Source organism: Pangasianodon hypophthalmus, chromosome 27 (genome assembly GCF_027358585.1).
Source record: "Pangasianodon hypophthalmus isolate fPanHyp1 chromosome 27, fPanHyp1.pri, whole genome shotgun sequence".
NCBI lineage: Eukaryota > Metazoa > Chordata > Actinopteri > Siluriformes > Pangasiidae > Pangasianodon > Pangasianodon hypophthalmus.
Genome location: NC_069736.1, coordinates 17274483 through 17345526, shown reverse-complemented (window position 1 = coordinate 17345526; position 71044 = coordinate 17274483). Strand labels below are relative to the sequence as shown.

At 39.8% G+C, this 71044-nt stretch overlaps 5 protein-coding genes across 6 annotated transcripts in view; 3 read left to right on the top strand and 2 right to left on the bottom strand.

The window, feature by feature from the left end:
• slc8a2a (solute carrier family 8 member 2a) overlaps positions 1 to 23338 on the top strand; it is a 27426-nt gene extending 4088 nt beyond the window's left edge. Inside the window, exons 2-13 of the mRNA XM_053230630.1 lie at positions 9561 to 9868; positions 10624 to 10761; positions 12441 to 12668; positions 14919 to 15200; positions 16048 to 16494; positions 16777 to 17123; positions 18766 to 18869; positions 19485 to 19597; positions 19760 to 19843; positions 20210 to 20309; positions 20842 to 21114; positions 21606 to 23338. Of these exons, the coding sequence (XP_053086605.1) occupies positions 9599 to 9868; positions 10624 to 10761; positions 12441 to 12668; positions 14919 to 15200; positions 16048 to 16494; positions 16777 to 17123; positions 18766 to 18869; positions 19485 to 19597; positions 19760 to 19843; positions 20210 to 20309; positions 20842 to 21114; positions 21606 to 21982 (2763 nt within the window). The 5' untranslated portion in view covers positions 9561 to 9598 and the 3' untranslated portion in view covers positions 21983 to 23338. The remainder of the gene's footprint in view (positions 1 to 9560; positions 9869 to 10623; positions 10762 to 12440; positions 12669 to 14918; positions 15201 to 16047; positions 16495 to 16776; positions 17124 to 18765; positions 18870 to 19484; positions 19598 to 19759; positions 19844 to 20209; positions 20310 to 20841; positions 21115 to 21605) is intronic.
• Positions 23339 to 24438: 1100 nt separating this feature from the next.
• srsf7a (serine and arginine rich splicing factor 7a) lies at positions 24439 to 32043 on the top strand. The gene is made up of 8 exons (XM_026921786.3): positions 24439 to 24580; positions 27838 to 28060; positions 28751 to 28930; positions 29217 to 29279; positions 29436 to 29474; positions 29588 to 29701; positions 30625 to 30735; positions 31474 to 32043. The coding sequence occupies exons 2-8, from the start codon at positions 27852 to 27854 to the stop codon at positions 31523 to 31525; spliced, it is 768 nt and encodes a 255-aa protein (XP_026777587.1). The 5' UTR covers positions 24439 to 24580; positions 27838 to 27851; the 3' UTR covers positions 31526 to 32043.
• A 5738-nt stretch (positions 32044 to 37781) lies between these two features.
• hnrnpl (heterogeneous nuclear ribonucleoprotein L) lies at positions 37782 to 49615 on the bottom strand. 2 transcript variants are annotated; one of them, XM_026921741.3, is made up of 14 exons: positions 49370 to 49615; positions 48478 to 48596; positions 48070 to 48307; positions 47887 to 47972; positions 47589 to 47685; positions 47210 to 47282; positions 42804 to 42839; positions 42431 to 42499; positions 41206 to 41468; positions 40526 to 40647; positions 39692 to 39893; positions 39390 to 39447; positions 38176 to 38289; positions 37782 to 38073 (listed from the first exon to the last, which is right to left on the bottom strand). In XM_026921741.3, exons 1-14 carry the CDS (start codon positions 49598 to 49600, stop codon positions 38015 to 38017), a joined length of 1767 nt encoding a protein of 588 aa, XP_026777542.1. In that variant the 5' UTR covers positions 49601 to 49615; the 3' UTR covers positions 37782 to 38014. The 2 variants fall into 2 exon arrangements, with proteins under 2 accessions (XP_026777542.1, XP_026777543.1); XM_026921742.3 differs by having other exon boundaries at positions 38176 to 38271.
• A 564-nt stretch (positions 49616 to 50179) lies between these two features.
• Positions 50180 to 55338, bottom strand: kptn (kaptin (actin binding protein)). The gene is made up of 12 exons (XM_026921760.3): positions 54996 to 55338; positions 54268 to 54350; positions 53979 to 54063; positions 53680 to 53734; positions 53382 to 53460; positions 52986 to 53059; positions 52486 to 52592; positions 52103 to 52198; positions 51921 to 51993; positions 51629 to 51764; positions 51383 to 51556; positions 50180 to 50957 (listed from the first exon to the last, which is right to left on the bottom strand). Exons 1-12 carry the CDS (start codon positions 55204 to 55206, stop codon positions 50835 to 50837), a joined length of 1296 nt encoding a protein of 431 aa, XP_026777561.1. The 5' UTR covers positions 55207 to 55338; the 3' UTR covers positions 50180 to 50834.
• Positions 55339 to 62479: 7141 nt separating this feature from the next.
• On the top strand, positions 62480 to 67143 carry crx (cone-rod homeobox). Its single transcript, XM_034300808.2, has 3 exons — positions 62480 to 62761; positions 64625 to 64776; positions 65720 to 67143. The coding sequence occupies exons 1-3, from the start codon at positions 62674 to 62676 to the stop codon at positions 66275 to 66277; spliced, it is 798 nt and encodes a 265-aa protein (XP_034156699.1). The 5' UTR covers positions 62480 to 62673; the 3' UTR covers positions 66278 to 67143.
• The last annotated feature ends 3901 nt before the right edge of the window (positions 67144 to 71044 follow it).

The window sequence follows — 71044 nt, the reverse complement described above, 5'->3', positions numbered from 1 at the left end:
TACACATACACACACACACACACACACACACACACACCGCTAATCCGGTCTACGCTATCCTGAGACTGTAAGGTATCAATGCAGTTCTGTAACATGCCAGACTGGAACATAAAACTCAGCATGTGTTCAGTCCTAACAGATCTGCATAGACACAACGCCCCTGTAGGGGGGCACATGTATACCACACACGCACACACACACACACACGCACATCAATACATCACCAAAAACCACTTATCGTTTACTAAAGCATAGCCAGTGAGCACTTTCCCAGCTTTATTAGATGGTAAGTGGCATGGGTTTGGATGAAATAGTGAAAAAAGCAGCATTGTGTGTGGTTTTTAATAGGGTAATGATGGATGGCTGTTGGTTTAATCCAGGCAATTACAGGATAAATATGTAGGGTGGGACGATGTAACAAGATGATATTAATATTGCAGTAAGTTTACGTCACAAAACACTTTTCTGAGTAAGCTGTGTATCATCGGGTGCCAGTGCTGTTACTCCTCCATTTCTCACTGGATGTTAATATATGTTATTGTACCAGTTGTTTAATATGACCTTTATTCTTTTACATTTTTTGTTTTAAAAAAATCTCTGAATGTATAGCTTTTAAAAGTTGATGAACTCTTCTGTCAAATAAAAGTCCATCAGCTATGCAAACAGTGCATTAAATCATGAAACTACAGGTCACAAGCTTCAGTTAATGTTCACATCACACATCAGAATGGGGAAGAAATGTGATCACAGTGACTTTGTGACATGTTTGTTGTTGGTTTGGTTTGAGTATTTGAGAAACTGCTGAACTGCTGGGATTTTCATATACAACAGTCTCTACAATTTACACAGAATGGTGCGAAAAACAAAAAAGTCCAGTGACCAGCAGTTCTGCGTGTGGAAACGCCTTAGCGAGGAAACAAGGAAGGCCGTAGTGAGGAAGGTTACATCAACTCAGATGACCGCTCTTTACAACTGTGATAAGCAGAAAAGCATCTCAGAACACACATGTTAAACCTTGAGTTGGATGGACTACAACACCAGAAGACCACATCAGGTTCCACTCCTGTCAGCCAGAAATAGTCTCAGTGCCAGTAAAATGTTTTTGAATTTCTAAAGTTTTCGAGGTTTTACACTGTTAAAAGTCACAAAATGGGTTTATGTTAAATCCTCTCATGTTAAAGCAGAAAATATGTAAGAGATATGTTTAATTGACCTCAGAAATGTTTGTGACTTTTTATTTTAATAAAAAAAATCTGGATGTAGCTGGTAAAGTGTGCATACAGTGGACACAGTTGTTAGCAGTCGAATGTAAAGGTTTCAGTGCGTTTGGAATTAGACCTATAACTACGCAGCCATTTAAATTTTAGTCTGAAAATGGCCTGATTCTTCTGTATCATCCCTGAGATTCCTCTTCAGAAAAGGTTCAGAAAAGTTTATCGTTGTCATTTCACAGCAGTATGTGTTCCTTTGTTATATTAGGGTGTAATATAGTCCATTTGTTATGGTGTTGTGGAGAGCCGTGAGCCAGTTCTATCGTAAATTCTGCTGTGAGGACTCACAGGTGTAAGACAAAGGGAATAAAGCTGCATGAAGTTCTGCTTGGAACTGCCGTTATGGTTAGAGTGAAAGCCTGTGTGTCAGAATTGGGAAAAACAAGTACTCGTCTCTGGGTATGTAGTTGCATATTGATTTGTAATGAATTTTTTCCATCAGCAACAACCACAAGTAAGTCATCTTAAATGGCATTTTATTTTTGATCTCATCTTCCAGATTTTGTGTCTTCTTGGCTGACACGGACTTGCACTGGAGATGACCCGTGCACTATCTGACCCGTGTGAGGTGTTATTTGAGCTGCTAAAAAAGGTGGAGTGTACCTCAACGGCTAAAGTTCAGTGATAGTGGCTGGAAAGTTAGACCCTGTCGAATAATTCTGCGTTTGACTAAAGCTCGTAACTCGTAACCTCTGACTGCAGAAAAACAGAGAAAACTTTAAATTCATACTCAGGATGTTAGGAAGGTGTCCTCAAGCTGAAGTTCAACATACCATGTCATATCAACATGGCTGCTCGCACGACCAACAGGCAATAAAATAAGTACGCTGTTTTGAGCAACTAAATACCATTAGTTGCTCAAAACCATTACCACTAAATATCATTAAAAGAACAATCCATCCTGTGTATTAGTCAGGTTTTGGAGGTAAAACCTGTGGCTGTGGTGTTGTTTGCACTATTTCTTATCTCAAAATCTGTCATGTTTTTTTTTTTTTGTAAAAGCATTCTGTAAAAAAGCTGTATCTAATATCTAATAAAGGAACCAAATTGGAACGCATGCCTTAGCAAGCTAATAAGGTCTAGCTATCAGCAAATACATTTTTAAACAGAAAATAAGTCTCGGAGGAAAAACAGGCAGTATGTATAGTGAAAAATGTGGTACAATACAGGACATTTTGAGGGGAAAACCTGTGAGCGTAGTGATGTTGGCGCTCATTCTTGTTGCTGAATTCTAGCTCGGAAATTAGCTGGCATCAGTTTGTAACTTGCCACAATTATGTAAAATCAGTAGCTTGTTTTTTTGTAGTATATCATATAAATGAGCAATAAATGACACAACAAACTTCCAGATGTGGAGCAGTGATGCTGTAAGGACAAGTTATAATGAGAAAAAAAAAAGTTGAATTCACGGTTTGGCAAACTAATAGGCCTCTCTGTTTTGCTAAGTTAGCTAGACTGAAAATAAGGCATTTGACACTTTTGTCGTTCTTTAAGAAGTTTTTTGTTGTGTGATGTGTGTGCAATGTTGTTGTTTTTACATATATACACTATTTTATATACACCATTTAATGTTATCCTCTGAAAAAAAATGCAAGCTTAATAAAAATTATTATATATTGAAATAAAGATGACAAGTTTGGACGGTTCTCATATTCCAGCACTCTTAACACACTATATGAGCACTAACAGCATCTGATCTGCTATTAGACTCTGAGAATATTGCTTACCGTGTTTTTATTTGTTAAATACCTAATCCTGTTACATGTATTCCGTTACTTCTGCATGTGAAAGATGTCGCTATGAAGCGTAACCTTAAACATTTGTGACTCTCGCTGAAAGGGAAGCCGTTTGTATGCAGCCAAGTTGTGCCTGTTTATCGATTCCCCAATCCGGTTATGTCATTTACTGAGTTTTTCAGGTGTCGCTGTCTGATGAGTGGCATGCATAAAATATAAATGTGCATCTGTCAGATGATTTCAGTTTGCCAATGTGTGTGTGTGTGTGTGTATGTGTGAGCGTGTGGGGGGTGGCAGCTTCATTGTCTTGCCGTGGTGTTGAATATTGCATAATGTCCGCGTTGTGGCGAAAGGCAGTTGAAGTTGAGACAGCGGCTCCTTCTAGAGTGACCGTATCGCCATGTTCAGGTGAAAGTGGCAGGTGTAACACACACCACGGGACCTGAGCTCTCTCCGTCTGACATAGCTCGTGTGTGTGTGTGTGTGTGTGTGTGTGTGTGTGCGCGCATCCGAGCATTCATCTGCGTATTTCTCAATGACTGCTGACTTAATCAGTCTGTACTTCTGTGTGTGTGTGTGTGTGACATTTATCTGTGTAGGTCGCAGTGACTGTCAGGCTAACTCTGTGTGTCATGCTTGTGTCAGTGTGTGTGTGTGTGTGTGTGTGTGTGTGTGTGTGTGTGTGTGTGTATCTCTCTTCACTATGTCTTTGTTACATGCCTCTCTCTCAGACAGACAGAGAGAGAGAGACACAGAGATAGACAGAGGGAGAGATTACAATGGGCCTCTTTGCTTTCTGATTGTGAGGCCACGCCTCCTTCACTGAGAATGATAGACACAGAGGCCACGCCTCCTTCATTGAGACTGACAGGCAGAGAGGCCATGCCTCATTCATTGAGACTGACAAGCAGAGAGGCCACGCCTCCTTCGCTGAGACTGACACACACAGAGGCCACGCCTCCTTCACTGAGACTGACACACACAGAGGCCACGCCTCCTGCACTGGGAATGACAGGTACAGAGATCAGTGGGTTTTTAATGTGTTATAATGCAGAAACAGAATTTCCCCCGTTGCTTGTCTCGAAACATTTAGGCGGGTTTGTGATCACTAACACACCTGCTTGAACTCCTGAAGTGCGTGATACTTAGCTGGTGAATTGAAACACTTGTGTTTTGGAGCAGGATAAAACACTGCAGTCTGACACCCCTGATCCCGAGCCAAGCGTGTCTGATGTTCGCCGGCTCCAATTATCCACACGCTTTAAGTAACAATAGCTTGATTTCCTGAAACAGCCTTGTTAATCAGATTCAGCGGTGAAAAGTGCTCACTATTCTGAACACCAAAACAGAACACAATCAGTTATTTTATTTCCTGTATTAACACGTAATAACACACAGACTGCTGAACACGGGTCTGAGTTACCTGCTGTATCATCTACATTCTTAACAGATTCAGTTTTAATACGCTCTTAACCTCATTACTATGAGCTTCCCAGGTGTCTGTGGACTGTAACTCTGTAAAAACTTAGGTCTTGAGTTTTGCCATAATTTCTGTGACTCCTTGGGAGTTTTTTCCAGGCGCTTTTTGTCTCTGTTATTGATGTTATATGTGTTGCATTTTGTTTCAGTCTCACACTGATAAAGTTGACTGATTGATGTTGATTTTTCTACTACAGTGACATGGACTCAACATTTCCATGGTGAAATCACAAATGATACAATCCAAATCTGAATTATTTCCAAAATTTGTTTTTTAATTTTTTAAGAAAAGATAATCTGCCCTTCAGAGTTACTTTTGCAACCCTGAGGTTGATTATTTTCCAAATATAGCATATTTAGTGTTTTACTCCACTTGCACCACACCAATTTGCCACTGATTATTTAATTTTTCTATTTAAACAACATTTCATACTTTTTTTTATCCATTTATCGCTACATTTAATGTCATGGAACATCCACAAAACCACAAAAAAGTTATAGCAGCTATAAACAGTCGTTCCCTCACCAAGCTCTTTTTTTCTCCCTCTCTCTTAAAGTTAATAAGACAAAAACAATTATGCAACACGTTAACTCTGCTGTCCTAAAGATGTCGGAAAACTTGAAGTTACAGCTTTACCTCTGACTGTTACAAAGTGCTAACACTGGAGACTCCTTCCATAAATGTTAAATAAAATCTCCTTGCAGAAACCTTTTCAAGGATTATACGTTTTTATTTTCAAATTACAGCACGTGTTTAAAGCAGTTTATTATTAGTGTGAGGTTATGTGGAGAACAACCTGTGATTTGCAGTTACACGAATGGTAGAGCTGCTGTTATCGAAAATGAATCAGCACCTTCTGACCAATCAGCATCCAGAATTCAATAGCGCTGTGATGTATATGCTCAGTGGTGGTCCTGTGGTGCTCACTTTCCACTGATGGATGATGTGTAAGTGTAGAGGGGGGCCAATACATTGTGCAGAGCAACAAATGGGATAGGGACAGTAATTGTACACCTACAAAGTGACCTACATGGTGTTGGACCTAAAAAAAAAAAAAAACGTAAAATAGTGAAAACAGAACAGAATAGAAAATATAAACGCTGTAAACGCTACAAAGCGTGAGAGAAAGAGACAAGGTGAGATTATAGAGCTGTGATACTGATAGCACACGTGTGTGTGTGTGTGTGTGTGTGTGTGTGTCAGAGTGATGGCTGCTAACCGGAGACAGCCAGGACATTGGGTCCTCAGGGCTCAGTTACAGCCAACTAGTAATTGTGTGTGTGTGTGTGTGTGTGTGTGTGTGAATGAGATCAGGGCTGTCTAAACCTGAACATGGCATGATGATGATATAAACACTCTTGATGCACTGTGATGGTTAACAGACTTTATTGTTGTTTCCAGCGAGTGCTGTTGATTGGTTAGTGATGTAGGGCAGCTCAATGCTGATTGGTCGATAAGGCAGGTATAGAGCGTTAATTGGGTAATGGGAATGACGTGATGTAGAAGGGTGGGGGGTGTTATGAGTGGGATTACGCCAGAGCTGTGAGGCAGTTCTCTGTGTTAATGTACTACTTATGTGGAAGGATCTTTATGGTGGAAAATGTTTATTCTGTTTATTGATTATTCTGGTTATTGTAAGAATCATAGACCGAAATTGTTCTACTGTGGCACTCTGAAGAACCTTTCCTGGCATCATCCTCGTCAAACGAGGCCACAGGAAAATGCTGAAACGCGTTTAGTTTGAAAAGACAACAAACATAACACACGTTTTTGCAGGTTCACTGTCCCCGCCTGGACAATCTGGACAACCTGTAAACATGAGTCTAAAAATATTGTGACTGTTCCAGGCTTTTGTGAGTTTGCTTCTTGTTTCTGGGCATTCTCAGGAGCACTTCTGACCATCTCCTTTCTCTGTATTTCTATCTATCTCTCTGTTGGCCTTCTCGGCTCCTTTCCTTCCTTGTCACTAATTACTCTCATTATTTTCACTATCTAATCTCTCTCTCTCTTTCTCTCCTGCTTTCTCTCCCTTCATCCCTGTAACCCTCTCCCTCTTTCCCCTCATGTAACCCTGCTCTCTAATACTCCTGTGTGTTTCTTGGTGTGTGTGTGTGTGTGTGTGTGTGTGTGTGTAATATTAACCGCTAAAAGGTGCTAACTCCCCTAAGTTGTCAGAGCCTCGTGTGTAAACCAATCTGACCAATCACTTATAGCCAACACTGGAAGACAGAGACAGTGTCACCGCGGTAACCTGAGATCTCACACACACACACACACACACACACACACACACACAGGCGTGCACAACAGACACACACATAACATTACACATTCATATATAACCGGTCCACTCTATAACCCGGCAACAAACAACTTTGTGATGTTACTCTCTTGTGGGCGTGGTCTGTCCAGCTTTTTTTTTTTTTTTTTTTTTTAAGTTTTGAGAAATAAAAACATAGCTGTACAGTGTATCCAAAAACTTTCAACAGAAACTAGCGCCAACCAAGAATGACATCTCATGTCTAATGTATAAAGTTAGACTTGAACATAACACAAAGATAACAGTTAATGTCGCTTGATCAATATCAATATCAGTTCTTACAGTGGTGACTATTTTGATATAGTGTTTAGTGCAGTTGTATGTGGTTTGGGACGTGGCCTAGATACCATTTTCACGCCACTGTGAATCTGTTTTGGTCTGGTCATCCACCTTGATATTTTTTTGTTTGTTTTGTTGTTTGATTAAACACACACCGTAGGCACTGATGGGCGCTAATAAAAGACAGACTCGCACTTTTTTCTTTCGTTTTACACCAAAAAAAATGGAAGCTAAACACAGGAAGGAACTGGGGCACTGGATTGGTCGAAGGAATTTACCGGAGCCAGTCGTTTAGCTGAAGGAGGAGTGTTATTGTGGGAGACTCTTCTCATCCCTTGTATAGTTCTTTCCAGTTCCTTCCCTCTGGCAGACGGTATAAAGTGCGTTTGGTGAAAAGGGCCAAGTATAAGAAGACCTTTATCCCAGCTGCGATTGGTATTTTAAATAGGATCTTAAAATGATTTTTTTTGCGTATTATTATAGTTGTGAAGTGATGTATGTAATGTAAAGTGCTGTTGTGATGATTATTTGTATTGTTTGTGTGTTGAGCCTTTTTTCTACCGTAGTTGGGATAGACAATAAAGCTTTTGAATTGAATTGAATTGAATTGAATTGAATTCTTATGCTGATGTAGACTGAGTGTGAGTATTTTGTGCTCATGTGTGTGTGTAGGTTATTTTTGTTGGAGGTGTAGGGTTGCAGAGAGTGCAGGTAACCATAGCACAGCTTGGAAAGTGAAACGTGACCCCACTGTGAGACGCACGGTCCGTGTGTCAATCTCAACCGCACACACACACACACACACACACATACACACAGACACACATTAAAGTTAGCTCATACATTCTTAATAGACATAATAACTGCTTATATGACACACTCCTGCATGGAATCTTGTGCACTTGTGTCCAGCTTCTTCTGACTTCCTGTTTTCACTTCACTGATCCCAGTTTATTCATTTTTGAAAGCTGATGTGCAGTAAATAAGTGACTTTTTTTTTCAGGATTTTGATTCATGCGAAATGTCAGGAGAAGAGGTCTGGCCACATCTTTGCTTTATGATGATGATGACAGTTTGAACCTGCTTTTGTTTCAAAATTGTTTTTTACTTCAGTCAAGGCAACAACAGTGTGGTTAGTTAATTAAATTAAATATTTTAAAAATGTTTGCTTTTGATCACATCTGCGTGATAGAAATGTTACAAAGTCTATATAATTACACTGATTAGACAGAACTCTTCCCAGAGACACACATTCACGCCATGAAATCCTTCAGAAAATGTGTCAGCTATGTGTAATTTCAAGCCAAACCTTACTTAGTGCAATATCACCCTAAAGGTCAAATGCACACAGCTGAAGCAGTTATTTGTTTAAACTAGGGCTTGGCGAACAGCGGCCTTCTGGCCAAATCCAGCTCGAGATAATTTATTCTGACAACAAAACATGAAACGGTGCTTTTTTTAAATTGCAATGAAATCATTGCCTCGGGCGATACACGTCCAAGACTTTCCAGAAATTCACTTCAAGTTTAACTCTGCTGAAGTGTGAACCAATAGCAGTGTGCTGGGGGGTGTGGGTTGCTTCCGGGTTTTACTGGTTATGGCTTTATTTAGTGGCTATAAATTATTAATGGAACTTTGCTTTCCTTTTTTTTTTTTTTTTTTTTTTTACAAAGACTCGTGGTCCCTATTGTCACAATCATGGTGCAGACATTAACGTGGCACAGAGTTGTGCTTAGACGTGCTCCTGTGATATCCAGTCGAGTTCAGACAATGCCACAGTCATCTGTGGCCAGGAATCCAAGACAGGAAAACTGTCCATGCTCTCTGGGTGGGAAGAGGATACGCTCTCTCCCCTGTCAATCACAGGGACACTAGCCAATCGTGGGTGTCTATGAGCTCATGTATGCAGAAGAGGGCGGATAGTCTTTTGCTGCCTTGTGATGTGGACTTGAGTCCTGAAGCACAGCTCTACTGTGAACCCTCGAGATGGAATAAATGCTTTAATCACTGTTTCCAGTCCTGCTTATTGGGAGATATTCCTCATTGCAGAACCAAAAGTCCAGGGGGTGGAGTTGGACCTGATCCAACTCCTCCTATAGGCCTAAGCCCAACCCCCTAACCCCTAACCCACAAGATGCTATACAACACAGAACAACAAACACTTTTCCAGCCTGAAACACACACTCTCTCCACCCCCTGGACTTTTGATTCTGCAACAAAAGAACCAAAGGTACTTGATTATTTTACGAAGACTCAAATTCCAGGTGAATGACAACAGGCAATGCTTACAATCCAACACTGCCACCTATAGGAACATCCGACTTAATACAAACTGTAAATGAAAACCTGAGGTTTCATTGGACATTTAGGAGACTTATATAAAATAACTAAAATGCCATCTTAAAAAATTACAATATCTAATTTAAAAAAAAAAAGTCATAAAACGCAATAATTCTGATTCTCTCTCTATACAGGAGGAGACTGTCCCTCTCCTGCCTGCTCCTCCGTGGTCATGGCGTATCCTTTCCTCCTGCGCCTCCTCGTCCTGTCCGTGTGTGTGTGCGGCAGTGTTCAGGTGAACACCAGTGCTAAGCGGAGCTGTATGGACAAGGTGGAGTGCGCCCACGGGATTCTACTTCCTGTTTGGCTCCCTCACAACCCGCCACTGCCCCAGCAGGTGATTCGTGCGATCATCTACTTCCTGTGTCTGCTCTATATGTTCCTGGGTGTGTCCATCATCGCTGACCGCTTCATGGCCGCCATCGAGGTCATCACCTCGCAGGTATGTGTGCACACATTCACACACACACACACGTACACCTATAAGTACACTCACACCTCATAAATGGACACTCATAACCATACTCATATAAATACATAACTGCAATCACACACACACACACACACACACACACACACACACAGAGCTGTATTTAAGGAGCATTTTCATAGTAAAGACTTATGCATCTCATTAGGATTAACAGATTTATATCACTTACAGATTTTATAGCTTTTTTTCTGTATAGAAAGAGTTTTGATGCTTGCCATGATAAGATTATTTTGAGCATTCCTCTCCTCATGAAGTGACACTGTGGCGTTTCCACAGCAACTAGTAGAAAAAAATAAGAAATAATTATATAAGTTTAGCTGTAACTCCAACTCCTCCCTCACTTGAACCCACTTTCACCCCTATTTTTTTAACAACTGGATCATAGCACATAAACATACATACAGGTATTTTCATACACAGAATTTCATACTCATATTATCACACTTAATTAAAAATAACTATTTTTATTTTATTATGCCAATTATTCTGATACTTTCTTGTTTTGTTAAAGATTATTAATTATTATTTTTATATTATTATTTTTAGAATAAAGTTACTTCTATTTTCAGTCTGAGATTAACTTAATTAACAACGAAGACATTTTTTTTTTCATAACTGGTTTACATAATTTAGTAGTAATCAGAAACTGTTAGCGAGGGAATATAATTTCAAAATGTGTGTGTGTGCGTGTGTGTGTTTTCGTGTAGGAGAAAGAGGTGACCATTACAGGGCCGAATGGGGAACAGACAGTGACGACGGTGCGGATATGGAATGAAACCGTATCTAATCTCACTCTGATGGCCCTCGGCTCCTCCGCTCCAGAGATCCTGTTGTCAGTTATAGAGGTACACACACACGCACACACACACACGCGCGCACACACACAATATATGCCCCTGAATCGACTTCATCTGTGATACTGTCAATCACAGAACCACACACACACACGCACACACACTTATACCATGGGTCATCGCTGTCATCTTCTCTTGTGATAGTGTCAGTAGCAGAACGTACACACACACACACACACACACACCTTAAAATCACACCAAACCAACACCTTGGCTGTGAACAATATTTTTGTTCTATCTTAAGGACACTCTTATGTAACTTTATTCTGAATTCACCCCAACTTTGCAACCTTGTGGGAAACTATGACCCAATATAGAGACTAAAATAGGATGAGAAAACACACACACACACACACACACACACATTGCACACTTTGCTCTCCGGATCCTTTCTGACCTCAGTGTAATATCACATACTCTACATACTCATTAACACAAGACAAACAGTTAACGCAGTAGTCACCTTGGCAATAAGCAACATTTATTTTACACACTGTCTTTCTCCACACACACACACACACACACACACAAAACCCATCTTCAGGTACTTTTCCACAAAACATTAACTGTTTGCACATTCGGAAAATTGTCATATTTCCAAACTCGCTTTCCCTATGCCTGTGGATGCTCATTAACCTCAAACGCTTGCAGTCTTTACTTTTTGTTGGAAATATTTACAACACTTTTTTTCCATTTTACAGACTAGATTGAAGATTGTCCTCAACTGTCCACGTATTGACCTTCTGCCCTCTCTAGTCTTCTTGCGCCCTCTATTGGCCACATCTGCCCTGCACTTCAGCTCTGTTTTTGGCACATCCTTGCTCTATTTCCCCTCGTCATTTCCTCTTAAGGGCCTCCCCAATACATTATTAGCTCTAATGAAGTTTGTTACCTGAGCCTTAGCGGGCCTGAAGGATCACATTACCATAATCAATCAACAAGAGCTCATTAAAGACAGCACAAGAATGAAGGGCTCATATTATTTTTGCCAGAGCAGGTTGTGACTTCAATTGATAGTGTTATGGGATGTGATAATTAAACTGGGGGGACTGGGAATTTAAGAGCCATAGATGTAGAAATCATGGAGGAGTTGGGAGAAGACGTTCAAGAAGGTGTTATAACCTGGGAAGCAAGCAAGCAAATGAGACATATGTTGAAAGAAAAACTGGGGTTTGATCAAGCCCAGAGTTGGCTCTGTTAAAAAAAAACATTAATACAAGGAACAAAACTACCTTAAAGACAAAACCATACTATCCATACAGTTACAGTTATAGTTACCAAGCAGCTACATGACAAAAGTAATCCTGAATGATAATAAATAAAAGAGATCAGGCTCTAAAGCCATTGATTGATAATAAAATGGCTTGTCTTCCTGTTTCCTGTAATGAGAAGTACATAGGCAAACCAACAAGCCAAAAAAAAACAGCATCTGGGTCATCACACAATGGAAATGTTGGGTGTGAAAATTTTATCATGGGAATGAAATGGAGAAAAGGTAATAAATAAAAAGTAAACTATAAAATGGTCAAGATCAATGCAGTCTTTCTCCCAAACCCCATAACTATGTGTTTATATGTATAAGTATTAATGATGTTAGTGTTATTAATGATTATGACTTGTGGTCATTATTGGTTTGTGTATTGATGAATGGTGTGCTTGTGTGTAATCAGGTATGTGGGCATGGCTTCAAATCAGGCGAGCTTGGCCCAGGCACGATCGTGGGCAGCGCTGCCTTTAACATGCTCGTGATTATCGCAATCTGTGTGTTCGTAATCCCGGACGGTGAGGTGAGGAAGATCAAACACCTGCGCGTGTTCTTCATCACCGCCTCCTGGAGTATCTTCGCCTACATTTGGCTCTACCTTATCCTCTCCGTCATATCCCCGGGCATTGTTCAGGTGTGTGTGTGTTTGTGTTTGTTTAATGCTCAACTGTTATGTTCTATTTGAGTCAAGATAGTTACTTAATAATGTTTAACATTTTTTCAAACAATATTTGATATATTTTTCTGTAAATGCATATGATGTTAACAGACAGTTTATTCAAGATTTTTATATCATCATTAGCTGGGTCCCTGGAGGACTACTGGTTCGGCCTTGCCACACTCACTGCCGTGGCCTAGGTTAGATTCCTGGCCAGGGAACCAACCCCAGCCACTGGGGTTGCACACGACAGTGCACTCCCAGTGCTGGTCCCAAGTCCGGATAAACTTGGAGAGGGTTGCCTCAGGAAGGGGATCTGGCGTAAAAACTGTGCCAAATCAAAAATGCGGACCAACGATCAGCTGTGGTGACCCCTAATGGGAGCAGCCGAAAGAAGAAGAACAACAATGTTTATATCATTAGCTATATCATTAGTTAAAGTTAGGAAATCAGAGTCACTTTTATTATTGTCATACTGATAGACCTGCCATGTCTCCAATCACTTCAATGGAGGGCCCTCGAAGGTTTTTGGGGTTTAAAAGCGAGGTGAGGAAGTTCAAAATAGAATCAGGATGAAATTCAGCAGGCCCGTACACAACCACAGCCAGTACAAGTCACTTATTCTGGGCCACTATAAAGCTTTCTTGCAAATAGGCACGTAAAGCTTAAGGCACACTGCTCTTGAGCTCATGAAGATTTCCCAATTCGATTAGGGTATGCATCAACAGGTCATAAAGGCAGACAACACAGTGATTGCATGAGATGTGGCAGAAAGCAGGTTTTATGCCAGCGAAAATTTGCCAAATTTGACAAAGCAAAGGGAGCAGGAGTGTTACACAGCCCAAATGGCATAACCATTAACTGCCACAGCCTCTGCTCTAGGAAAAAAAGAAGCTGCATTCTCCCACATCGCAGGTCCAGGGAGGGCATCATTGCAGCTCAGTGGGTAGGAGTCCATTTCAGTGTTTGGCGTTTGGATATTGGTAGTCTATACAGAAACACCATATGCCATCATTTTTCTTCTCTAAGACTGCTGCTTCCACCCATGGATTACTGGACAGATCTATTGTGCTGGCTTCTGAAAAAACTTCTCTTCTCTTCTGCTTTCCAGTTTTGCTAGAGGTGAGGGTATTGGGCAGATCATAATTGCATCACTGGTGTCAATCTGGTTCTGCTGTAGCCATCCTGTGCTCCTGGGGGAAACTCTAATTCAATACACCATCAGCCAGGCTCGACATTCTGATAATTGATGTCTCAGGCTCAATTCACCTTATTCTTGCCTGAACTGAGGACAAAAGTTTGTTGAACTTCCCTGTCACTCACCATAGACACTATCTAGTGAAATTACTAGGGGTTGAGGTTCTGGGGATCCTCAGTTTCCCCAGACACATCAAACTTTCACCAAGATCAAGTAGATTCAATTCAATAATAATTTCTTAATCATAATTCCCAAGTAACAATAGGATGACATTAAGAAGAAACGTCGAGCGGAACCAGACTGAAATGGTGATTCCCATGAGAAGAGATTGATTGCCACAAAGTATGGATGTGGCTAGCTAGAACTCATGCTACTGTCAGTATCACCCAATTATGACTGAAAAGTATCATTGTCCCGATATCTCCATAGCCTCGTCACTGTCACTTTCAGGATTGGGGTAGTATCTAGTGGTCATGAGGCACAGGTTCTCCTTTACTCACATGTCTTTCCTTAGTGCCTGCGTTAGCTTTGGTAGGGCCACCAGGCTAATGTGTTGCTGAAACTTCTCAGGGGTAAGGCCACATAGAAAAGTTGGAGTGTTAGGTCTTCTTCTTGTGTTAATGGTGGCACAACAGATACTGGCATAGTTACCGGGGCATCTGCACTGTATCTGTCTCAGGCTTAAAGTTACATTACATTTACATTTATGGCATTTGGCAGACACCCTTATCCAGAGCGAATTACAATTATCTCATTTATACAACTGAGCAGTTGAGGGTTAAAGGCCTTGCTCAAGGGCCCAGCAGTGGCAGCTTGGTGGTGCTGGGATTTGAACTCTCAACCTTCCGATCAGAAGTCCAACATCTTAACCACTGAGCTACCACTTCCCAAAGTTTCTATTTAACCTAAGAAATGACCATCAACAACAACAAAATATTGCTGTTGTTGGGACCTTGCATAATTTGTGTATTTCTATTAGTATGTAAAACACATAATCACACCTGTGTGTGTTTTTCTTTGCGTGTCAGGTGTGGGAAGCCCTGCTGACCCTCTTGTTCTTCCCCATCTGTGTCTTGATGGCATGGATTGCAGACCGGCGGCTCCTCTTCTACAAATACCTTCATCGGCGCTACCGTGCCGACAAGCGACACGGCATCATTGTGGAGACAGAGGGCGATCTGGCACCCAATGGCATTGACATCATCATGGAGGGGAAATTCCATGGCAATGCCAATGGTGGCCCTAGCAACACCGCCAGCAACGTCAACAGCATGGAGACAAGCAAAGACTCTGAGCAGGACCGTGAGGAGGTAATAAGGAAGTGAGAGAGAAAAACAGACAGGGACTGAGACAGGAAGACAGGGAGAAATCTGAGAAACTGAAGTTGAATAGGAGAAACTCTAAACAGTAGTTAGCCTCACAGGTTAGCCAGTTCTGTAATAATGCTGGCATGTTGCTTTAAGGTTTCTGTAGCGCTGCAATAATGTTAACAAAACTCTTCTCAGATATTCCTAAAACATTTCTAAGATGTTGCTGAGTAGTTGTATTAATGTAATATTACTTAACAATTTCTGAAATCATTCTTAACATATTGCTGAGACCTTGCAGAAAACTGATACGCTAATACATTCTGTAGTTGACATGCTCAATCATGTCTAAAGGTTATGTTGAGATGACAATGTAAAACAGTTTGCTGCAATTTTTCAGCAGTGTTACTGCAGCAGTAAAAATCTTGAACATTGCTAAAGCGTTGCTATTCTGGTGCTGAGACATTGCAGAAACATTCCTAAAACATTTCAAATACGTTTTTTGAGGCATTATAGATACAGCTCCACAACATATAGCAAAATATAGCAACCTTTTAGAACAACTCTGCAACATCACTTAGCCATTTCTGAAGCACTGCTAAAGCTTTGCTAAAACATAGCTAAACTTTTGCTTAGTTACTGCAGAAATGTTTCAGAATTGTTATGTATGCTAACTGGGAAATCATAGTAATGGCTAAGATACTGCTGAAATGTTGCTGAAATGTTGAATTTTAAAAGGCTTTAAAATGTTTTTAGGATGTTTTGTAAATGTTGCCCTAATGTTACCTAGAAGAAAAGTTGCTTTTTGTTGCTAAGCTATTGCTAATATGGTTTCTATTTGTCCTTGCAGGTGATCCGCTTACTGCGTGAACTGCGGCAGAAACATCCGGATAAAGACTTGGACCAGCTGATTGAGATGGCTAACTACTCAAACCTGCAGAAGCAACCCAAGAGTCGTGCGTTTTACCGTGTACAGGCCACACGCATGATTATCGGAGCTGGAAACGTGTTAAAGAAGCATGCTGCAGCAGAACAGGCCAAACGTGCAGGGCCGAACGCCGGCCCCGATGATGATCTGGTGACTTGCGCACATGTGGCCTTTGAGCAGGATCGTTATCGCTGCAGTGAAAACTGCGGCCACCTGAGTGTATGGGTTATACTGTGGGGGGGCAGTGGCTCCGGAACATTCCAAGTGGACTACCGGACTGAAAATGGCTCGGCCAAAGCTGGAGTGGATTACGATTACTCTGAGGGAACGCTGGAGTTTCAACCTGGAGACACACGCAAAGAGATAAAGGTAGAGATGTGGAATGTGTGTGTGTGTGTGTGTGTGTGTTAAACTGGAGGAAGATGGAGGAATAGTAAGCAAGCCAGTCATGGAGGCTCTGATAGTATGGGGTAGACTGGTAGGGAAGGAGATCAGATAAAAGTTACAGCTTTATGGTACATTTTATGGTGAACTCAAATCAAAATTATATAATCTATAAACAAAATACTTGGACCAAGAACTGAGCCTTGAGGAAGCCCTTGTGTGTGTTATTAATGTGTGTGTGTGTGTGTATGTATGTGTGTGTGATAGATTGGTATCATAGACGACGATGTTTTCGAGGAAGACGAGCATTTCTTTATCCGTCTCTCGAACCTGCGCGAGCCAGGGGTCGAAGCCACAGAGGCCGCCCGATTGGTGGAACCACTGGTTGCCACTGTAACAATTCTGGATGATGACCACGCGGGTGTTTTTTCATTCGGGCCGCGTGAGCTTCTTGTTGCCGAGTGTGCGGGTGTTGCTGAGGTAACTGTCACTCGCGAATCGGGCACCCGGGGCACCGTGGTCATCCCGTTTCACACAGAGGATGGAACGGCACACAGTGGAGTCGACTACCAACAAACACAGGGCGAACTGGAGTTCAGCAATGAGGAGAGCTGGTACACACACTCACACACACACACACACACATACACACAGGAATTTCCCTTATGTGGGTGTAGTACACAATGAGAGAAAGTGATCAATTTGTTCTGTGTGTGTGTGTGTGTGTGTGTGTGTGGGACAGTGTGTTTTATTGATGGTGTAGTGTCTAGTGTGCGACAGATCTTCTTCCCATTAAAGATGTAAGCGGTGAATACTCAAAAACAGAGACATTAAAGCACATCAGTGTCCATGACCTCATCTTTTATTATAATTTAGACTTTAACTTTGTAATGTTTATACTTATATTTTATAATGTTTTACCTTTTACATTCATGTATAATTCCCTGCACCTCAGTTTTATGCCTACTGCTTTATATTAACCGCGCCATATTAAAATTTCATATCACAATAACTGCTTAAACTTTTATTAAATACTGTAGCTTAAACAGAATGGTTTTCAATGGTCTTGGTTCTAGAAGTTACTTTCACATTTATCTCCTACATAGACATTTCATAGAGTTTGAAAAAAGGAGCTATGAGTTAAACGATTATAAATAAACAATTATGTTCTTTGCTGATTTCATGGTAGTTATTTGGTACTTTATGGTGGTTTGTTATGTAATTATGTATTAATGATTTGATAGTTGTGTATTTCTTGTGTATCATTTGTTAGTATGGTAGTAGTAGTGCTGTGGTTGTTGTGTGGTAGTTTTGTGATGAATGTTTTGTAGTTGGGTGTTGTGTAGTAGTTGTTGTATGGTGGATTTTGAAAGTCATATGGTATTTTTATTATAGTGTTTTTCTGTCATTGCTAATTTTATGGTAGTTGTTTGGTAGATTATGGTGTTCTGCTTGGTAGCTTTGTATTAACTGTATGATTGTTGTGTGCTTTTTTGTGTGGTCTGTGGTTGTTGTAGTTTTGTAGTAGCTTTATAGCAGTTTTACTTTTAGGTGGTATGGTGGTAGTTTTGTGAAACGCAGTTGTGTGGTTGTTGTATGGTAGTTTTGTTACAGTGTTCTGGTAGTTTGTTATACAATTGGTCATTTTATAATGGTTATTTGGTAATTTATGGTGGTTTAGCACTTTGCTATTTAGTGAACTGTATGGTGGTTGTGTGTTTGTTGTGTAATTAAATGTCATTACTTCAGTACTGTGCCAGGTTTGTAGTATTGTGGCAGTAGTTTTGTAGTTGTTTGGTAACTTTATGGTGAGTAGCTATATAATAATCATTGGGTTGTACAATATTATAACAGTTGTGAAGTCTTTATATGGTGATATTGTAGTTAGGTTGTGTGGAATTTTTGTAGTAAAATTTTTGTGAAATATTGTGGTAGTCGTGAGGCAGTTTCCTGGTAGTTATGTGGAATATGTGTATTTCTGTGATTGTCCTCTAGATTGTATTCAATTTAAATGCACGAACCTCTGACGCAGTGTGTGTATGTGTGTGTGTGTTTGTGTGTTTAAATTATTCACTGTCTGTTGTTAAGTATTGATGCAAGTTCAGCTTTGATGTGACTTAAGCGTCAGGGTCTCTGTTAATATTTTAGGGGTTAAGCCCAAAGGAAATAAGCACTTGTCTTTCTCTCTCTCTCTCTCTCTCTCTCTCTCTCTCTGTGTGTGTGTGTGTGTGTGTGTGTGTGTGTGTGTGTGTGTAGTAAGACATTACAGGTGCCAATCATCAATGTCCAGGAATATGATAAGCGAGAAAACTTTTACATCGTCCTTGAAGAACCTCGGTGGCTCAAGAGAGGAATTTCAGGTGTGTGTGTGTAAGTGGGTCTGTCTGTGTGTGAGTGAGATTTATTTTTTGAGAGCATCATGTTGCAGTCTGCAACTTTTCACTCGCCCTACTGTCACACAAACACACACAAAAGGTAAAACAGGATATAAAACAACAGTCATTGATCCACACACACATACACTAGAGACAGTAGACAGTGTGTGTGTGTGTGTGTGTGTGTGTGTGGATCAATGACTGCTGTTTTATATCCTGTTTTACCTTTTTATACAGATTGAATACTACACGTTTAACTTAAACTAATTAAACTACCAATGTGTTGATTAATTGATTGATTGTCTGATTTGTGTTTTGCTGCAGATTTGTTGTTAAATCAGGGTAAGCTGTACATCATCATCAGTACATGCTTGCAGTCTGAGTGTTTGTTTACCCTGTGTGTGATCCGTTACTATAGAAACGATAACGTATTAGTATTAACGAGCGCATTAATATAAACCTGCGACTTGTGATTTGCAGCTGCACTACTGAGTTGTATTATAACACTAAATTTAGTTCAGTACTATATTTTGGGAGTGTGATTTTCCTTTCTCTCTCTCTCTCTCTCTCTCTCTCTCTATGTCTCTCGCCCGTTCTCAGGTGCTCCCAGTGCTGAGCAGGAAGAGGCGAGAAAGATCGCTGAGAAGGGCCGGCCGGTTCTGGGGGAGCACAGCAGGCTGGAGGTCATTATTGAGGAGAGCATGGCCTTTAAGGTACACACACCATGAATGGGAGTGCCAATATTTATACTTTGAGGCTTGTTATCATTTAATTTATGTGGCTGGATGCATTAATGCCCAACATCATGTTAGTCTCTATGCGTGTGTGTGTATGTTTCGTGCTAACACCACCCACTTCCTCTCCCACTTCCCTAGATCCGCCAGGGTATGGCCCCCAATGGCACGCTAGACCCGGTAGAGAAGTCTCCACCCCTCTGCATGAGACGTGTTCATGGATTGGTAGATAGTTTATTGCTCAGAACTCTGATTGGATGCTTTCGAGTCGCGGCTGCGTCCTCGGGACGTTGGCGATTGGGCTGTCAAATTAAAGCACCGACCAATCAGAGTCGCCCGTGTGTATTTGGATTGTTGTGATTGACTACTGATTCTTTCCTTCTTTCTGTCTGAAATCATCTGTTTCTCATTTCACTTTTCAGATTGATTTGTGTGTGCATTTATGTGTGTGGGTGTGTGTGTGTGTGCGTGCTCAGAATGATGAGTGCGAATCAAAAATCTTTAATGAATTGACATATCTTACAATGATCACTTAATGCTAATATCTGTGTATGTGTGTGTGTGTGTGTGTGTGTGTGTGTGTGTGTGTAGGACACTGTCGATCGTCTGTTAAAGGACACTAACCTGGCTGAAGTGATTGGAACACACACATGGAAAGAACAGTTCATTGAGGCTGTCACTGTCAGTGCAGGTACTGTGTGTGTGTCTTATGTGTTGACACTGTATGAAAGACTGTTGCCTATAAACATGGGCAAAAAGACATCACAGAGCTAAAAACAGTCATAATTCCATCTTGAAGCAGAATCAGTTCCTTTCTCAGCACATAGTATTGTGTCACTCATACCTGTGGTTTGTGGGTGTGGCCTACAGTGGCTTCCACTTGTGTCAAACAAAACCTTTAATAATTTTTAAGAGCATGATGCCAGGAACTAGTTTTAATCAGTGGCTATGTCTTGTTTTGAAAGTCTCAACAAGTTCAAAAAGAGTGCCCTGAACCTTCAAGATTCTGAAGCTTGTGGCCAGAAATGTGTACAATATGTATGAGAGAGTTTGTGGGCCGGAGGAGTGTTTGAGGCTAAAACTACTGGTTCATTACAAAAAATGTTGCCCTTCTTATGGACAAGATTAAATGCTCAAATTATGTGAAGTATGTAAAGTGTGTTTGCGGGTGGAGTCGCTGGAAAATAAAGGAAGTTTAATAAATTGTTGTGTGTGTCTCTCAGGAGAGGACGATGAGGGCGAAGGGGGCGAGCCACGCCGGCCGTCCTGCTGCGATTACTTCATGCACGTGATGACGGTGTTCTGGAAGCTGGCATTCGCCTTCATCCCGCCCACTGAGTACTGGAACGGCTGGGCTTGCTTCATCGTCTCCATCCTCGTCATCGGCTTCCTCACGGCCATCATTGGAGACCTGGCGTCTCACTTCGGCTGCACCGTGGGGCTGCGGGACACCGTCACGGCCGTGGTGTTCGTCGCTCTTGGCACCTCCATCCCGGGTGTGTGTGTGTGTGTGTGTTGTTCTCTTTAATAAAGCTGTTACTTTGAACAATTAATTATACTTGTATACTTTTTTGTCTCTCCCTTTTTCTTTTCTCTCCCCCTCAATCTCGCTTCCTTCTCTCCTATGCTCTGTTTCTTTTTTTTATTCCCTCCTCACCTTCTTTCTTTCTTTCTTTTTTCTTTCCTTTCTCATTTTTTTTTCTTTCTTTTCCTGACTTTGTTGTTTTCTCTCTCTCTTCCCTTATATTCTTTTGATTTTTTCTCTCTGTTTATTCACTTTCATTCTCTCCTTCTATTTTATTTTCTTTTATTGTCCTTCTCATTCTCTCATTTTCTTTTTCTTTATTTTTCCATATTCCCCTTTTATTTGGCTAATTTTTATGTTTTCTGTCTCTTCCATTTCTTCTTTTTTGTTTTTCTTTTTCTACCTTTCTTCCTGTTCTTCTTTATTGCTCTCTCCATCTGTCTCTCACTCTTTCTCTCTCAGATACCTTTGCGAGTAAAGTCGCGGCGGTTCAGGATCAGTACGCCGACGCCTCGGTGGGAAACGTGACAGGCAGCAACGCTGTAAACGTCTTCCTGGGGATCGGCGTGGCCTGGTCCATCTCAGCCATCTACTGGGAGGTCAAAGGTCAGGCGTTCCACGTGGAGCCGGGCTCGCTGGCCTTCTCTGTCACACTCTTCACCATCTGCGCCTTCATCAACATGGGCGTGCTCATGCTGCGGCGCCGCCCCTCTGTGGGCGGAGAGCTGGGTGGGCCCAAAGCCATCAAGATCCTCACCTCCATGCTGTTCATCGGCCTGTGGCTCATGTACATCACCTTCTCCAGCCTGGAGGCGTACTGTCACATCACAGGCTTCTGAGAAAACACACATAGACACCTTCATACACTTTTGTACACGCTGGGGTCATCAGGAAGACTAAACTCTACATTTTGACCCTTTTTTTTTTCACCCACAATGAAACCGAGAGGCCTTCTTCACCATCATCATCAGCTTCATCTACAGGGGTGGATAAACTCTTACACTTTATTATTTAACCTGTTATAACAGGACACTACCATCATTAAGGAGAGGAGGAATTATCCTAAACAACCAAACCAAAATATTTCACATGACTGATATTTACACTCGATTGTGAACTGATGGACTGAACGAGTGAAATGAATGAATGGAACTCACAAATAATGGTTTCTTTCATTGTGGATATTGTATGGTTGTAGTATTTACTCACTTAAATGGATATAGCACTAAAAATGTGTCAGGATTATTAACTAATAGTAGAAATCATACACAGAAAAAATGTCTCCTGTTCCAGGATATTCTTATAAAATTATATAAGAGTTTGGAGAACATTTAAACCCAACAGCTCATATTGTTTTTAATTAAAATTACACAAAATGAACAGTATGTTATTCTGATTTATGGAAGCATCTTAATACAGACTCAGTTAATCATGATATTATGCTAGATATTATTCTTATCTTATAATATTGTTACTAATTAAATAGCATTAATGAAGATTCTTCTGGAAAACGTACAATATAGTGTCCCACAAGGCTCTGTTCTAGGTCCCTTATTGTTTTCCTTTTATATCCCTTTCCCTCTCACACCATCTTTATCCTTTTTTCCTCATTTTCCTTTTTTAATTTTCTTTTTCTCATTGTTGTTTTCTCATTGTCTCTTTTCCTCCTCCTCTCTTCTTTCTCCTTTTCTACCTCCTCTGCTTCATTCTCCCCTTACTTTCATTCTCTATTCCATTTTCCCTTTCTTCACCATCTCTTTTTCTCTTTCCCCTTTCTCCCTTTCCCATGTTCCCTCTTTAGATCTTATTTGACAGACAGTTACTAGTTTATTAGCATTAATGTAGAGTCTATTTTAGGCCACTTGGCTTTCATTATGCTGATGACACAATTATACTTATCAGTACAGATTTAGCAGAGCAGCTACACAAAATGGAAGACTGTTTCAAATATATAGAAACATGTACAAATAGAAATATCCTTCTTATAAATTAGAATAAAACAAAAATACTGATGTTGATTACTAAGACTGTCGGCGATAACGCTACTGATTCCACCTTAGAGCTTGACTGCTGTTGTGCTGTTGTTAAGGACCTTGACACGGGTTTATTATTGGTTCATATGTAAATAAAATCACATATTATCATTTGCTACACTGTGTCTTCATAATCTCTAGATTTGAGTATTGTTGCTGGCTAGCTCGCCTGCTGTGTCTTTTTACGTGCATTTTAGTAGCCTGTGGCTTTAAAGGAAAAGAAAATCACAGGTAAAGTCCTGCTTATAACTTTTAAAATCTATAATGGTTTATCTCAGAATTGTGTAATTAATCTTTCTCCTAAAGACGTATAACCCATCCTGAGTATTTCTTGTGGCCCTCTGGTGTATTTTACTGATCTCCTAAAGCAGTATAGCCCTTGATAGTATTTGCAGCTGAGGCAGGCCTATCTTTAAAGGTGCATTAGTTAAGACTATTCTTTTTTTTTCTTCAAGAGCTCTGTAAAGGGTAAGTAGATGGGTTAGACATGTTCACAAACCTCCGTCCACAGGATCTACAGCGACTCATAGAGTCACTAGAGTGTCTATAAAATGACTAGCGGGAGGCCCATCCAAACACAAACAAGCATTCTGGACCGGACATCAGTTTTCCAAATGGGTTTTCTCAGCCACATAAGGCTTTTGTCCTGAGGTCATGGCTTAAACCATTATTTTTTAATCATGTTCTACTTATTTTGCAGGTTATTTATACAAGGAAGAAATAAAAGAAATCAACTACTGCACCTTTAAATAACAGCTAAGTTGTTTTCTTTTCTTATATTGCCCGTGAACTCAGGAAGAGAGTCAGGGACACTCTATAGCTCTGTCTGTTTTGAAATACAGATTAAAATTAGTCTTTCATCTTGTTTGATATACTGTAAATGGTTTGAGAATGCTCAGAGATTTATAGCTAAGTTATTTATAATTGCAGATTTGCATTAATGTGGCTAATCATAAGTACATCTTTATCTTTTGGACATTTTGTATACATCTTTTACACATTTACACATCTTTTATACATCTTTTATACATTTACAGCTCTTCTATTAAGCACTGTAATTGAAAAGTGCTATATAACACATGACTAATGTTTGATCTGTAATCGGTTGTTATTTAATTCACGACGTGTGGGTTGAAATAATGGCGTCTGCACCCTCTTTAGTGCACTACATTTCCAACAGAAAGCGGCTTCGGAGTGAACCATAACAAAAACGCGCCTTTATATCGCGTCATGTACAGATGGACCAATCAGAAGGGTCGTCTATAAAGCCCCGCCTCTTCGATTTCGTCACGAAAGCGCGCGCTCAGCTTTGGAAACCATCGCTTGCACTTCCGGGAAACGAGAGCGAGAGAGCGCGTGCGTGCGTGTGTGAGTGAATGTGACGCTTGAGACGAGTAGAAGACGGTAAGAAACTAAAATAAAAATCGACTCTAAAAGGAACACAGTTATTCCCCGCGGTGCTTTACACATCGTTCTTGTGTTTATGACCGGTTCTGCGTGTACTGCGGTTTCAGATAGAGTTCGCGTGCTCAACCGGAAACACACGTTCACGCGCGCGCTGCGTCGCGGAGCTCGAGGCCGACAAGTACGCCTGTCCCTAAGCTAAGCTAAAAGCTAAGCTAACTAGCACGCGCGATTTAAACGTCGCCATTGTTGTTTTTAATTATTATTTGTTTCAGTTGTTTTTTGGATTTGTCTTAGATATAACTTTGTTTATCACATACAAATGTAATTGACCACACTGACTCAGAGTAGCGCGCGTTTTTATTGATTTAGTTTGCGTTCAGTTTAGTGCAAAACCGCACTACAGTGTGCAGAGTGAGTAGTGAGAGTCGGAGGCTGTGTTCCAAACGGCTGCCCACTTCACTACATAGTGCACTACAGAGTGCGCGAGCGCCATTATTTCTTGTCTTAACGCAGCGTACTCGTTTAGGGAGCACGCAGCCATTTGGGACCAGGTTATAATATGTGACTCGATAGGATGTTCTGCATTAGAAATAAACCGAAACCAACGGATTATTAAAACAAATGATACATGTAGTATCTTTAAAATCTTTTTTTAACAAGACCAACTTGCACTTTGTGGTTTTATTAAAAAAACAACAACAAATTGTTCGGTAAATGGTTGCCCTGATACTCCATAAATTAGTCAGGAAATTGAATTAAATGAACAAACAAGACCGAAAAAAACAAAACCTGACACATTTTCTGATAATAAATGTGACTTTTACTGTTGGATGGCTGAGTTAATCTGCAAAAAAAGCATAAAATGTTGGATTTTACAGCCAGGTGACGAACAAAGAGGCTGTTAGCATGTTGGCTAAACTCAGCTCTGACTAGCGAGTTTAAATATTCAGTGGCGTTATTAGCTTCATGCTAACCGGCTAACTGTTTTTTTTTTTAATCTACAAACATTTCTACAATAATTTTTTAGCTATATTTAATTTACAAGTTGTTAGTTAATAAATAGCAGCGTTGAACAGTGGCTAGAACACCGTAATAATATAATAATATTAAAATATTGCACAAAAATGCAAAACATCACACATGGGGTCCATTGAATTCTTCTGTTTTAGTAGTAATAATGTAGAAAAAAGGTTTGTTTGTATCTAAAAGACGTGTAATTTGTCTCACATTCACCTTCTAATTCCATAATTTTTTAAATTACTGGCCTGATATCGTGAGCCCTGTTTGGACAGGATTAGTTTTACCTCCTGAGCTGAGGTAAATATTAGCATTAATATCTCTGGGATTTTCGTTTTATCTCCTGAAATGAGGTAAATATCAAAATCCCAGAGATATACATGTTAATCTCGCCCCACTCTAAAAGGTGCAAGAAATCAAAGAGCAAAACGATTGTTTCGAATATCTGCAACCTTTTCTCTTGTTAATTTGTTTTACTTTATTCCCCTGATCATATTTGGTTTGTTTCTGTATTTTTTTTTTCTTTCGGTTTATTTCCTTTGGCGTTATCAGGATTGTAACAGTGGATAGGTTTTGTAAATTCTCTTTATGTGTATTTTTTTGAGTGTTCTTGTTCTGGGGGGAAAAAATCCCGTCCCCACACCCAGTGTCGATAAACGTTTACCCGCTGTGTGTGTGTGTGTGTGTGTGTATACTCGTCTGTAAAGATTACGACATATTTCGCTTTCTATAAAGCGATCGGTGTAAATAACTCCAGGTAACGCGTTTCCTGTCTGAACTGACATGATGATGGTAAAGATTTTTTTTAAACAGTTAAAGATTTCGCACTTTTTCTTCAATGTAAAGACACTCCAGGAAGACTATCTCCGTCTAGTAAAGTTAAAACAAACACAAGTTAGATTGAATGATTTCCTTCTTTATGCTGTAATAACTAAATGGCTCATAAATGCCTGCGCGTGTAATCTTTGACATCTCGTCTAGCTTTTCTTGCTTATATTAGAGTAGGACGATGTGATCAAAATATCACGATACGAGAAGACATTTCTGCGATATCACAATATGTATGAAGATGCATGAGGTTTTTATCCGAAAGTTAGTTCCCGTCCACTAATGTGATTGGTCGAGTCGGTTTCCAAGAATAATTATATTTCCTCCTGTACCTTTTAATGGGAATGTACAGATCCATGTGAGCTAGCTAGCTGATGTGCTGTACAGTGAGTGTAGCTTCTTCAGGATCTCTATCTGCTAGCAGAGAAAAAAATAAACAAAACGTTTGGTCACACTGTGTCTGAAATGTCACTCAGTATTAATTTCACATTTCATAGAACTTGTATAAAAGCAGTATCGCGCTCATAGTCGTGAGATTATACTGAATAATCGGCACGGCTGCGATCACTTACGATATTCGGTATAGCCGCACTCTTGCTCGTGCGATATTGCTTAAATATATAGGTTCACAAGGTTCGCAACTGAGTTTAATATCTACAGAAATAAATTAGAACTGAAAAGGAAGAAACCTAGAAAAAGAACCTGTAAAGATGTTATAATTTTTCAGTGAGAGTTAAAACCGTACAAAAACTTTAACATCAAGTCGCCTGCTTCTCATCAGAGTTAAAAAAAAAAAAAAAAACGTGTTACAGAAAGACATAATGATATGCACAATGTGTTTTTTTTTTTTTTTTTTTTTTATCATTGACCACAATATTGATATTTCATCACATTTCCCAGCTCTAACTCAAAACACAGCATAAGGAATGTACATATTTATGTTCCTGCTGCTGTCGCTCATTTATTTGTAGCCTAAAAATCACTAGCTACGTAAATCAGTTATTATATAATCAGTTACTTTTTTATTTGTGAAATAAATGAAATGCACATATTTGGCTTGTTTTAGCCTGTTCTTTTAGCTGTTTAAAATTACGTCTCTCAAGTTCGCCGTTTACGAATTTGGCGATATTGTCGTCACCCGGCTTTATCGGCTTAATATTGTTTCTTGAAACGTTTCAGGCCATCTCGACTTTTAAACGTTCAGTTTTAATTCTGTCTAAGCTGGATGTGGGTTTAGAAATAACAGCCATTTGTCTCCTGCACGTCGGTTTTTAAGTGTGTGACCCAGAGATGGATATCAGACACGTTAATGCTGTGACTCGCACAACAGCAAGAGGCAAACATTGGGGATGATGTTGAAAGCTTTGAGAATGTAGAGATGTGGTTTTAAGTTGCTGTAACTCGTCCAGGTTGCAGGTTCGAGATGTCTTACTCGTCACGGAGTTCCCTGGACTGTAAGGTGTATGTGGGTGACCTGGGCAATGGCGCGGCGAAGGGCGAGCTGGAGCGTGCGTTCAGCTACTACGGGCCTCTGCGGAGCGTCTGGGTGGCGCGGAACCCTCCTGGCTTCGCTTTTGTCGAGTACGAAGACTCCAGAGATGCCGAGGACGCCGTGAAGGGCATGGACGGAAAGTGAGTCGGCTTGAGTTTAATATCTGCCAACGTTTCCCCATGACGTTTCATGTTCTTATACAACCCCAAACAGTGTAGTTTTTATTCTTACAGGTGTGCTTTTGAGTGTAAATGCATAACATGTCTACATTTAGAAGAACATAACGGGAGGGAAATGCATTTTTACGCAAAAAAAAAAAAAAAAAGACATTGATGTATCTTCTTAAAGCTTCAGTTACGTCACACAGGTGACCTATTTTCAGGAGACTCGTATTTCAATGAGACTGTTAATGAAATATGATAACCACAAAACACAAGGCAACATTCCCAGTGAACTTTTAATTAAAAAAAAAAAAAGTTTTAAGTGACCTAGCATGGCTCGATTTCTTAGTGCCGTAGCTTTAGTTGAACGTTTGCTTACAGTGATGACTCGAGTTCCAAATTTTGGTCTAAATATTGGATAAATATTTCCAGTTAAACTGGTTAAAAAATCTCTCGGAGTTGATTGCGGAATCCGATGAGCATCTTCCCTGCGTATTTTATATATATTTATATATAAATATGTGCCAACTCTAGAAGTATTTAAGTGTTTCTTGGAAAATATCTCTATTAAGGGAGAAATATTTTTGATTTCTAAATGGTAAAATTCTAAATGGCATGGCCATGGCATGTGATATTACATGTGACATGTGACTTCTTTCTCTTTCCCAGAATGCTCTGCGGGGCCCGCATCCGCGTCGAGATGTCAAACGGAATGTCCCGGAAGTCCCGCTTCGGTCGGCCAAGCCGCAGACAGTTTGATCCAAATGACCGCTGCTACCAGTGCGGAGAGACTGGCCACTACGCCTACGACTGCTACCGCTACAACAAGAGAGGCGGCAGACGCAGCAGGTACACACACACACACACGTGTCTAATGTCTCATCTGACAAATGTAACTCCGAAGTCCATGTCATTCTGTTATAAATAAATTGTTAGCTCTGACAAAATGCTGTGTTATAAGAGGAATAAAACACTTCCTGTTGTTACTTTATCATAACTGTTTATTTGGAGTGTGTGAGCTTTAATCACAAGAACTGCAGCCCCAAACATTTAGTGAAACTTTAAAGGAGCTAGTTCTGAAATATCTGTGTACAACTGCACAACAGTAGCTCATTTTTAAAAATTGTCTTTTCAGGTCTCGCTCTCGGTCCAGATCTCGTGGTCGTCGCTACCACTCTCGCAGCCGTAGCAACGAGCGGTAAGAACGCTGTACACGTTTTTACTGTCTCACTGTTTCAGAGACTAATTCTACTGGGATGTGATGTTGACTTGAAGGCTCTCGGCGTACTGATCGTGTGTGTGTGTGTGTGTGTGTGTGTGTGTGTGTGTGTGTGTGTGTGTGTGTGTGTTGCAGGAGATATCGCTCTCCATCCTACTCCAGAAGGCGGAGCAGGTGAGTTCTGCTGTGCTTTGTACTTTATAGCTGTCAACAGCTGATCCATCACAGCTCCTAGATCTTTCCATGGAAGCTAGTCAGCTAAATGTTTAGTGTGTGTGTGTGTTTAGGTCGGCATCCCCGGGTCGCTCCAAATCCCGAACCCCAGTTCGACGCTCTCGTTCCCCTGTGCGCCGATCCAGAAGTCCTGCCAGGAGGTCCAGAACACCAGTCCGCAGGACCAGGTACGACCCACACACTCTGTTCATGAGCATGGGAGTGTTTAGCACTTATTTCAGATGAGGAATTATAATTTTTATTTTATGATGCGACAGATTAATATTCTGTGTGTGTGAGACACGGAGCTACTTTTCTTGTAATAACATCAAACAATACAGTGATGAGCGACAATCGAGTTTCGCCTGGTCCCACAGCTAAGTGCTGTCCAAGCTAAGTGCTGTCCAAGCTAAGTGCTGTCCAAGCTAAGTGCTGTCCAAGCTAAGTGCTGTCCAAGCTAAGTGCTGTCCAAGCTAAGTGCTGTCCAAGCTAAGTGCTGTCTTCTGAAACCTGCATTTGGTCTCCACTTGGCACCCAAAAATGGAAGAAAAACCACAGTGTCCAATTTTCCTTTAAAGTTGAACTAATATAAAACGCTGTATAAATTCTACAGCAAACTCTTACGTTTTGTTGCAGTGAGGACGAACGAGTGGCTTGTTTATGTTGTGAACGCAGCAGTAAAGGGGAATATTTCAGCAAAAATATCGAATGTACATGTTTTTATAAACCATAATTTGCCATTTGTTGTAGTTTTGCACCAGAGCTATGAGGCAAATGTCTTGTAATTAATTATAATTAATGGAAGTTTCTCACTCAAAATCTTCACTATAAACATCTGGTTCTTTGGTGATTTCACACCTACGGAGTTGCTTATGCAGATTATAATTTGAAATTCAAATGGAGAATTATATATTTTGGACTATCGATTGCATTACTTTGTTTGAAGTGAGTTTATGGAGATTTTTGTATTATGTATTTTCAGAAAAGATCCATGTTGGAATTGATTTCCTTGGTTGAACCATTTCATTTCTGCTTTGAACGTCTTGCACTTAAGTGAAGGTTGTATATCAACGTGTCTCTGTTCTGTCTGTGTGTTTTGTGGTTTGAACAGTCGTTCTCGTTCTCGTTCACGTTCCCGCTCCGGCTCCAGACAGAGAGTGCGCAGCGCATCCAGGTCCCGATCCAGATCTCGTTCTCGCTCCTTAAGCAAGAAAAGAGACAGGTGAGATCGTCCTGTCCTTCACACACCTAATTCATCTGGGTCTTTTCAGTGAAGAATTATTTGATTTAATTCAGTTAAATGTTAAATTTGTTCCACAATACGTACGTGTGTCGCTGCATCGTTTGGCCAGCGGCTCATGCTGCTGTTGAAGGCAAATTAAAATAAATTTGGCTAATAATCAACGCTATTTTGTTTTATTTGAGTTTATATGTCTGTGTTTTAGAAGATCTTTTTCCATATCTAAACAGCACATGCTTCTTTTGCATACTGAAAAGCCGGAAATCTCCGGCAGCCTGAACTTGACTCTCTGACTCGGCTGATTTGTTCTTGACCCAAATGATTCACTGAAACGAGGAGTGTGGATCAGGCTACACACACACACACACACACACACAGCTGCAATTACCCATAATATACTTGTAAATGTATGGAAATGTAGTGCTTTGGCTTCCACGTTTCAGTTGCAAAGCCCGTCAGCGTTCAAGTGAAGAAATTGCTCTGTGCGTGGCCTTGAGCGATTCTTCACTTCCGTGACTCGTTTAAAAACACTGAATTATTCACAAACATGTTTTGCTTAGTACTGCATGGTGTATTGTGGTGTTTCTTGATGGTACAAGTGTATAGTGTAAAGTATATTGTGTACATAGTGTGATATGTTCCACAGGGAACATGACTTCAGTACATAATGGGTGTAACGGTGATAATCTGTGCTTATGCCTCTGTATGTGTGTGTTTTAGCCGTTCTAGGTCCATCAGCCCGAGAAAGAGCCCGACGCCTGACGCTGACTGATTTGGAACGTCGAACCCCTCTTCATCTCCACCCTTCTCTCTCTCTCTCCCTCCCTCCCCACTCCCTCTCCACTCCAGCGCTTCTCTGCTATACCTCCGTCAACTGATGAACCTCCATCGACTGATGTCATTATGACTTCTGTTCCATCGCAGTCCCCCTTCTTTCAGTTTTCAGTTTCAAACATCTGCATCCGCACCTGTACGTCTCTGCTCTCCTGCCTACCTCTCTTTGCCTATTTTTTCTTTTACACCGCGAGTTTCTTTTCCATTTTAAAAATGTATTCTTAAAATGGTTTTAAGCCATCGTTTTTAGTTTCAGGCCCGAGACTCTGGTCTGTAATGAACGGGACAGTCAGCAGTGTCGGGATTGGAAAAAAAGAATGAGCCATAATTGGGTCAAAGCTAGGCTTGAAGTGTTTTTGGTTTTTTAATTTTTTTTTTGTTTTGTTTGTTTTGGTTTTTTTCCCCTGCTATGAAAATGCCAGTGGTCTTTTTAATAAAGTGAGTCTTTACACATCAGTGTTTCTTTACTGTCTGTTTATTTATGGCGCGATGGACACAAGTCCAACAAGCGTAATTGCCTGAAAGCCCCATAGAGTTTATTTATGATTTGGATATTTCTGTCCACAATGTTTGAGTTTTATGATTCTTTGCATCTGAAAAGAGAAAGTTTAGTGTTTGAATAAACATGAAAATGTTAAAATCTAATGCAAGAATATCAAACCAAGAGGAAATATTGTGGAAGGATGAAAATGTAGAAAAGTGGCTGAGTAGTTTGTTATTTTATCTATTCTCAGTGTTTTAACAGCTTAAACTATGGTTTTTATCCTGCAATGTTAAGGTGAGGCCAAAATAAGAAATATAAAACATTTGGGGTGGGGCATGCTGTTATTAAAAATATGATCAGTGTGTTGAAGTGTATAGTTACTATTGTTAGTGTTTTTGTTTGTTTGTTTTTTCCCCTCTCCATCACAACAATGCCAAAAATTGCAATTTATTTTATTAATGAAAGGACATTTTTAAAAAAAATATTTTTTAAAATCTGTTTAGAGTTACTTTCAGGTTGTGGAATGCCTGTGAAACAAGTTTATCACTTACATTAGAGTAGCTATAAACAGTTTTGAAGATTAAAAAAAAAAACTAAAAATGCAGTTCGTGTTACCGAGAAACTGCAAGGCTTAAACTCCTCTGTTCTGACTTACTGTTACAAATGGCTGACACTGGAGACTCCTTCCATAGAAATTAACATCTCCTTACAGAAGACATAACCCTATCAACACAAGTGTTTTTCTTGGCTTTTGTAAATCAATTTGTTATTGGAGCATCTGTCCTACAAGTCCCTGTGAACAAGCTGTTACTATAGAGATGATAATGTATTAGAAAGAGCGCATTACTATAAACCTATGAGCTGCACTACTGTCAGAGCTGCTGTTATAGAAAATACATCAACAACTTCTGACCAGTCAGGATTCAGCAGTATAAATAATTTGAACACTGATCTGTGGGACTTTTTTTTTGCTTTTGTGAAATTTAAATGGAAGGTTGTGCATCTTAGTGTTCACAGCTCTGATAACATTAATTCAAATGTTATTTAATATGGCATGCTAAAATAAAACAGCGCAAGTTTGGCCAGGAAAATAAATTTTAGATACTGACTTAGGATTTTAATTTAATTTATACACCATTATATCTATTGTTGAAAATGGATTTAAAATAGAACTGTAAAAAGGTGCCAGTGTTCATTTCTGCCACGTTTTTCAAATTATTATTATTATTAGTTTAGGTTTTTGTTATTATTGACTCAGGGTTTCATAAAAAAAAAAAAAAAAAAAAAAATTTTTTTTAGGTCATACCGGAAGTCGTTATTAGTAATTGGACAAACTGACTCACGCGCGCCCTCTCCAGTTTAAATTTAAATTCTAACGGTCGCTCACAAAAAGAGGTCGCGTGCAATCAATTTAGCTAACTAGCTAGCTGTTTAGTTTTTCCACACAGGCAGTGAAAAGCACAAACGACGAAACGACGAAAACAAGACAAAAATGGTGGAAATATCAACATATCCGTTCCTAAACTACTAATAAATCTTCGTAAGACTAAATTAACACTTTATTAACATCACAGCCTCCAGAGAACACGGTGTTTAGGAGAACTGCCATGTCAGGTATGTTTAACCTTGCTTATTAATGCTTATAACTCAAATTTAAGATAGAACAGCACTTGAGTATACTTTTTATTAAGTGTATGTTGTATTTATTTAAAATGTAAGTCAGTTTTGTGGTAGATTTTTTATGTATGTCACGTTTATTTCAGTTTGTTTAGCCAAGTGTCACGTGGTTCACTTTCATAGAGTGGTCATCCAGTGAACAGAATTGTGGGATATTTATCCAAAATTATAAATACAGCTGTCCTTTTTTGAAGCTTGAGACTTCATCTCAAGCTTACATACTGCACAAATCAAGGCTTCCTTTTTGAAGAAATGTGATTATGGCATGTGGTTGTTGATTATCATGATATATAGTGATATATTGTATTGTTTGTGTGTGGTGTTGTGTTACAGAATCCTGTGACAGCGAGTTGTGTAGATCTGGTTGGTACATGCTGATGCCCCTGTTAAACAGCATTGTTATCTATAGCATCAAAGTCAAATCCAGTGGACCAGGGGTTCAGGTCGTACTTGATCAAATGTGAGTGAGTGTGTAGGTGTGTGTTTGTGTATCTCAGTGTGAACATGCCCAATTTCTTTTGCTTTATACACACTATATACATGGGTATAGGCAGCGAGAACTGGTGTGGCTTCTGGTTCTGCCATTCACAAAGGTGTGTCTGTCTTGCTGAAGGAGGCCTGGCCTCTGGGACAGACTAATACGTCATGTAACGGAGGAGAACGCTGTCACTGTGAACGTTGCATTTCAGCTTTTCTTCATTCGTTATTCCTTATATAATTTATAATATATAATTTACCCTTCCCTTGTTTTAGTTTTCCACGTTTCATTTACACCTCTCTAAAATGCGTCCTTGAATTGGCGAAGCAAACAGTCACAAAACTCCTCCTCTGTCGTGCAAGGAGTCGTGGGCAATATTAGCTGAAAAAGTGTCCACGGATCCACACTTCGAAAATCTAGAGGACATAGTAGACCATCCTGGTTCCTTTGGGATCCTCATTTCAACATACTACTAGGACACACTGATTATAATCTCGAATACTGTTTGGTGCGGATAGTAGGCGGAATGAGACGCAGCAGTGGTCTGTGTCTGTCAGTGTGCAGGGGGCGTGGTCTGTGTCTGTCAGAGTGAAGGGGGCGTGGCCTGTGGCTGTCAGCGTGAAGGGGGCATGTTCTGTGTCTGTCGAAGTGAAGGAGGGGTGTTTTGTCTGTCAGTGTGAAGGAGGCGTGGTCTGTGGCTGTCAGAGTGAAGGGGCGTGTTCTGTTTGTCTGTCAGTGTGAAGGAGGCGGGGTCTGTTTGTCTGTCGGAGTAAAGGGGGTGGGGTCTGTTTGTCTGTCGGAGTGAAGGGGGCGTGGTCTGTGCAGAATGGAAGAGTTTCAGTGGAAGGGGTAACATGATCAATATCACAAATTTGCTTCAGTTTAAATTGTGACCTAGAAATAGTGCAGAATCTTCCATATTGAATTTTCAAAATATTGAACACATCCTTTCCATGTTTTACATTTTTACTAATTATGAAACTAATTATTTCTGGTTTTAAATGAAAAAAAAAAAAATCCAGATTTTGATGTGGTTCCAGACTTTTGGACCCCACTGTACGTCGAGTTGTACACATTTATTTCACTTCAGCTTGACTGTTTTCCTGTCAGTTTTACCTCATAATTAGATATTAAATTAAATTAGATTTCTATTTGGTTTATCTTTTCTCTGACTGGTGGAGAAGCCATGTAGAAATATAATACTACTCCTCATTCTTTCCACGTGTGTGTGTGTGTGTGTATGTGTGTGTGTGTGTGTGCGCGTGTATATAGGGGCAGTGACAGAGACGCATCTTGCAGCTACTTTCAGCACTTCGAGTTCACGGAATATCCTTACAAAATGGCCGAAAATGATATCTGCTTTTAAGGTAAGGACGTAAAGCGTGAAATGCTGAGCGCAAAGGAGTATCTTTTACTTTGTTATTAAAAAATACACGTGCAAATCTGATCTGTTTACTCCAATTAAAAAAAGGCAGTAATTTTTATCATGTTCAATAAATATTTAAAATTGATTATTAATAATATTCGCAATGAACAGTTCTTCTGCTGCACAATGTAATCTGTTAACAGTAAGATATGGTTGCTAAGCAACATAACGGACCAAGATTAGAGCATTATATAAACAGATTAATGGCTGAAGTTGAATAGTTTTATTGGTTTTAAACCTGGATAATTCAGATATTTTCTTGCAGTCAGGTCACGCGTGTGTGTATCAATGATTTTACAGCAGCTTTGAACATGACAACAAATTTTAGAACCGAAAATATCCGTATTTATAAAACTAAAATCTAACTTAATCCATAAATTCTTTGTTCTTTTATATCGTTATGAAAAGGTATAGGAATAAATGTGAAAATTCTTCTACAAATTAAGGTTTGTAGTTCAGAATATAGTGTGATACAATGTGATTTTATGTGTTTCCACAGCAGAAATATGACTTAAGTGGTTTATATAGAAAATTGACCTGAATGTGTTACAGTAGCTTATGAGGTTCATTGTAATCAATAACGTCAAGCGAAAGCATTTTTGGTTACGCATTACTGTCTGTGTTGTATGTAAAGTGTAATGATGATAAAACTGAGACGTTTTTGTGTATTCACAGATCGTCCTGGTCAACGTGCTGAGCGTTGTGCTCGCCTGCCTCCTGTATCAGTGCTGCAGAAGTGGACGGATTTCTCGTTTCAACACGACAACATCTCTGCGTCATGTCAGGACAAACAAAGCTCAGGTTCCATTTCCTTTTCTTTCACACTTTTGGCAAATGCAATTACCCATAGATGCACATATTAGAGGCCTAGTTTGTGCGCAATACAAAACAGATAAGCGTGTGCTCCGCCCCCATATACGATGCATGAACCTATCAGAGCTGTTTTCATGCAAATATGGTTTAAAAATGCTAATTGAAAAGTAATATTACCTCCAAATCTTTATTATAGCGTTTTTTTATACACTTATTTACTGCCTTTCCCCAGTCTTAATTTGCTTAACATCGTCAGATTAAAAACAGTTTAATCTTGTGATGCAACGTGGGTAATATTTGTAGAGAAACTGGCTCGCTAATGAACCTGTTTCACACTGTTTTCTTTCTTTCCTTGGTAATATTTGACTAAATAACTATCCTAGCATGCTACACTGTATGGCCAAAAGTTTGTGGACACCTGACCACTGTACCCATATACGCTTGTTGAACATCCCATTCCAGTTGGATTTTTAGTCCCCACTTTGCCGTTGTAATAACCCCCACTCTTCCGGGAAGGCTTTCCACTAGATTTTGCAGCATGTCTCCTGTGGGAATTTCACATTCAGATACAAGAGCGTTTGAGAACAGGCTCTGATTGTTGTGCCTTCCGATTCATCCCAAAGGTGTTCAGTGGGGTCACTGGAGCATCGTCATGCTGGTCCAGGTTTGTGCCTCTTAGTTCCATTGAAGGAAAATCTTAAAGTTAGTGTATCACTTAGACTATATGGACAAAATTATGTGGACACTGTCATTCCCTATCTCGATTAGTCTATCTCGAGTATAACAGAGAGTAAATAATGACTGGTGTTACTGGTTTGGAGGCAGAAGAGAGACATTAATCAGGACAATCCTGTGATTGCATTTGCCAAATCAATTGTCTGTGTTATTTTTAGCTTCACTGTTTGTCCTGGCTTGGTTTTCTGTGAGAAGGGTAACCAAATTCAGCACGGCTAATTAGTTAGGCACACTTTCACTTACCAGTGAAAAATGGTTAGAAAAAAGCGATTATAGGTAGCGAATAACAATAAAAGGTCGCAGAATTATTCGATCAAGGGAAATTCCTTTAATTTTTTTATCGTAGAGATCTAGAGCCAGGACATACAGCTGGATGCTTCAGCAAGCTGTTGAGGAGCATTTCTTAAACCACAAGGTAAACAGTGAGAAGGCTGTGATGCATATCTGGTGGAAAAAAAAAACAATCAAAACTGCTACATGCTAATGTAGACATTAACAGTCTGATACCGTCAGGAAATCTGGATATTTCTAGCCCAAGCCGTAGGAACGGGTAGCAAACCAGTAGTAAATAAAACAACGTATTTCCGACAGGGTTTACTAATGGCTTTTATTTAGAGAACGAAAACATCTTTTTTTAATTATCTTTCTTAATTTGCCATGATATACAGGGCAGGAAAAAAGAGCTTAAACAATAATAAAAATGATCAAAAAAATCACATAGGAACAAAAACACTACATTTGTACAAAAAAAAAAAAAAAAAAAAAAAAACCACAGAGCCACCTTGGGACACATTGTGGGGTCAGAGGTCAGGGTTCAGTTAGCATTCTGGGCCGTGGAGAAGCATAGCTTCAGAGTGAAGGGGTACGGTCCGGCTAAAAGAGACAAAATAAAGGGAGAGTTTATACTTAGTCACAAAACAAAATAGGAAATATCAGTATATATGATATGATGACTCATGCTTTGTGGATACGTACTAGGGTTCTTCATCTGGTAGTGGTTCATCACGGAGAGCGCTTCCATCGCATCGTTGATCGTCTCCCATTCCAACAGACCAGACGCACTCCTCTCACCTGCAGCACCGACACACACTGATTGATAATTACCATGTTTAGGTTAAAAGAAGAATACAAAGGTTTAATGTGTGAAATACTAGCTTGTAAAATATAATAGTTTTACAGTATTGGTATGTCCTGATGGTAAACAACGACTGTTGACCTTAATGGAAAAACATTACCATTTAAACGTGACCCCAAAATAGTCGCTCGTTAAAACTCGCATTGCAATCAGAGGGCAGCTAGGTAATATTTTTGGGCAGCGCCGGAGACGCGCTAAACTCAGATGTGATTCAGAAGGCTTCTCAAATGCGATAATGAAATCGTTTTCAGGAACATTTCTGCCGCTACAGCGAAGCAAAAGAATTTTGGCATTGGTCTACTTGTAATACTCCCATTGGTGTTACAGGAACATTCTAGAAAGATTCATTAGCTTTAGTCAGCAATATCGTGGTGGCAAGGGTTTTGAAAAACAAGAGCTACTCGTGAGGTAAACTCAAAGGTTTCCACGGTAAAACTTGGTATTATTTACGTGTACTGGGTAACGTGTTTACATAGTATAAACCGGGATTATACCTGCTATGCATACACAAGATGGCTGTAACACATCCTGAGGTTGTTTGGAGTGTCGCTTGTACACATGCGGGCAACTATAACAGTAGTGTCTCAAAGCGCACGCTTCCGTACTGTTCTAGGATAGTTATTTTTGTATTAACATTAACTGATTTCCTGTCAGTATTTGAATTTTAAAAACTTCCTGTAGCCTTAAAAGCGACAAAAAGGTCCGTCTTGGGTATCAGTCTTCTCTAGATTAATAAACACTTTTTGAACGTACGGTGAGAGATTTTGAGCGGAGACGCCACTCATGACAACAATCACAACGATGGCAGAAAGTATGAGAGAAGGACAGAGCTTGTTGTTTAACATCGCTGTGCATGAAATCACAATGTTTTACAGTTCAGCTTGGAAACCTGCGATCTAGCGGACGTCACTTTTAATCCTCCAGATGTACGCAAGATACACACAGGTGCGTGGGGGAACAACGCCGCACACACTGCTTCTGCTGATGTGCACAAAGTCACGTGCCGAGGGTAAACCCAGACCTTACACTGTTTCACTCAAACTCTCAGACTTACTTTTTCCTGTGAAAAGTTTGACGCTGTTTGGAGGCTTTATGGCGAGCTCTTCACAGATCTGCAGGGGGGAAAAAAATAGAAAAAAGGGACACTTTAATTTCAGGAGCACTGTTTATTCCATGCTGTATTTAATAATGTAATAAAGTAGCTGTGGAAAAACTAACAACTGCTAAAGAAAAAATAAAAGAAACCAGACTTGAACTCATTTAATGTCACACTTTATGCGTGTGTGTGTGTGTGTGTGTATATGTACATATATGTATGTACACACACACACGCACACGCACTTCTACATTGTGTACCTGGTTGAAGATCTCGACTGAGCTGTCCGGTTGGCCGTTAAAGAAGTGCAGGACGTTGCTGGGCCTCTGGATGCGGTTCTTGGCCGCCTGTTCGGCAGTGCTGAAGCGGTTGTTCCTGCTGCCGTGGAAATCCTTAAAGCTGGTGCTGCCATCCTCCAGCTGATATGACTGCCCGGGGATTATAGCCTGCTGCTTTGATACACTGCACCACAGGAAATGGTATGTAACACACACAGTATAGAGCGCAGGATCTTCCTACTACTGCGTTTAAAGTCCCTGATTGTGCACCTAACGGACAATGTAACATACACAACCCAAACCTAATAACCAGCAATAATAAATATAATATACAGTAATAACAACGAGGGCAGAGTGATGGTGTAGTGCCACATTATCAGGTCTCAAATGCATATAGTGCTCTGAGTCCTGCCTTCACTTCAGAATAAACCAGCCACAAATCCATAATAATTGGAGCTGACAGTTTTATTAATATAATCCAACATTTTAAATATAAGCTAAATATGTAAATATGTACCATTATATTTATTCAAACCTTTTGTTCTTGTCCTTTGGACCCATAGAACCCAAATCAGTTAGGACTGTGTTAATATTCTGTATTAAGATTTAGCTTTAGCAAATACACAACCTTCTGAACAGTCTGACTTGATCTCACTTCACATTTAAAATTATTTAATTATAATTTTAAGCCTAATCTAATCTAATTAATCTAACAGTAGTGAGGGTCACTTTAAGAGTCATATCATTATATGATTCACTAAGACCATCACTAAACCACTTTCCAGGGGGAACAAAGCGAAGTGTGTAGGAACATACCAAATGTTGAGTTTCTGCCCGAAGAGCATGGTGTGGTTGAGATGCGAGATGGCTCTCTCCACTGCGTAACAGTCCCCCATCTCCACCATAGCAGCACCTGGCTTACTCTTCATGAACTTCACCTGAGCGCGCACACACACGCGCGCACACACACACACAAATGTTAGTTACTCAAGTGTCTAAAACTTCAGCTCAAAACAACTTGGTGATGGATGAATAAAGTATGATCAAAGGTTAAACAAGAGTCCAAAAGTCAAGCAAATTAATACAAAAATCGTAAGTGTGATCTCGAGTGTGCAAATTAATAATTGAGTAAATATCCAGCGTTAGGAGTACGTATTAGCATTTTTTTTTTATGATGCCAAAGTGTGTGTGAAATGAATATATAAATTTCAATTTCATCTCTCCAACACCTAAAATTGCCCATTTTAAATAATGCATTCTTAACTTTGTATTTAAGTCAGCTTTTGTTTTTAATTAACAATTAATGCAATGAGCCCCAACTTATCAGCTCAAAATTAAAAACAGCACAGGACATCTGAAAACTCATTTTTATGACGGGTGGGCCACCGTTAAACACATGCAGCTATGAAACTGTGCATCACTTTTACACTCAGCAATGAGAAACGGTGACTCATTGTAATTTAGTTTAAAAAGATTACCAGTACAAGGAAACTCACCCTCTCAACGTTGCCATAAAGACAGAAGATATTGAAAATGCGCTCGGCGTTGATCTTAAAGGGGTCAAGGCCGTAAACCATGATGACGGGAGAGTCGGCCTGAGCGGCGTATTCAGGAGGAGGGCCGTGACCGTACTGAGGGCCTCCGTAACGAGGGCCGCCACGGGTCCGGCCCAGAGGTGGTCCCATTCTCCGGCCCTCGTAGTGTGGAGGAGGGGGGCCGTACGTTTCATCATAGTGACCGTAACCACTCTGAGGACCGCCTGCAGGAAAGAGTACAACAGATGAAATGGTTTAAAAAAAAAAAAAAAAACATGCAGGAAATGCCATCACTATGCAGAGGACACTCTGCTATTTGACCATTCTTTAAGATGCACTTAACTTTATTACTGCTGTTATCCAAGCTTCTTTATAGATGTAGCTAGCCAGGCTACATTAACATCTCCTTTTTTGCTAATTACATGAAAGTTATTTGCCAATCACTAAAGAAAGATTGGTTCAGCAAAATGAAAGTGCCTTTACAGGACACAACACTTTATAAAAAAAAAACAAAAACGACTCGGCCCTGAAAACAAGCTGTTAATTTCTCCCAAGTTCAAGAGCTACAGCTATGGTGTCTTCACAGAGAGCTAAGGAATTTCGCTCCTTGTTTCAGCTACACATGATACCAAATTCCATGTGGTGAGTATAACAAAGTAAAGCTTTATTAGTCATATTTTCATGTGATTTTTTTTTAAACTGGTAACACATTATTTCCCAACGTTTTCCTCCCAAAGTGTTCCTCCCACCTCATTAACTTTTAAGATATCTGTCTACTGGTTCCCCACTTTGTATGTTGGTTTAAAGTCATGAAAGCTTGTCAGAGGCGTTTATGCCTAGTTGCATTTGGTAAACTAGGACCGATCAATCACCTGCTAGGAGAGGAGTTTGCAAAGGGACTATTCGTAGCGAATCACATTTTAGAAAATCCTTAAAGATTATACACATATGCAAACAAAAGGTGCAGAGGGTATATTTCTTGCAGGAGTCATAAAGGAAAAAAAAAAGATCATGCAACCCAAGTCACATTCTTGCTGGATGATTCTGATTTAGTCAAATCAAGTGGCATTATATCCTGGGTAATTTTGTGCAGAGCTTGGCCATGCGCAGCAGATGCATCATTAAAGCTACCTTTCATTAAAGTGGGCAGGGCTTAGAATTGTAAGAGTGTGTGTGAGTGACTAACCATATTCGGGTGGGTGGTCTCCAAGCAGAGCTGGCTGCCTCTGGCGCTTGTTTGGATTTGTAGTGGGGTCTGACAGAGAGAACACACACATACACACCAGAGCCAATCAGCTTGAGGGGCAGCACACAAGAACCAATCAGATTAACAGGCTAAAGAAGGAGGGGCAGTGCAGTTGTGACTGGCATGCAGGAGAGCCTATGACTGCATTAGCTTTAAACACCACATGGTGGGGCAACGTCTACATAAACACCATGTAAAAGATGCTGAAAATAAGATTATTGATGTAAAGACATGTAGAGATGTTTGTTGTTCAAGCTAATTACGCATCCTTACGTATTTGGTTTTAAAAATCTTAGATCTCACGCAAACACACCTTGAGAACTGTTCCAATTGCCGTCTGAATCAGCATCTGTACAGACACAGGTATACACACATCAGACATGCATAAAAAAAGCAACACAGGGAAAACAAAATTAACAACTTTACAGAAGGGTTAATTAAAAAAAACAAACAAAAAAAACTATTTCTACAGCAGATCAAAAGATCTAAATCAAGTGGGACAACTATTTCTTTACCGTACATCACTATCGAGGTGCACGTTGCACTTGTTCACACACTATTGCTCTTTACTATTTTATTGAACTGAATGGAAGATTGACTAACTTAGATAGCTAACTACCTGAGAGATTTATTTACACACACACACACACACACACTTGTCATATGGCAATCAAACAGCCTACAAACTTACATTTGAAAAGAGCGACAGCTATAACCACCACATGTTCTCAAAACTCGGGTTCAGTAAACCCTAGAAGGCATCTATCCCACCTTCTCTAGCACTTGGGTTTGCCTAGCGTTGGTGTTTGGGAACTAACCACTAACTTCTAGCAGCCCAAAAAGACCATGTTCAGCTGCATATCTTGCTAGTTCAGAGGTTACACATTAGCTCGTTGGATGAATCATAGAAAATCAGTACCTGTTCTATGTTCAACACAGGAATTGATCAAAATTTTCCGCTTTCATGCGGTCAGTTTTATCAAAAATTGCGCAAACAACTAAGTTGGTACCTCTTAAACTAACACTTAGCTATATCCATACTTGACCCTAACCTGCTACAAAGTTACCTTTAAGACAACTAATATGACTTACTGGGTTTCGGATCAAGACCATTTTTCTTATGTTCTCCCCAATCTGGTCATCTCCCCAATCTGGTATTTCCCACCTACCAGCCTGCTGAATATACAACAGCTACGAACAGGGGAGGGTGAAGGTTAACACGTTTTTATCCAAGACACGTGAAACCAACCAACCGCATCTTTTTCAACTGCTGCTCATGCTGCGTCACGGGGCACCATAACACACTCTGAGGAAAGCACTATCTGCCCTCTTCCACACACATGAGCACACAGACCCCCATGACTGCCTAGTGTCACTGTGATTAACAGGGGAGACAGTATGCCCAATTTTGCTCACTTGGCACCTCTCAACGACAGGGCGAACACTTTTGTGTCGTGTCACTCAGGAGCTGCATCAAGACCTTCTTACTGGCCCAAAGCACCGAAGACAACAAAGTGCAATGGCTTTACAAGAATGGCCAAAAATTCTTAAGTCTGGAACCACCAGTTGAAGGTCTTCTTTCCTGGACCATGGGTCCACTGGGTATCAGGAACAATGAGCAAACATTTGCTTATGATTCAAAAGCACAAACAATTAGAGGCTTCCAGTAGTTAGCTATGGCATTATGCACTCTGATCCCTACTTTGTTCATGTTTAACAAGGACCCCTGTGTTCCTTTAAGGCCTATGAGAAGGGAGTTAATGAAAATCAAGACTGCACTTTTTTTTAGTGTGTAGAATGGCAATCATCTTTATTTGAGGCATTAAAAGGTCTTTCAGCAGACACACCAAGCATGGCTAGCAACGGGTTTAAAGGGGCAACTCATGCTGTATGCAAGCTGCCAGGGCTGAAGGGCCAAACAACTGGCACGAATCAGCAAGTCAGGGTGTTTTGACGGCGGTACTTACTTACAGTGGTATGAGAATCCGAGGTGTAACTGGTTGAACCAGAGACGCTTTGCCCGTAACCCTGTTCCTTCAACCCAAAGATTCGATTCCCAGGCATCAGTTTTCGTTCTCCTTTGTGCTTTACTTAGACTTCCAAGTGCTTTGAGGCTGCCTTGAGTGGTTCCCAGGCACACACACACAGTGCTTACCGTTCAGAAGAAGGGGCTGCAGACACAGCGGCGGTTTTGAGGACAGACGCCACTGTAGCGGCCAAGCTAATCCGAACCTGTGTCACACGGAAGGCGTAACAGCAGTCAGAACACGAATCGCCGCTCTCAAGGTGAAAGAGTTAGCAAAGAGAGGGAGGAGGAAGGTGAGAGAAAGGAGAAAGAGAGACAGAGAAGGACCTGATTCCTCAAAGAGAGAGAGGGCTTAAGGAGGGATGACGAGGCTCTAGCTACATGTTCAGTGCTTGTGTCTTCAGTGATCCTTTCCATGTGCTGTAAGTGTGGTGTTGGCCGCAGTGGTGTCCCGGTGGGATACTGTGATGCTTGATGTGTTCTCATGACGATGTCGAAGCTTGATGTGCACTATGTCTGTGCGGTGACTATGAAAAATTGAACTACAGGATGTGACGTCGTGACATGCTGTTCATAGCATCTATAGAGAAAAACCTGCTTGGTGTGGTGAGCAATGACGATCTCGACTTGTCGGCATGGGTAGTGTCTGCTTGGCATGTAGCATTAGAATTGCAGTGATCCTGACGTAATGTGCACTGATGATCCTGGGGTGGTGTGTCATCCTGCCATGTTGTGACGATCTCTGTGTGGTGTGGCAACAGTCGTGGACTCTGTGTGCTGTTGTGGTAATGTGAGCTCAGCGTGCCATGGCAAAGCTCTGACCCTGGTGATGTTGAAATCTTGGAAGTGGAATGGCAATGTCTGCTCAGAACTCAAAAATGTGGAGCGACGGTAGCAAAAAAAAAAAGTAGCCCGCACACCAAAGAAACAAGACATTAAGACAGCAAACAGGGAATAAACACAAGGTATGATCCTTCCACCTCTTCTTACAATCTGTCTTAGTGTCTGCATGTCATGTTTGCTGGTTGACTTGTGGTGATGTGTTAAGGGGGAAAAAATCTTCTGTGATTGGCTGCAATGTATTAGCCAAAAAAGCCCATCCCCCAGATATGGTGCTAAATCAGAGAGAGTAGTCGTCTTGACGAGGAGATGAAACATGTCAACTGTTCTGAAGTGTTTCTGTTCCGTGTAAATTTGGCATAGACATCTGAGGTGTTTCTGTTCCATGTGATGTTTGACGTTTGAGATGTGCCTCCATGTGATTATTCCACGGTGTTTGAAGAGTAGCATGTTTGGTGTGTTGTTTTCTGAAGAATGCTCATTTGGAGTATATGAATGCCGCTTGAAAAATGTCCTGTGCATTTTGTATTGTAGACAAAATGACCGAAATGTTCGGTAGGCACTAATGTTACATATTTCATTACTTATAATAACATTAGTACTAGTCCTTTAATCGGTTACAATACAATTGTCGAAGGTACTCAAACTATTAATTTCACTAACAAACCAAACAAAACCATGAAAAACTATCGAATAATCAGGATAACTGGAGTTCACTACTCATCCAAGGGGCTTAGTGAGTTCTACTAACACCTCAAAATTAAAACTAGAATGGAAGACTAATAGCTTCCTTCAAGACTCTCCTCCAAGAAGAGGAAGCATGTCTGTTTTGAAAGAGGTGTGAATATGCCCGTCTCTAAAAAGAGGCAGTGGTTTTGGCGACAACACTCGTTATTGGCTCACCATCCCCCCAGCTTCACCGCCAATTCACACCTCCAGGACCCAATGGCCATCATCTGGCCTAAAGTTACACTGAAACCACTTGGGGGATTTTCACACCATTCTGCAGAACTGATGAAGCCCCTCAGATGAATAGAAACCAATCGTCTGTGATCTACTAAGAATCAGTTCTGTGACCTGAATGACCGAACCCTTCACCCAGCAGCTTGTGTAGACCATCATAGCCAATGAATATTCAAAACCACGCTAATAAAAACCTATGAACTAGAGTTTATATCTTCATTTCGGATCTTATCCTTGAGCGATCATTAAAGCTCCAGCACACACCCAGCTGATCATTACTTATGGACTATCTACATCAGGCATGAGGTTACACCAATCGGTTCATAAACACTAGACTTAAATATTAAATTTGTAGCAACAATCTTCCAATGAAAACCTCTTGAAGTATAAGAACTAACAAAATAAGAATAAGGGACCAGTTAGCATGCTCACACTAGCATAAAACTAAGTGGTCCTTTGGCTTATTAGCATTTCAGGAAAAAAAGGTTTCCTTTAGCAAACAAATTTATAAAATAAAGTAAAATCTCCACCATGTTGTGTGCTCTGAGTGCAGCGCCATGCGGAGTGACCGACAGTGAGCGAAGGAAGGGAGGGTTCCTCTACCGAGTGTGACGCATGCTTGTGTGTTCAACACGACACGGGTGACATGCGATTTGGTGGTGGTGGTGAAAACACATACAAGAGGCTAAAGTGCATGTGTGTGTCAGCTTGTGTGTACCATTAAAGACTGAACTGATTGACCGTGTATGTGTCTGTGCATGAAAAAATGAGCTGAAGTGACACCACTGTGAAGTGACCTTTTGCGAGTTCCACAGTGATGTCACTACAGGAAGCTTAACCACATAACTATTTCCAGGAACAGTGTGTTTGTGTGTATGTGTGTGCTTTACCTTGGCCGCTCAGACTCGGGTTGGTGTAATCCCAAGTGTCCTGATCGTTCTTGAACACATTAAGTCGAGTTGGCTGTAGGAAGGAAGGAAAAAAAAAAACCTTTGACTAGAAACTCAATTAGGAGGCGTGGCCCAAAGTTTAAAAGGTGGAATTATGCATTAGAAAGCATTTGGATGTAATATCATTGTAGATTAATGTGCACAACATTAGACTGGCAGATATACACTTCTACTCGTTAGCTACATTAGCTCTCTAAGGCTGTAATTAACTCTCTGGTTAGTTCAGAGGGTAAACAATGGAATGTAGGATTTGAACTGGGGGAGAAAAAAAAAAATCACAGATATGAAAAAGACTAAAAAGTGAATGCTGATCACTGACCTTGGCATATTCGATTTTGAGGGTGCAGCAGCCGGAGTAGATATCGGCTCCGTTGAGTGATGCTTTTGCTCTTTGAGCACTTTGGACCGAATCAAATGTGAGCACCAAGTTAAGGAATTCACACACACACACAGAGCGATGAACTAAAATTTAAACTAAAGCCCCACCATACAGTTCATAATAAACACAACGAGTTTTATAAACAATTCTAGAAATCCTGCGCTTCAGAATTAAGCATTAAACATCACACGACATGTCAATCAATCACAGCAAGCTCATCAGACTTTATGAAGGATATTCCACCATGGCCTGGACGCCGTTCTTCCTGAAGATCACGATCCTCTGCACAGGGCCACAGTTATTACAGATGGTGTACAACACGTCCTGCAAACGACAAGCAACTCATTTAGATGACATTCTCACCAACGCATGCACACATCACCACACTCTGACTATTAGTTAGTGTTTCGGAGTATGTTACCGTGGTAATTGGGTAGATGGGGTTCATGATGGTGAAGAGCAGGATGTTGTTGACACTGGGGGCATCGCCTGAGTCCCCGGGCCGAGAGATCTTCTGACTGGTGGAATAGTTGATGTAGCAGGGGCGTCCAGCAATGTACACCTGGTTGTCGTTGGCGTACGTCACCGCGTTGCACGAGCCGCCCATGTCCTCGTACTCCACCAGAGCCTGGCGCTTGTTCGGCATCAGCACCACATAGCTACACCAACACACACAGACATAGTCAACTAACAGAAACCTTAGCAAATTTTTATCTTTGCCATATTCCTGAACGTCGTTCCCATCCACTCTGAAGTGAAGAACACACCAGGGTTCCGTTCAAATGGAATAAACACCACTTATTAGGAAAAAAAAGCTTGTGTGTTGTACCTGATGGTGCCAAACTCTCGCAGCGCCTCCACCAGGTCAGACTCGGTGATGCCGTCCACCAGACCCCTAATGTGCACCACCAGCGAGGGCAGGGGCTTATGAGGGTCCTCATAAACCTCCTAAAAACACACACACACAGAGGTCAGAGGTCAATAAGACGACAAACAATGGCGAGTTTTAGAAATTGTAAGAACAGCAAACATTTCAATCACTTACACAAGGCGTATATTAGGCGCAATATGGCCGACATTTTAGGTAGTTTAATTTGCAGTTGAGGAGAATCAGGTTGTAGCAGCCAGGAAAATGAACCAAAGAGTTTTTTTTAATACAAAAGCAATTCATTGTAATCACAATCAGGCATCAGCTAATCTGAAAAACATTTCAACCTCAACGCGTCTCGGCCTTTTTTTTTTTCTCCACAAACAAAGCCTACTTATATTATTACAAAGAGTGTTGCTTTCTGGTCTCAAAAAGCTATTTCTAACTGATTTCATTATAAACCCGTATATACTGCAGGGTTAGTAATGAGCTATGCAGGCTAGCTCGCTAACGCGGCTGTAAGAACAATAACCGCTAGCGCGAAATCTCGTCCAAGCTGAAATGCTGTCAGCGAACCAATGAAAAACACTAGATAAAACAAAAAAATGGGATGCAGAATAGAAAGAAACGACAAACAAAACACAACTAGAGATGATGAAAATAGATATTTTTCTAACATTCGCCGCAGCAACGCGCCAAGAAAGAAAAAAATCTCGGATGTTAGCCAGCTAGCATATTAGCCAGTTAGCATCTCGTTTAGCGCCCACACTTTCACCGATTATACAAATTATTAGTATTTTTTTTTTTTACACCAAATACTTAGAGGAGGCAGCGATTATATAAACACGCATACCGTGGTCATTCCGTCGCTGTCCGTTTTTTGCCTTTTAGTGGCTCTTCCTCCCTCACTGTAGTAGCGACTCGTTGCGGCAGCCATCTTGTCCCGAGTACAGCTTTTAAAATGGGAGCGGAAGGACGGCAGCTCCGAAGAGGACAAACTGCGAAGCGGAAAATGAGACGCGGACTCGACTGCAAAAGCACAAAGTCCAGGGGGCGGGGCCTGCCACGTTCCAACTCCTCCCATGCCGCGTTTTCATTGGCTTGGACTCATAATTCGACCACGCCCATTCCATTAAGCTGTTCGCATACTAGGATGCTAGTGAAGTAAATGGTTTTAAACTATTTTCACTCAAAAAAGGTCAAAAGTAGAAATATATAGATAGTAAAACATAAAACATATAAAACATATTTCTTAAATATGTTTAGTAAACATTTTACAGATGCAGCTATAATATATATAAAATATTTTTTGTAAATAAAAATATTTTAAAAAAACAAAATAAATATAAAAAACATTTTTTATAAATAAAAATATAAATAAAAAACATGAAAAAAATAAATATATAAATATATACATATGTTTTTTATATATTTGTTTTTATTTATATTTTTATTTATATATATTTTTATAAATAAAAATATTTTTTAAAAAAACACGAAAAAAAAATAAATAAAGATTATATAGAAATAAAATATTTTTTTATAAATAAAAATATAAATAAAAATATATTTTAAGTGTACTGTATTGAATACCATTTTCTGCACATCTGAAGGAGTGATTTTTACATTTTTACCTTTAATGCAGATAAATAATATACAATCATTTTCGCTGAAGAATTATTACTTCTTTATTTGTGGAATTCCTGGAGTTTTTGCTGATGTATCATTTACACTATTCACATCTGTAATGTTACAATTTATAATGCAAATCAAATAAATATAACACGCTGCTTAAAAATATGTTTTTCATAGAGAAGCTTTCTTGTCGATGTTATCAGATGGTTAATGCTATTAGCTGATATCAGCCAGCTGCGTTTCACTGGGCATGAAATCAATATGAAATGTTGAACGAGTAGAAGAGAGCAAAGAGACGCTAAAACAATGTGCTTTGGTTATGTGTTGTAGAGAACGTAGCTAACATTGCACTTCAGTTCAGTTAACAATGATTTAAATGTTACACTGTAAACCAGCTCACAGCTGGCAGCCAGTTTTCAGTGTTATATTGTCCACTTGCAGTGCATTGTGGGTAACACACAGTCCCACAACTACCCAGTGAACACTTGCATAATGACACCATACAATCAACAGTTTGAGTTGTAATGTTTAGGACGTTTCTTAAAATGGCTGACGCTCCAACAAACATGGACTACACATAACCTGTAGCGACTGTGAGAAATCCAAACTGGCTGCCCACATCCCGCGTAGTGCACGAACAGATCTGTACAGGAGGCTTTCGGGATGACGTGCTCCTGATGTGATCATCCTTCAGTCTGTTCAGTATCCTGCTTTGTGACTGGCTGGATTTCAGGGGCAGGGGAGAGCTTCGCCACTCTGTTGGCCAGCCGCTGAAGAACGAGATCAGCCGTGCTGCTGAGACTGTGCTGTAGAGAGAGAGAGATAGAGAGAGAGAGAGAGAGAGAGAGAGGAAAAAATAAATATGAGGAATAAATGAATCATTATTGTGGAAAAAAAAATAATCGCAGGATGCTTAAAAAAAGTGTAAGTGTGAATAATAATAAGGGGCTGAAAACAGAACCTTGTGGGACACCATATTGTACTATTTCAGGCTGAAGGAATGATCATTTATACTAACAAACTAGTACCAATATGTCAAATAAGAGAGAAATAAATAGAGAGAAAAAAGCTTGTGATACGGCAAACATGCAAAATGTTTAATTACACACACTTGATATTCTATATATATATATATATATATATATATATATATATATATATATATATATATTCTTTATATTCTAGTTATATATTACAGATCACTCTTAATTCATGCAGAAGTTCGAGTGACCTGTAATATATGCAGTCCCTTTATGGTCAGAATGGCCAGCTCCTTTAATCCGTCCCCAGTCAGGTCCAGGTAGATGATTGACAGTAACGGGCTCTTGAAGCTCCGCCTCCACACCAGCTGGAACCGCCCCTCTGTGCTGCCTGTAGGCTGCTGGAATTTGTAGCAGAGCAGATCCTGTGGAGGAAAAAGCAAGCATGTGTCTATTGTGTGTCTATTTTGTGTGTGTGTGTGTGTGTGTGTGCGTACCTGTCCATACGTTCCCAGCAGCACCTCCAGCTGTCCGTCAAAGTCCAGGTCAATACGGAGGGCACACAGCACAGCATCACACTGATCGCTACCCGCTAAACACACCGGCCTGCTCACCCCACACCGCTCTACATCTCTGATCACACACACACACACACACACATATATCTACACACCGACCACCTAACACACACTCAGATGATAATCAATAGTATCCACTGACATAATTTCATGCAATTAAAAATAAAAAGGGTGCCAATAGTTTTAGATAAATAAGGCACCTGAGCCTCACCTGTAAACCACCGCCATCTCTATAGTGCTGCTAACCAACAGGTTATACTCCGTCACCTGATCCCCCTGACCTTCTGTACACATACACACACGCACGCACACAGGAGTGAGCTTACAAATACACTACAAACACGGCCAATTTATACAAGACCAGCACACACACACACACACACACACACACACCATCTGTGTTGCTGTTCTGGGCCGCCACCTTCAGAGGGAAGAGTAACACTGTGGATATTGGACTGTCCTGCTGCAAACGCCAACTCTGGAGGATCTCTAACACACACACACACACACACACACACAGCACAGTCACAAATAAAAACGTATTAAATTCTGTGTTTATATGGTCATGTGTCAATTGTGTTAAGTTGAGTTTTTGTCCTGCATCCACATGGGGGTGCTGTAGGTTTAGAGTTAGCAAAAAAAGGATGTTGGTTTTTATTAAAAATAAAGTTGCTGAACAGGAGAACTTTGTGATCATTCCGGATTAACAAACTGATCGATTGTGTGTGTGTGTGTGTGTGTGTGTGTGTGTGTGTGTGTGTGTGTGTGTGAGATACCAGGTCCTCTCTGGTTGACGAGCGCGAGCCCCACACAGCCGTTCTGACAGCCGAATGCTGTGAGCCTCCGACCGCCGTCAATACTCAAAACATTCATCCACAGCACACTGCAACACACACACAGACACACACAATTTGTGCTACATTACTTGATGGGATTACATACATACACATACACACACACACAATATAGTGTATATGCTGAACATGACAATGAACTTTAACCACCTTGTTAATGGAAAATGTAGCTAATGTAGCTTAAGGTAGAACACTGTGTGATAAACACTGACACACCATCAGTCCTTTTATGTTTTGCGTATTATTGCACAATGCTAAACGTTTCACAAAAAGTGACCAAAAATATTCTCCCTTGCAAGAGAGAACATCAGCTTGGACAGGACTGAAGTCATCAGATATTACTGTCACGTCACATCTGAGCCAAGTGGAAATAAAAATCACAGCGTAGAGCTCGTAAAACTGTAAAGGAAGCAAACACTCACTTGCTGGGCAGATCCATCAGCTCGGGGAAGAAACGCTCCACTGGCTGCTCCTCAAACTGATGCAGGGATGCATTCTGCCAATCAGAGAGAGAGAGAGAGAGAGAGAGAGAGAGAGACAGAGAGAGAGAGAAAGAGAGAGAGAGAGAGAGAGACAGAGAGAGAGAGACAGAGAGAGAGAGACATTATTCACCCAATCAGATGGAAAAGTTATTCTACAGAATAAAAATCCACACAAAAGACAAAGTCTTCAAACAAATTAACAATACAACACAAAAACACTCACTGCTGTTAATAAGCAAGCACACACTCACACACACACACTCACACACACTCACACACACACACTCATACACACTCACACACACTCACACACACTCACACACAGAGAGAACTTACTTCTTTATAGAGGTGTATGCGCTGATCATGTCCACTGAGCAGGAACACGGTCTCTCTGTGACCCTCGTCATACTGCAGCCTGCAAACCACATAGACACACACACACACACACACACACACACACACACACACACAAACTCTTTACTGTGCAACAAATACACTAAAATAGTACAAAGGAAACTCAGCCTCTAGTTTTGACAGATAAAAACGCCGTAAGTGTTCAAATATATAAGCATTAACGTACGCAAATTCGCTAGTATGTAAGTGAAGTGCCCTTGATTAGAAAGTGTACACTCACTCAGTGTGATAGAGCTGGAAGGGAGTAAACTGCAGCTCCAGGTTCAGGCAGCTCTCTGTGAGGAACACAAACACACTTTCTCTTCACATTTACATTCATTCTGAGTGACTTTATAAAATAAAATGTGGCTTTAAAAATACGAGTGGGCCAGTGTCCTAATGCAACCATTTAAATTCATAACCATGCTCCTATTCTATTCGTCTGTAGTTAACATTTTAAATCCTGATAAATCAGTCAATACTACTACTAATAATAATAATAATAATAATGATAATAATAACAACAAGCATGTGACCTACGAGCGATGGACTCCAGGTTGAACTCCGACCCCGGCTCGTACTCGCAGTAGATATTCAGGAACGGCGTTGCTTTATCACCCGAGTCCTGAGAGAGAAAAAGAGAGAGAAAGATTGTTATGTAACTCCGAGATTTGAACTCATAACCCTCTGATAACTAGCACAAGATCTTTTGTGGAAATATATTTAGAGAGCGAGATTTGGGATTAAACATCATTAAAGATCAGGACTGAAACTGTCATTAATCGGAGTCTTGAATTAAACCCAGCAAAAGGACGAAGTTAAAGTGTACCTTAATAAAGGTGATTCCCACCACCAGGCCTCTGTTAGGGGCAGACTTGTTAAACGCATCGATAGACACAATCTCAGCATCGACTGTAAGATAAAACACACACACCAGATCCGACACCAGTCATGAAGTCTGTGTGAGTAAACGCAGAAATAAATCACTATTGTTTAAGAATCCTTTTGAGTTAAAGCAATAAAGCACTTGCATTAAAATAAACTAATGAAGTAAAAGTAAATGCACCCTAGCAGTTTGCTCAGTGCTAAACTGGTGGCTATGAGCTTCCACACACCAACACATTTTGGCTGATGGACTACATCTGATTTAAGGAGAATATTGTGGACATTTATTTTTAGACAAAACACTGTGGCTTTAAACATCACATGCCTCACATTTAGATTAGTGGAGGGAGTCGATTCCTAAAAGATGCTTTACCAGACTGTGGCAGTTCAGAGTGATTCACTATGTGAAGTTGATTTTTTTACATATATAATTACATTTATTAATTACTGTACGATTTCTTTAATGTCTCTTGTCAATCATACTGCCAGTAATATCAGTGTTGTGTGTATTTATTAATATGACATTATATTTGATCAAACGTATTTTGTGATTCAGGAACCGACTCCCACTGTCTAAATCTGAATCAGAGTCGATTCCAAGATTTTTGAATCAAGCATCCCTACATAACGGAATATTTTTAAAATGTGAACAGTGGGAGTTGATGTTGTTACCTGGTATGTAAGTGAACTGCACCTCTTTAGCCACAGGTCGGATTTTCTGCTGCAGGTCTTGGTATCGGAAACAAACCACTTTTCCTTTGAGCGTCGCGGCCAGAAGCTCGTCTTCTCCCGCTTGGCAAAGCCCGTATATGTTACTCTGTGACGGAAAACGACTAAAACTGTCCTCTACAAACGGACACGAACCTTCAGAGTCAGGCAACATGGTCACCAACAAACTATATATCACATAAATAACATTTAAACTTGTTTCAATTCACACTTCCATCCCCGGTTTCTTCCATAAGTTCCTCAGACACAAAACATCCGGGTTGAAGGAGGTCGCTAAGTGAATTCGACCAATCAGATGCAAGGTCGCTCTTGTGACCAATCGGATTCATTCGTATGACCTGACGTTTACAGACAACGCCGATCACTGACGAACATGCACGAAGACTGCCGAAAACGTCTTTTAAAGGCTTAAATGAGTTTAGGAGTAACCTGTGAATTTTGTGGATGAGTTAAAATTTATTTATTTATTTATTTACCGCATATTCCTCCCCCCACACACAAACACAAAATCTGTGACTAATTTAAATAGATTAGACTGGTGTAATATTTTATTTTATTACACACTCACACAGAGATATATATAGATATATCGTATATATAGATTTTTTTTTTTATTTTGAGCAATATGATGCTGATGTGCTTTATTGTGTAATTTTATATTATAACAAGAAGTGTTTAAAATTATTATTTTAAACAATATGGCACCATTTAAAAGTTATTAACTAAGTAAAAAAAAAAACAGCAATTAAAATATTAATTTCTTTGAATTTTTTAAGACTTTAAATTCCAATACTTTAATTTACACTAGCTGTTAACACATTTGTGGCTGTGATATAATCACCACCAATGAGCCCTTGGATGTTTTTATTCAGCTTCTATGGTAATGTTTCATTTAAAAAGAGGAATCTATAATTTCCCACTCCCATTTAATTGAAATTAATTATCCTAAATTATTATATAACAATTTTATAGAGAATTGTCATTATCTATGCTTTACATTATATTTTAAATGTTTCTGTCTCACTTTTTTAATTAAAGGTAAATAATTTGTATAAAACATGCACATTGTATGCAAATAAAAATAGATATATTAGACTAAATGTCAAAAAACAATGAGTTAATATAATATCAATAAATAATGGTTCAATTTTATAATTTATGTATTAAATCCTTGTGATCATATGAGAGAGAGAGAGAGAGAGAGAGAGAGAGAGAGAGCATTACCACTAGAGGACAGCATGCTGTTGTTCTGTCATTGGGTTTCTCTTCCTGTGGTACCAGGGACAAACTGCAGTGAACTTCACCATCCAACAGTAAAATCTTATTTCAATTCCTAAAAAAATAACAACATAGTAGACTGTGTTCATTTCTAAAAGCAAAAGAATTATATACCAACTGTGTGGAAAGTGTGGGAAGTATTATTAGGGACAAAGGAATAATAATAATAGTCATCAAATAAATGAACTGAATAAAGTTAAATATTCATAAATAAGAGAATTTATTGAAAATGTCTCAAGTAGGAGATTGGACTGATGGATTTATCTTTAAAAATTGGATATTTTTATGACAGAGCTTCAATAAAGAATGTAGTAAGCAGGTCATGGGGACGTGGAAAAAACACGCATGAATGCACTAACAAGAAAGTAGCATAAAATAATAAAACCAGAGTAAGAACAACTGTTGTGGCTTCTTGTACTAATTGTACAGGGTCTGCTCGCTCACTTTTCACTCTAGTCTACATTACTCTCCACTGCTCTACTCTCCTCTACTCTACATTACTCTCCTCTCCTCTCCTCTACTCTACATTACTCTCCACTGCTCTACTCTACTCTACATTACTCTCCACTGCTCTACTCTCCTCTACTCTACATTACTCTCCACTGCTCTACTCTACTCTACATTACTCTCCACTGCTCTACTCTCCTCTACTCTACATTACTCTCCACTGCTCTACTCTCCTCTACATTACTCTCCTCTACTCTACTCTCCTCTACTCTACATTACTCTCCACTGCTCTACTCTACTCTACATTACTCTCCACTGCTCTACTCTCCTCTACATTACTCTCCTCTACTCTACTCTCCTCTACTCTACATTACTCTCCACTGCTCTATTCTCCTCTACTCTCCACTGCTCTACTCTCCTCTACTCTACTCTCCTCTACTCTACATTACTCTCCACTGCTCTACTCTCCTCTACTCTACTCTCCTCTACTCCACATTACTCTCCACTGCTCTACTCTCCTCTACATTACTCTCCACTGCTCTACTCTCCTCTACTCTTCATTACTCTCCACTGCTCTACTCTCCTCTACTCTACATTACTCTCCACTGCTCTACTCTCCTCTACTCTACATTACTCTCCACTGCTCTACTCTCCTCTACTCTACATTACTCTCCACTGCTCTACTCTCCTCTACATTACTCTCCACTGCTCTACTCTCCTTTACATTACTCTCCACTGCTCTACTCTCCTCTACTCTACATTACTCTCCACTGCTCTCCTCTCCTCTACTCTACATTACTCTCCTCTCCTCTCCTCTACATTACTCTCCACTGCTCTACTCTCCTCTACATTACTCTCCACTGCTCTACTCTCCTCTACTCTACATTACTCTCCACTGCTCTCCTCTCCTCTACTCTACATTACTCTCCTCTCCTCTCCTCTACATTACTCTCCACTGCTCTACTCTCCTCTACATTACTCTCCACTGCTCTACTCTCCTCTACTCTACATTACTCTCCACTGCTCTACTCTCCTCTACATTATAGTACACTGCTCTACTCTCCTCTACTCTACTCTCCTCTACTCTACATTACTCTCCACTGCTCTATTCTCCTCTACTCTACTCTACTCTCCTCTACATTATAGTACACTGCTCTACTCTCCTCTCCTCTACTCTACATTACTCTCCACTGCTCTACTCTCCTCTCCTCTACTCTACATTACTCTCCACTGCTCTACTCTACTCTACTCTCCTCTACTCTACATTACTCTCTACTGCTCTACTCTCCTTTACTCTACATTACTCTCCAATCTCTACTCTACTCTAGTCTTCTCTACACTACTCTCCACTGCTCTACTCTTCTCTACTCTACATTACTCTCTGCTGCTCTACTCTACTCTGCTCTACATTACTCTCCACTGCTCTACTCTACACTGCTCTATTTTCCTCTACTCTTCTCTACTCTACACTACTCTATACTGCTCTACTATACACAACTCTACTTGAATCTACACTGCTTTACTTTACGCTACTCTACAGTGCTTTACACTACTCTGCTGTATACTGTTCCACTCTACTCTGCACTCATTGACTCTATTCTACCTAACTCTATGCTACACTACTCTACTCCCTTCTATTTTTTTTCAGCATAAACCTTCATTTGCTCAGGTTATTTTAACCTGGGTGTTTTATCAGAACACAGTTTTTAAAAGAAAATCATATTTCTGCCACAGAGATTATTTTGAATTTCTGCTGACTGTTCCCTTTCACTCCCTCTCACTTTACATCATGAGAAGAGCTTCTGGGCTGCATTTCAATCAGTAATGTTCACATTAATATGAAATAAAAGAGGTTAATAAGACTTCTAGTGTTCATTGTGTTAAATATTGTGGGGCTGTGTCATGTATATGTGTGTGCAAAAAAAAAAGTGTGTGAGAGGGGGTTGTAAAGTGTGTTTTGCGTGGATGTGTGGGCTGCGTGTGCACTTCTTCAGGGATTAGGGGTGTGTGAGTGATTGGTGCTGACAGCAGTGTGTGTATTACTGGCTGGGCAGGAGATTAAACCTGTTCTTTTTAGGCTCCCTAATCTGGATTATCTGATGCAGTGTGCCAGCAATGACGCGTCCCACTCTCTCTCTCTCTCTCTTCTTCTTCTTCTTCTTCTATTTCTGTCTTTCTTTCTCTCTCTGTCTATCTAACTTTCCATCACTCTGTCCATGCCCCAATTCATCTGCTTATTTTTCCAAACTATTATTTCTCCTTCTGTTCTGTTTACTCTATCTTGTCATCTCCGTACTCGGCAGATTGAGTGTGTCAGTGCGGACCGGAGTGTGGATGAGATCCCTTTGCAAGTGCATGAGTGTGTGTGTGTGTTTGTGTGTGTGTGTGTGTGTGTGTGTGTGTGTGTGTGTGTGCGCGCACACGCGGATTAAAGGATAGTCCACTTCCATAATTGCTTGTGTGGCTGTCTACATGGTGGTGGCCAGATGGACGCCCCTCCACCCACATCATCCCCCCGAAAACTGCCCCGTCCACAAACTGGGCACAGAAACAAGAAAACAACTACATTTACTCTGACATGAGCAAAAATATTTCAAACATATTTACTTACATAACATACAACAACCCAAAAAGAAAGTAGAGATTTACTATTTTGTTAGAAATGCTTTAGTAATGCAAAGTATAACATCATAAACCTCACCGGTAGTCTGCACTAAATTACTAAATTAAACTGCCTCATAGTTTTTTTCTCCCATGTGCTGGTGAGAGAGTTCACATACTTATAAGATTTTAGCAGCTTTGCCTGCTAGGTAGCATCAAGTTTACTAGCTAGCAAAACTACGAAGATTAATACAGGACATCCAAATCTGTTAAATCTGTAAAACACTGTCTAAATATCCTGCTATAACGATGGTTTGGTTTTTACAACATGCCGGATAGAAATAATGTTCCAATGATCTGCATCTGCTCAATGTTCTGAATAATGGTCCAATGTTACTGTCCAATGTTCTGAAAAATGGTCCAATGTTCTGAATAATGGTCCAATGTTACTGTCCAACGTTCTGAATAATGGTCCTATGTTACTGTCCAATGTTCTGAAAAATGGTCCAATGTTACTGTCCAACGTTCTGAATAATGGTCCAATGTTTCTATCCAATGTTCTGAATAATGGCCCAATGTTTCTGTCCAATGTTCTGAATAATGGTCCAATGTTTCTATCCAATGTTCTGAGTAATGGTCCACTGCTATTGTCCAATGTTCTACACAATAGTTCAATATTACAGTGCAGTTTTCTAAGCAGTGGTCCATTGTTAGTATCCAAACGTCTAAACATGTTACTGTCAGTGTTCTAAGCAATGGTCCAATGTTACTGTCTTTCCATCTAAAACTGTTCTAATGTTCCAATGATCTCTCCAAGGGACCTATGTTCTAAGCAATGGTGCAGCATTATTGTCTAATGTACTACACAATGGTCCAATTTTACTGACCAATGTTCTAAAAATGGCCTGATGTTATTGTCCAGTGTTTTGAAAAATGGATCAGTGTTTAATGTCCAGTGGTACTGGTCTGATGTTCTAAGCAATGGTTCAAGGGCACAGTCCAATGCTCTTCTTAAGTCTATAGTTCACAACTCAAAGCCAAGTGTCATGGTCAGTTGTTATTGTTGGATTTATCTTTGTGTGTAACTTCATCTATTTAATAACATGTCTCCATTCTTGTTCATTTAACTGTAGGATGAATAAGAAAAAATATGTTGATTTTATTGATCCTGTTGAGGAACCTGCATTGTTCCAGCGTCAAACCACAAAGCAGTGTCAGTTAGTACAGCAAATATTCTATATAGTCAATCATCTGTGTGATAAGAAGATAAGACTTATGGCAGGTGTGGAGTTTTTACACTGTACTGAATTGCTCTACATCACCTTTTTGTAAAAGTATGCTAATTTCTCTGAATTATACAAATCTACTTCCCATAAGGCTGTCTGAATCATTAAAATACATGTATACATTAATCAAAACCCATCCATCCATCCATCTATCCAGGTACTGTTAGGCCTATTCATTCATTATTGCATTTATCCTTCCATTCATTCATTCATCCATCAATCCCTCTCTTCTATTAATCCATCCATTCATTCCTCAACCCATCCACACATCCATTCATTAATACAGCCATCTATCTAGCCATCATTATTCTATTCATCCATTATTGCATTCATCCATCCATCCATCCATCCATTGAGCCATCCATCCATCCATCTCACTTTCTTCAGTAAGGCCTCTCTCTGTCTACTTGAACTTGAACTCCTTAATCTTTGTCCATCATTTCTTCTCATGTTGCATTCGGCTGTTTTCTGTCCATCATGTGAGACACTTTTTCTTGTTTTGACAGAATAAAGTGCACTGTGCAGCTAAGTGGGTTTTTTTAACCTTAAAATTACACACCTTAAATGAATTTTTGAAGATAAATTCACTTTCCCAGGTAATTAAAAGGTGCAAAAAAGCAGCACCCCAGTGACACGCATGGTACCCGGAAACTTACCTTTTTTTCTGTGTGCTCTCTCCATCCTCTTCTCCTCTTTCTGTCCCACTGATGAGAAATGACTGTTTTCCCCCTTTATCCTGTACTAAGAGACTTATTGAGATTTATTTGAGATAAAGCACATCATAATAAGTCAGCCCAACTCTCTCTCTCTCGCTCTCTCTCTCTCTCTGCTTGTATGATTAAATACAGTATACAGTAGGACAAAATTCATTATTTATGAGGTAATAAACAAACAAGCAAATAACAAGCAATTTATTTCTATCCAGCATGTGGTTATTCGCCTACATATTATCGTAATATTATAATGTGTATATTATTGTATGAAATAGATATGATTATTGAAGTGTGACATTAATGCGAGTAGGTTTTGGTTAGATTTTGGGTTTTTTTTTTAAATGTGATGCCATGAAAGAACTATTTATGTTTCCCTAAAGAACCATTTTTGATGCTACAATGAAGTGATTTCTGTTCAGAAATCTTTAGTTCCTCTGGCTTTGCAGAGCATTTTCCTGGCTCCTTGAAATTTCTAATACTAGAGATGTAAATATGTTTCTCACAGCATAAATAACAATAATTAATAAGGACAATGACTATTATTGCATTGGCAGAAGACAGAAGTAAGGATCAGGAACTGATGATACTGGGTTAACTATGTACACACTCAGAAGAAAGGGTACTCATCTGTACTTTTCCTACTTTTCTTTAGTGAGTATCTTCAACCAGAAAGCTGCATGTAGTGTACCTTTAAAGTTTTACTCTGAAAGATAATTACAGTCCAATTAAATAATGATACATAATAAAGGTACAGAAAGTACAGTTTAGTACCCTTCTTTCCAAGAGTATCAGTTCCTGAGATATCTGTAATTGAGTGAGACAATTTTTAATTCTAAAAGGCTAAAGTTTAGTACACTTTAGTGCTTTTTTTTTAAAAGATGCAATGGTATGAACAATAACATGGCACTTATGAGCACATTAAAGAGCAAAAGAAAATCGCTAAAAAAAAAACAACATGGAAAAGGATTTGATTGCAATGAGTTCAAGAAGAGGAAGGAGAATGAGAGGGAGAGGGAGAGGGAGGGAGAAAAGAGAGACAGAGAGACAAAAGAGATATAAAGAGAGAGAGAGAGAGAGAGAGAGAGAGAGAGATCTGCTCATTGATTAGCTCTCCTTTCTGTGCGCTCTTCTGATTTTTTTTTGTTTTTTATCACAGTTTGGAGTCAGTCAGTTGTAGTGAGTTGTAGAAGTGGTGTGTGTGTGTGTGTGTGTGCGTGTGTGTGTGAGTGTGTGGATGAGAACAGAGGTTCTTTGGTTCCCCTGGTGCATTAGTGAGAGGAAGTCCCGGAGGTCAGCATGATGTCCTACGTGAAGCAGCCTCAGTTTGGTTTAACGCTGCCGGCTCCCGGTGTGGAGCTGCTGCACACCGCCGCCTCTTTCCCCGGTCAGTACTCCAACAATCAGCTCTGTACAACAGACATTATATATACTATAGTGTGGTATAGTATAGTATAATATATATATATATATATATATATATATATATATATATATATATATATATATATATATATATGTGTGTGTTTGTGTGTGTGTGTGTCATATCTTCTATTACAGTTTTATCTGTTTTATGACACCATTTTACCAAAGCTGTTATCATCTAATTACAATATTTAGTTTATTATTGTGTTTATAAACTGTTTATTATTATTATTATTATTATTATTATTATTATTTACTTTGTTACAGTGCTGGCAATTACTATTAATAATAATATGGTAATATATTTATTATTATAATACAATTAATTTATTCTTATAGCCTAATTGAATGGTCACTTTAAAAAAAAAAAAAAAAAAAAGCAAACAGCCCTATAAATAATTTCAGCCTGGATCTTCTGTGGTCTGTTGGCGGACATTTCAGGAATTAAAAAAGCTCAATGGCTGTAAAAAAAAAAAAAAAAGTCAAATTATTGTTGTACATGTTTAAATAATCAGCCTAATATTGAAATATTTGAATGGATTATGTTCAGAGTCTGAGTATGAAATTTGTTGTTTCTTACAGTTAAAGGTTTACCAATTACTTACAATTAGAAACTGTTTGCTTTTATAATTCGTTAATGTTACAACTTTATTTTTAAATATTTAATGTGTTTTCTGTTTAAAATTCGTATCCAGAGTTATGTGTCACATCTGAGTCATGTGACTCATTTGTTTGTGACTTCCTCTACAGAATATTCATGTAAATCAGACCTGATTAGATGTAGCTGGAATTACTCACTAGAAATAAACAATAGAATAAAGCTAATGTACCTAACAAGCCATGAGTAAATACAGACAGAATGAATTTTGTGCCATCACTTAGCACAAAAAAAATTAAATAAAAAGTTTTATTTTAATAAATAAAAATATTTTGTCAGTCTGGCTTTAGGTTGTTATTATCTGGTCCACTGAAACACTGAAACACAAGCCATACAGATTTTGTTTCATTCTCTGCATGACTTTTTTCGTTCCTTTAAAAAAATTATTTATTTTCCAAACTTAAAGTAAAAGAGCTAAAAAAGAAATACACACAAAAATAAAGTGGGTAAAGAAAACAAAAAGAAATATTCACCTCAAATATTTGATTTTGATTCATACAAATATTTTGCTAATGATGAAATATTAGTTACTTTTCGGGCATGTTATTTATTTGTTGGTTTGTTTGTTTTCTAACTAAATTTATTTCATGATTTTACACCTACGGAAACTGTTTTCTCAAACATTTGGTGCAATTTTAGACGATATCGATGAAGATCATCAACTTTGTTTAACATGGAACAAGATGAACATTTCAAAATTATAATTTTATATATTATAATCTATAAAACAATTTATATAGCTAAATGTAGATTTTATAATGATTTATTAGACTCTAATTTCAGTTGTTTTAGTATGTGACTGAATGAGATAAATGATGGTCTCTGATAGTAAATAAATATCATTTAACCAACAGCACAATCATGCTAAGCGATATTACAATGTACAGTATATTTTCCTGTTCTACCTTTAATGCACTTTTTGTCTTTATGAGCATTCCCTATCAATAAATATAGAGTTTAAAATAAAATTTGGATGACTTACTTTAAAACACACACACAGCATAAGGTATTGTTTGTTTACAAAGCATATTAAGATACTAATAGGACATTTAATTTTACTCAGGGCATTCTGCTTAATAGACACACTTATGCAGATTTTTTAATATGATGTTATTCACTATTCAAATAGGAAATTTATGAAACCAACGCCTCTGTATTTGTCTTTAGCAACTCCGAGAAAGCAGCGTAGAGAGCGTACCACCTTCACCCGCACTCAGCTGGACATTTTGGAAGCACTGTTCACGAAGACGCGCTACCCAGACATCTTCATGAGGGAGGAGGTGGCGCTTAAAATCAACCTGCCTGAGTCCAGAGTACAGGTGAGACCATTATCAGTACAGGTGTGATACAGATGTGCAGGTGAAATCTGTTTTAGCCCAGGTAATGCACAATGTAGACGGATGAGGTCTATCTGAGTGCAGGTGAGACACAGGGACACGTAGGACACTGCAAGGCGTAGGTGAGATCTACATGAGCACAGATTGTACAAGGAAGGTGCAAGAAGGAGATCAGACCTGATAGACTGCTGGTGAGAATCTGCAAGGTACAGGTGTGTGACAGGTGAACTTACCTGAGTACAGCTGAGATCTATATGAGTACAAGTATGACAGACACTCTTATAAAAAAGAAAAGTTCCCTGTAGATTCTAGGGGACCCCTTAAAAGTGTTATGCAACATGCTAGATAGGGTTCCAAGTAGCTACTCTTTTAAAATTTAGAGACAGAGGTGTCATCTCTCTGAGTACATGTGAGCCACCCCAAGGTACAGGTAAGACACAAGGGGATACAGACCAGACCTACAGGCGAGACACAGGTGTGGGTAAAGAACTGCAAGGTACAGATGAGGTTTTTCTGAGCAGAGGTAAGACAAGGTGCAGGTGTGTAAACATGTAATCGTGAGATGTACCTGTGTGCAAGTGAGATACAGATGGTCCATCCAAGAGACACAGATCTGTGTGTCGGTGGTAATGGAAGGTGTGCAAGTGTTGCCGTCCAGGGGGCGCTGTTTCTTTGATTTTAATTTTACACTGATGCCTATATTTTCCTAAAAGATGTGGGTGAATGTCTCCTTTTTTGTGCCCGTAATATAAAAATATATATTTTATTTAATTGCTTATTAGTCTCTACTAATCTAGAGACATCCCACAACTGACACTCCTTCTAACGGTTTAAACTTTGCCATTTTTGATCACTATTCTTTATTCTTACTTTCTCCTTCTCTAAACTGTCTATCTGGTTTCCTCTGTCTGTCTTATTCACGTAGGTCTGGTTCAAGAACCGACGCGCCAAATGCCGTCAGCAGCAGCAACAGCAGTCTAGCGGCCAGCCCAAGCCTCGTCCTCCCAAGAAAAAGGCCACTCCTCCTCCTCCAGAGATGCCCTCTGATCCCACCAACATCTCAGTGGCCCCACCACCTCCTCTTCCTCCTCCAACCCTAGGGTCTGCCCCCGTGTCCGTTTGGAGCCCCGCCTCTCTGTCGCCTCTCCCTGACCCTCTGTGTGGTTCAGGTACCGCGTGCATGCAGCGTCCGTATTCTATGAGCTACGGGCCAGTGTCGTCCTCCTATGGCACAGGCTTAGGGTCGTCTCCGTACTTCGACTGTGGCCCTTACCTGTCACCTGTTACCTCTCAGGGAGCTCTCTCGCCCCTTGCTGTGCCCTCTGTAGGCACCTCGCTGTGTCAGTCGCCCTCGCTTGCCTCTCAGGGCTATGGTGTTTCCGCCTCGCTCGGCTTCGACTGCCTCGACTACAAGGACCAGCAGGCCTGGAAGCTCGGCTTCAGCACCGTCGACTGCCTCGATCACAAGTTCCAGGTGTTGTAATGTGCAGGAAAGGGGAAGGAAGAGGAGCAGAAAGGGAAGCAGGAACATGAGGGAAGCGGATACAAGCTGCCATTGCTGCGAATTTGTAGTCTGGAGAGTTTTTCCATTTTGAAAAAGATGGCGGCTGCTTTACTGTGATTGGTTGACACTCTTGAGCAGTCATCATGATTAATAACTTACCTCACATTCATTTACAGATTTATATCTACACACGATCAGAGAGCCGAGTCTTAGTTAAGTCTCTGCCCAGCCGTGTTTCTGTCTTTCTATTTTCTTTCTACTCATTTGATTTTCTCTTCTAGGATCCTATATAAATGATTGTGTTGTACTTGCTAATATTTATCATCTGTTAAATTATAAAAGAACATTCAGTGTACTTCTATGTAGTTGTCATTAAAACTGATTTGTTGCTACAATGGCTCCTGTGGATCTTTTTTTGGTTTGGAGGATGTTTTCCCTCTATTGGCCACCTCAAGGCATTTGCTAACTGAGACTGGTTCAGACTCGGGCTGGTCTGGATGCGAGTACAGGTTTTTAAGTAAACCAAGGCAGAAACAGGGAGGCACAAGATCAGACTGATCTACAGATAGACTAGATTAGGAAATGGCAAACTCATAAACATAGCTAAACAAAGTGGAAACCAGAAACAGTGTACATTTGCAGGAAAGTCTAGTACCATCACTGTCCAGGTTATTTAAAGGGAGCGTAACTAACTAAATGTCTGGGAATTGTGAACAGGTTTGTAGATCATCTGAGTGGTCATGTGATGTGGTCTATAGTTCAAGGGAGTTAGCATGACTGTTAGATAGCTAAATGTCCAAAAAAAACCATTTAAAGGACGTCAGAAATGTACAGAAAATGAAAATAATTTAAAACTTTGTCCCAAAAACATGCTGGTAGGTGGCTAGACTGGTGTCCTGTTCAGGGTGTATTCCCACTTCGCACCCAGAGTTCCCTATCCCAACCAAGATAAAGCAGTTACTGAAGATGAATCAACAAACGATTTATTTTTTTAAATTATTTTTATTGTGTTACCGTTATCTATAAAATCCTCGTCAAGCACGGACATTTTTAAAAAGGACTTGAAGACCTATTTATTTTATCAAGCTTTCGGTGTTTGATTAGGTCGGAGAATTGTGAAGGATTGGCTGTATGTTTTTCATGATGTTATGTCTTCTTGTTATTCTATGTTTTCATGAATTTTAGTATTTTATTATCTATGGACAGCACTTTGGTCCATTTTAATGGTTTTGAAAGTGCTTTATAAATAAAAGTTGAGTTGAGTTGAGAGTTTTCTAAATATCATGGTCAGAATTTGAAATGACTGTCCATAATGGACGGTGTTCAGTTCACAGAATGTCTGTTCATACTTCATGAACTGTGTTTAAATTTTGTGTGTTTTAGGTATTAGTGTATGTTCAGAGATGAGGAACAGTTCAGATGAGGAACAGTTCAGATTTTACAAACAGCTGGTGCCATGCTGCCGTCTGGTTACCAGTTTGTCATGACCAGGCGACTGTGTGTGTGGTGGTGGGGGGGATTATTTTAGTCGATGACCCAGAGAGTATCTCAATCTCCTTACTGTCAAACTGACACGAGCCTAAAGCAATTAGGCAGGATTAGCAAAGACCCCTTCACCCCATTGCCTTCTGTTCTTCTTCTAACATTTATTCTTTATCTTAACAACTTTCTTCAGTTTCTTCAACTTTTGCACCCTAAACACTGTTTTCTGGGGAAGTGAAGTGACTTTGAGAAGAGTGTGTAGAACAGTAGAATGTGAGTGGAGTCAGGTAGGCGTAAAGAAAAGTGGGTTAAATTCAATTTAGTTTTATTCGTATAGATTTTAAAACATTAACACTGTCACAAATCAGCTTTTTAGAAATGAGGTCCAGATCCAGATTCAGTGACAAACTCACTGAGATGGAATAAGGAAGAAAATTTTCAAAGGAACCAGGGCTGAAAGGGAAAACGCATCTTCTTCTGGGAGACGCTGGATAGTGGGATTTTGATCATTGCAGCATTCAATCAAATGGTAAAAAGACATAAAAATAGTATTAATCAGCTTAAAAATAGAAGTACAAGTGAGGAGTGAAGTGTAAAGACCATGTGGACAAGTGTTTCTTGGTAAAACATGTCAGAAGGAGACAAATTACATTTATAACACCGCTACTACGGACCACGCTAGTTCTTGTCGAATGATGAATATATGTTGTTGCTGATACTATTAGCTGGAATTTTGCTAGCAAGCTAATCACTAGGTTCTTTAATCTTCTCACTTGTACCTATTTGGCACCAATTATTTTTACAGAGTTGGTTAGAATTACTTGTTGGCTAGAATTGAGCTGAAGGTTCACCTGTTTAAACTGCGTAATACCTTCTTTTCCAGATAGTTAACTATGGCTGAGGGATGGCAGTGTAGGTACATAGCTAGCGTGTTGAGGTTTATCATGTTTACTTTTAACCCCTACCTTTAATTTATGTCCTTACTTAAATCACATTTTTTACAGGTTGCTCCACTTAACTAATGGAGCAAAGCGCTTTATATCTGATAGACCAGGAGTTTCATGCTAATGTCTTTCCCATCAAGGCAACTGGCTCTTTTTGGTGGAGGATTAGGAGTTATGTAATACAATCACCATTTTTCCTTTTAAGGTAATAACTTCCTTTGTTTTCACCACACCTCTGGCACTTACTACATCACAGCTTCCATTACATCTTTTATTTTCTCCTTTGCTTCAAATAGCTTTCTCTTTTCTTTTGGCTATTTCTTCTCCTTTCTGTCTCTCTCTCTAACCTGTTCTCTCCACCTCTTCTCTCCATCTTTCTTTTTTTTCTTTTATTACCATTACAATGCCTTTAATCACTCATCTTAATATATGTCCTTTTTTTCCTGCATGTTGGAAAACATGAACTGCAGCACACAGAAACAGAGAAACTCAGGCCATGCCCTGTCTCTTTTTTCCTTTCCTCCATCCCCCCATCCAACATGAGAGTTTTCTAATCCTGTTCTGACCTGAATAAAGCTATGCAATGTGACTAGGGCTGGTATGCAGATATTATGTGTCTAATGAGCATGTTTTAAATGATCTTGGATTGTATTAATCCTGAAAATGGTCATAATTGCATGCAGAGGATGATGTTGTTGTTATAAAACCAATCAGAGCAACTTTGGCTTAAGAGTAGGAGTTTATGTGAGCTGTAAAGTTCTCAACCTGTGTACTTGTTTGAGTGTACGTACCTGTTGTGCTCACATGGGAAAACAGAAATAGAAATTACTGAGTCATCCAGTTCGTAATTTTTCTCAGAGGACGATGGAGAAACACACCGACATGGCTGATCCGGAAGGAAATAAAAGCACCCGTAAAACTGGAAATTAGCCCAAGACCCCATCTGGATAGGGCTTTAGGAGGGATAACTTGTCAGAGAAGCTCCATCTTTCCAGCGCCCATTTCATCTCAGCTACGTAGATAACTATCATATCAGTGACGTCGGCTTGCTAACTAAGAATTTAACAGGATTCATTTGCTAACATAAATTAACTAATTTATACTGCTTTAACAAACCGAAAGGATCAGTAGTGTGCCGAAAATTTACATCAAGAAACTAGCTAAATAACACTAAGTCACATTTTTACTGAGACGTTGCCTGTCAGGGACATGTTTAAGCTAGCTTGTATTGTTCGGCTTGCAAAAGAGTTTATGGTGTCTGTTTGGGCAGCATCTCGTGTCCTCAATGTTCAATGTCTTGAGCATGCCTACAAACAACAAAGTTGTAAGCATCAAGAGACTTGTACTTCTTCGATTTTTCTGAGATTTTTCTGGTCGTTGCAGGCTAGCATCATATAGCTACTGACAGGACGCCAGGCTAGCATCATATAGCTACTGACAGGACGCCAGGCTAGCATCATATAGCTACTGACAGGACGCCAGGCTAGCATCATATAGCTACTGACAGGACGCCAGGCTAGCATGATTTAGCCACTGACAGGACGCCAGGCTAGCATGATTTAGCCACTGACAGGATGCCAGGCTAGCATCATTTAGCTACTGACAGAACGCCAAGCCACAAGAATCTTCTAGAAATACAGCATTTGAAAGTTTTCGTTTAGCCAAACAGCACTCCCTGTCTTTCCGTGCTAATCTATAATAAATGGAGAACATTTTAGCTAATGTCAATCTGATTCCTGAATAAAACTGATAGATTCTTCAGTCAGATTATAACCAAGCAGAGTCCAGGTGCTAGGCTACTCGGGTCTTTTTTGGAACCAGGTTTTATATCTACATTACTATGTTTATGACAGAAAACCCATGAAAATCCACCACAATAGTATAAGTTAAAACTTACAAGGCAATAAGCAGACATGATGGCAGAACTTACCCAGGTGAGAGTGCTGTGCTTAAAAGCTTGGGCTAATGAGAAACAGGTGCAACTAATGACGTTAGAGCTGTAGGCCACGCCCTCCGGTGGACAGCATTAGTACTGCAGGGATGTGGTGCGACTTGTTTATAACCCCCTTTTCCAGCCCTAGGAAATTTACTGTTGATGAATGCAACAGTGAAGACTGATGAGTGTATTAAGGATATACATTCACTGGTCATTTTATTAGGAACACTTGCACATTCTTGCAGTTGTGCATGAAATCATGCAGATGCCTATCAAGAGCATAAGTTAACATTCACATCAAACATCAAAATGGAGAAAAAAAGTGATCTCAGTGGCAACAACAACAACAACAACAACAACAAAACATCCACTGAAACACCTTGT

Bases quoted from the DNA above. Each gene is read 5' to 3' on its own strand.
- srsf7a (XM_026921786.3), top strand. From the start codon at position 27,852: ATGTCTTACTCGTCACGGAGTTCCCTGGACTGTAAGGTGTATGTGGGT. The intron at 28,061-28,750 runs GTGAGTCGGCTT...TCTCTTTCCCAG, and splicing joins GTGAAGGGCATGGACGGAAA to AATGCTCTGCGGGGCCCGCA. The intron at 29,702-30,624 runs GTACGACCCACA...TGGTTTGAACAG, and splicing joins ACACCAGTCCGCAGGACCAG to TCGTTCTCGTTCTCGTTCAC.
- hnrnpl (XM_026921741.3), bottom strand. From the start codon at position 49,600: ATGGGAGGAGTTGGAACGTGGCAGGCCCCGCCCCCTGGACTTTGTGCT. The intron at 38,290-39,389 runs GTAAGTCTGAGA...ATTATCAATCAG, and splicing joins CAAACTTTTCACAGGAAAAA to TGTGTGTCGGTGCTGCAGGT. The intron at 38,074-38,175 runs GTACGTATCCAC...TGTCTCTTTTAG, and splicing joins CTACCAGATGAAGAACCCTA to CCGGACCGTACCCCTTCACT.
- kptn (XM_026921760.3), bottom strand. From the start codon at position 55,206: ATGTTGCCTGACTCTGAAGGTTCGTGTCCGTTTGTAGAGGACAGTTTT. The intron at 54,351-54,995 runs GTAACAACATCA...TTTATCTTACAG, and splicing joins GCAGTTCACTTACATACCAG to TCGATGCTGAGATTGTGTCT. The intron at 53,060-53,381 runs GTAAGTTCTCTC...TCTGATTGGCAG, and splicing joins GCATACACCTCTATAAAGAA to AATGCATCCCTGCATCAGTT.
- crx (XM_034300808.2), top strand. From the start codon at position 62,674: ATGATGTCCTACGTGAAGCAGCCTCAGTTTGGTTTAACGCTGCCGGCT. The intron at 62,762-64,624 runs GTCAGTACTCCA...ATTTGTCTTTAG, and splicing joins CACCGCCGCCTCTTTCCCCG to CAACTCCGAGAAAGCAGCGT. The intron at 64,777-65,719 runs GTGAGACCATTA...TTATTCACGTAG, and splicing joins TGCCTGAGTCCAGAGTACAG to GTCTGGTTCAAGAACCGACG.